At 44.5% G+C, this 72,089-nt stretch overlaps 2 protein-coding genes across 2 annotated transcripts; one reads left to right on the top strand and one right to left on the bottom strand.

The window, feature by feature from the left end:
- The first annotated feature begins 19,468 nt into the window (after nucleotides 1-19,468).
- Nucleotides 19,469-20,197, top strand: LOC120667884 (acyl transferase 15-like). The gene has a single exon (XM_039947874.1). The coding sequence runs from the start codon at nucleotides 19,469-19,471 to the stop codon at nucleotides 20,195-20,197; it is 729 nt and encodes a 242-aa protein (XP_039803808.1).
- A 17,492-nt stretch (nucleotides 20,198-37,689) lies between these two features.
- LOC120666150 (ABC transporter F family member 1-like) lies at nucleotides 37,690-41,554 on the bottom strand. Its single transcript, XM_039945936.1, has 5 exons — nucleotides 41,194-41,554; nucleotides 40,125-40,198; nucleotides 39,828-40,038; nucleotides 39,463-39,697; nucleotides 37,690-39,020 (listed from the first exon to the last, which is right to left on the bottom strand). Exons 1-5 carry the CDS (start codon nucleotides 41,404-41,406, stop codon nucleotides 37,963-37,965), a joined length of 1,791 nt encoding a protein of 596 aa, XP_039801870.1. The 5' UTR covers nucleotides 41,407-41,554; the 3' UTR covers nucleotides 37,690-37,962.
- Nucleotides 41,555-72,089: the final 30,535 nt, after the last annotated feature.

Here is a 72,089-nt window from a genome sequence, read left to right as displayed (position 1 = left end):
GGTGGTCGGAGGGGGCAATGTGGGGTTGGGCTAGCCGGTCCGCGAGAGCTGGATCTCGGCGGCCATGGCGGAGCGGCGGGAGGAGGAAGAAGGGGGAGAAGGGGCGCGACTGCGGGGTGCTGGTGGTCTTTATAGGCCAAGGAGCTCCTGGGGGAGGAATGCAGTGACTGGGGGCGGTCGATTTGGCCCTGGACGACTCGACGGCGAGCGGGCGGAGGAGGTAGCGGCGCTGCGCCGGCCGGGGTGTCGTGGCGGCTCGGGAAAGGGTCTGGGACGCGTGTGCGCGCGAGGAGGTGCCAAGGGGCGGGCCAGGTGGCGCTGAGAGACTCCCCTGGGTCCATTTGGCCGTGGGCGCGCGGTGGACGAAGTCCACCGGCGGCGTACTGCGGGCGGCGCGAACAGAGCAGGCCGGGGGAGAGAGAGATGGAGATAAGGGCATATTTGTGATTTCTGAAATTCCAGGGACCCCTCGGTAAACTGAAATTATCTCCTATTTGGAGGGCTCAAATGGAAAAGTGTTGAATACCATTTTTGCATAACTTTTCAAGATCTACAACTTTTGTGTTATGCAAATTTTCATTTGAAACTCACATTTTGAACTATTGGTACATTTGCATATTTGCACAAAAGGACTTTAGTTTTATTCAGTTTTTGACTTGATTTTGGCTGAAGTTCAATTGAGCACATGTCAATTGAAACACCTCTCATGAGCCAACAAAAAATTTTGTGCACATTTTTGAATTAAATTTTTTGTAGCTTTTCACTCCTTTTTCTTTTTCCTTTAATTTCTTTTGTATGATTTGTCTTTTATTTGATCCTTTCTCTTTAAATTAATTTCTCAAAATTTTCTTTTAGCTTTAACTAAGGTACATTGATTGTATTTAAATGTGCTAACACCTGAGGTGTCACAACCTACCCCCCTTAAAAGGAATCTCGTCCCGAGATTGGATGATTGAATTGAGGTGGGGAAAATGATATACCTGAGGTAGAGCTAAGGAAACCCGGATAGTGTCGATTAAGATAATCCTCCGTCTCCCAAGTGGCTTCTTCTTCAGTGTGATGAGACCACTAAATTTTATACATTTTTACCACCTTTCGACGAGTACCTCTCTCTTTTTGATCCAGCATTCTGAGTGGATATTCGGTATATGAGAGATCGGGCTCCACTAAAATTTCCTGTTGATCAATGATTTCTGTAGGAACTCGAACACATTTCTTGAGTTGGGATATGTGGAAAACATTATGGATGGCGGCAAGTCGTGAAGGAAGTCGCAAACGATAAGCCACGGGTCCACATTCTTCAATGATTTCATATGGCCCGACATAGCGAGGTGCGAGCTTACCCCTGACTCCGAAACGTTGAATGCCTCGAGTTGGGGACACTCGTAAATAGACGTGGTTACCTACCATGAACTTCAAAGGATCCCTTCTTTTATCGAAATAACTCTTTTGCCGAGACTGGGCTGCTCGGAGATTTGCTTGTACTATTTTTACTTTCTCTTCAGCCTCGACCACTAATTCAGGTCCAAAGATTTGACGTTCTCCAGTCTGGGACCAACTCAAAGGGGTTCGACACCGTCGACCATACAAGGCCTCGAAGGGTGCCATCTTCAGACTGGCCTGATAGCTGTTGTTATAAGAAAACTCAGCCAAGGATAAACATTTGTCCCAGTTCTTGTCATAATGGATGACACATGCTCGAAGCATATCCTCAAGAATTTGATTCACCCTTTCGGTCTGTCCGTCAGTCTGTGGATGGTAAGCTGAGCTTCGAATTAATTTAGTTTCGAGAGCCTCTTGGAGTTGCTCCCAAAACCTTGCCACAAACTGAGGACCACGATCCGATATAATTGTTTTGGGTATACCGTGTAGGCAGACAATCCGATCAATATAGATCTCAGCATATTTCTTGGCTCGATATTCAGTACACACTGGAATAAAATGAGCAGTCTTTGTGAGCCTATCAACAATGACCCAAATGGAATCATGGTGCTGAGAAGTATTTGGTAAGCCCACAATGAAATCCATGCTGATATCTTCCCATTTCCAAGACGGAATTGGTAGAGGTTGGAGAGTTCCAGCAACTTTCAAGTGACTAGCTTTCACTCTCTGGCAGGTGTCACATTCTGCGACATATTTGGCAATCTCTCTCTTCATGCGAGTCCACCAAAAATTTTGTCTGAGATCTTGGTACATCTTGGTGCTACCCGGATGAATAGAAAATTTAGAGAGATGTGCTTCGTCCAGGATTTGTTTTCGCAGCTCAGGATTCTTGGGAACGACTAGGCGATCCTCGAACCACAAAATTCCTTTATGGTCCACCCGGAAACACTTATATTTATGTTCACCTTCTACTACCTTCTACTTGATGATACCAACACTTTTGTCCTGTAATTGTGCCATAATGACCTTGTCATGAAGTGTCGGTTCCACTGAAATATGATTCAAAGAACCTTGAGGGATGATCTCCAATTTCAGCCTTTGCATTTCAGCACACAATGTGTCATTATACGACTCCACTGAAAGGCAATTGCAGTGAACCTTGCGACTGAGCGCATCGGCTACAACATTCGCCTTGCCCGGATGATAATGGACCTCCAGGTCATAATCTTTGATTAATTCCAGCCATCTTCGTTGCCTCATATTCAGTTCACTTTGAGTGAAAATGTATTTGAGACTCTTATGGTCGGTATAGATATTGCAATGAGTGCCCATAAGATAATGTCTCCACAGCTTGAGAGCATGAATAACGGCGGCTAGTTCAAGATCATGAGTGGGATAATTTAGCTCGTGTGGCCGAAGAGCTCGGGAAGCATAGGCTATAACCCGATTGTCTTGCATTAGAACACAACCAAGACCAGTGCCTGACGCATCACAATAAACGTCGTATGGTTTATTGTTGTCAGGTTGAGCCAAGACTCGTGTAGTGGTTAGATGTGCTCTCAAAGTATGGAATGCTTCATCACACTTTGCGTTCCATTTAAACTTGACATCCTTCCTTAGCAGCTCTGTCATGGGCTTAGCAATTCTGGAGAAGTCCGGAATAAATCTGCGGTAATACCCCGCCAAGCCGAGAAAACTGCGGATCTGATGAACTGAAGTAGGAGGTTTCCAGTCCATCACTTCTTGTACTTTGCTGGGATCAACTGAAATGCCTTCACTAGATATAGTGTGACCCAGAAATTTGACTGTGTCCAGCCAGAATTCACACTTGGAGAATTTTGCGTACAGCTTATGATCTCTGAGACGTTGAAGAACAATGCGCAGATGTTGCTCATGTTCTGCCTTATCTTTGGAATAGATCAGAATGTCATCAATAAAAACAACGACAAACTTGTCAAGTTCCGGCATAAATACCGAGTTCATGAGATACATAAAATAAGCCGGAGCATTTGTGAGACCGAAAGACATAACCAAGTACTCATAGAGACCATATCTGGTTGAGAAGGCGGTCTTGGGAATATCACAAGGCCGAATTTTAATTTGATGATAACCCGAACGAAGATCAATCTTGGAGAAGATCTTTGCTCCAGCCAATTGATCAAACAGTACATAAATGCGGGGAAGTGGATATTTATTTTTGATGGTCACCGCATTGAGAGGCCGGTAGTCAACACACAACCTCAGACTGTCATCCTTCTTCTTTACGAACAATGCTGGGCAACCCCAAGGTGAAGCACTTGGGCGAATAAAACCCTTGTCCAGAAGTTCTTGCAGCTGGATTTTTAATTCGGCTCATTCTTTAGGCGGCATTCGATACGGCCTTTTTGAAATAGGGGCTGTACCAGGCTGAAGTTCAATGATAAATTCGATATCCCGGTCTGGAGGCATACCAGGTAAATCGTCCGGAAACACATCTGCATATTCACGGACTACCGGAATATCTTCGAGACGAATATCTTTCATGGCATAGGCACAAGAGTTGTTGCATTGGTGATGAGGTAAATATAGAACCGAATGACCATGAGGTGGAGAATTTATTTCGACAACTCGGGAAGAGATATCTAACACTACCCCATGTCTTTTCATCCATTCCATTCCCAGAATAACATCAATTCCTTCTAGTGGTAATAGGATTAACTCGGTTGAAATCGTTCTACTACCCAACTTAAGCGGTGCTGTTCTAACCATTTGGTTGGATGCTATTTTACCACCAGGAGTAGATATCGTATAAGAGCCTTTGGTGTGGCAAAAATCTAAACCAACTTTTGCTCCAAATTTAGAACTAATGAAGCTATGAGATGCACCAGAGTCGAATAAGATAACTGCGGGGTGATGGTTTATGGAGAATGTACCCGACATAATTGGTGCTCCTTCTGGAAGGTTAGCCAAGTTGGTGAAATTAAGTCGGCCCTGCCTGACTTGAATGGTTTGCTTCTTGCCCTTGTTCTGATCATTTTTGCGAGAAGCCTGCCCTTGAGTTTGTCCCGCCTGGGGGCACATCTTGGCAAAGTGATCCGGACTCCCGCATCTGAAACAGCGGTTATTATTATCAGGGCGAGCGGCTGGCTGAGTATTCGGCCTAGGGCCGTTCTGCTGCTGCTGAGGTGCAAATCGAGCTTGCTGAGGAAACTCGAATCGAGTCTGCTGCTGCTGTTGGGGAGGTCGAATAATCCAACGCCCTGGCTGAGGGGCCTTCTGAGAGAGTGCGGGTGGGCTATTTTGCACAATACGATACCTCGGTGCAGAGGCACTCGAGGGTCCAGCAGGTGCCTTGCGCTTCTTTTCAGCGCGGTGTGCAGAAATAAGATCCTCCTGAGAGATAGCCATATTCACCAATTCATTGAAAGAGTCTGCTCGGGCAAGATTTAGCCTCTCTTGTAACTTGGTACTAAGGCCTCGACGGAAGCGTTCACGCTTCTTAGCGTCGGTATCCGCGTGATGTCCAGCATATTGACACAATTGATGGAATACTTGGGCATACTGCACCACAGTACGAGTTCCCTGAGTTAAGGCCAAGAACTCGTTGAGCTTACGATCAAGAAGTCCAGCTGGGATATGATGATCTTGAAAAGCCATTTTAAACTCATTCCAATTCACCACATGATCAGCCGGTAGCATCCCGTGGTAATGATCCCACCACATACGAGCTGATCCGCGAAGCTGCTGCGCGGCATAGCGAGTCTTGTTCGCTTCGGAACAAGGAGTAGTCAATAGAGAAAACTTGGACTCGATAGTGCGAATCCAAGCGTCCGCGTCTAGAGGCTCATCCGCTTTATTGAACAGCGGAGGCTGAGTGCTGAGGAAATCTTGGTAGCTCGCCTCTTGTGCATGATGAGCATGATGCCCACCCCGCGGTTGTTGCTGAGCTTGAACCAACTGCCGCAAAATCTCTGTCTGGGCGGCAAGAACCTCAGCAATACCCACTGGTGGAGGAGGTGGAGGTGGATCGCCATTCCCCCCGGCTCCAAAACCACTAGGGGTGCCTCGAGTCGATCCCACCATCTGAAATGTGAGTACTTTTGCATTAGACCCATCATTATCATCATCTCGAATGAGAATTTCAACTCAAGATGACATGTAAATATTCGGAATTGCTTAAATCACATCGTGCAGAAAACCAGTGATACAAAAACGCTCATAACTGGAGTTCTATACATGATATAAACTTGAAATTTTGACAGTAGATAGATAATTTCATTATCTACAACTTTGGTAGTCATCACAAAGTCAGATTTCTAGAGTAGGTTAGTCGAAAAATTCATTTACTCCTCCTCTGGTTTTTCTGTTTCACAGAAAGCAGAGCTTCTGTAATTTGCGATTATCTCCTGCGATACTGATCCATTTGGGCTGAAATTTTGCGAGCATGTTCCCGATGGAATTTGGAACAACTTTGGTATTCAACTCAGGAGCTAAATCCGAAAGGAAAAGAGGATAAAATCCGAACTAGCTGCTGCTTTCAGCTTCTCACAGATCACTGATAATTAACACTAGTAGCATTAGGGGTTCATTACATCCATCGTTCTCTCATTTCTACTTGGTCACTCCTAACATCAGTACTAAGGGGGTTACTCAACTCTAAGTTAGCCTAGTAGCCATGATCCAAAAGTAGGCTACACTAAGAGGAGTCTACAAAAGCTAAGAAACAGCGCCTCGGTCTACATGTTGACCGATGCCTCACTCGCCGCGGGAGTGTGAACCTCAACCGGTGCGGGCTGCGGCACCTGGTCCTCGGAGTCCATCTCCGAAAAGCCCCCGATCTCCTGGGGCTCGTCCTCCTCGTCCACCTGCATCTCGTCGGGAGGTGCGTGAAGGGCATCCTGCGCGTGCTGTATCGCGTGGAGCTGCCCCTGGGCCTCGTCCAACTCAAGCTGCAGGTCGTGAAACTGGTCCTCCAAAAAGTTGATCGTAGCGTCACGATCCATCACCGTGTCCTGAAGCTCGTGAACCTGACCGTGGAGCTGGGCGATAAGAGTAGCCCTGCTCTCGAGCTCGTGCTAGCCTCCTGAAGCTGTCCATCTCTCAGCTGGACCGCCAGGTGCAAGGCCTGAGCGTGGTCCACCAACTGAGCGACGGCGTAACTCTGGTAAGTGTGAAGTCTGTAAAGACCGTCCAAGCACATTGCTGTCGTCCGAAGTGCCCCGACCGGGTCAAGGGTAGCGACCACGTCCACGTGTGCCATCCGGTCGAGCCAAAGCGGGTCTGCCGGGTCAGGTGCAGGGAACAACCCGAACGCGGTCAGAACCACCTCCAGAGGGCGCAAAGAGCAAAAGGTGGTCATCGCCCTCATGGCGGTAAGTTCCCAAGTGTCCAGCAGGTAGTGACCGACCATCTGAGTCACGATCGGCTCCCACCCGTTGAGCGGGTGCTGCGGGATCACCATCGTCACACTGCAGCGACGAACTCCGTCCTCCACAAACTCGTGGCCATCGTAAACCGGTGGCTGGAGGTAACCAGCTGCACTCAAAAGCTCCCAAAGACGGCGGGGAAACCCATCCCAGTGCAGGCAAGCGGAGTGCACGTGCCCCTGCGCGTCAACGACCAGCAGCTCTTCCATCTGTCCCAACAAAAGACCGATGGATCAGCTGATGGTAACAAGAACTTCTAACTCTGGAACAGTGAAAGAAATGGCCAAAACTGTAGAGAACTTGCTTCAAAAATTCTCAAAAATTTACACAAGATCCCTCTGATATTAAGGAACAATTCATCTAGTCATCACTAAGCTCAATTCGGATTCCATGGGGGTGATATGCTCAGGTATTCAGTGTGATGTCAACCAGGAAAACTGAGTGTCCAGAGAGGGTGTATTTTGACCATAACTCTCAAACCAGTTGTCAAAAATTATTCAAATTTTTATGGTAAGATCATCACTTAGTGGTCTACAACTTTCATGTTGAATGATTTTTAGTTTGAACAACTTATAAAGGTCGAAAAATTTCAGTTGTATAGACTGTTCAGAGTTAACAGTTTTACACAGGGTTGATCCAAAAATACAAATACCATGGTAGAAGGCTTCAAAAATTTTCAAATTTTTACAGCAGCTTGATAACTTAGGAAACACCATTTAGTATTACTACCCCAAGTCAATTTGAGTAACTTAACAGAAGATTAAAATTCGTGGAAACCAGGTTGCAGACTTTCTGGATACTCCTTAGGATAGTGTTTTAGCTGATTTGCTTGCGATTTCTCCAGAGATTTATTTGCTAACCTTTTTGAGAATGAATGCAGAACCTATACGTCCTCACCAAGGAAAAAATTGCCAAGTAACCTTGGTCTTACGCAATGACTTTGGTGGCATACATATTACGTCTCTCACTATATAGCTACTCGATATAGCTAGATAGCCTATAATTCGATTTCGAGTTAGCGTACCTGCAGAAGATTGACAGTATATAAAATGAACCTTTCGTGCCAGCACTCACGAAAGCGTCCCCATACATTACCGATCACTATAGAATCGGCATCCATACCATTACCGCCGTATGGACAACGTTAAGCATACGTTATCGAAACAACGTATTGACTGAGTACCGTCTTTGACGGGGAATTGAATTCCAATTTCGAACCATTACTCCCCATATATTCAACCGAAGTTGGTATATGGGCAGCAGCTCAAGTAGGCCACTGCTTGAGCTCCAGCGTTCGGCTCGCATCACCGACGGGAAGGTCAGACTCCCTCAGCTGACTGAGTAAGCATACCTTCGTGGCGATGATGTAGTTGCAGAATTTAAATTGTAGAATTTAAATACTAAAAAGTAATGTGCTGGAAGTTAGCCATACAATATAAGCCACCTAATTATACCCATAAGATCCCCTAGGGCTTTACGTCCTAGACTTGTCCTTGGAGATCCTAGACTCTTTCAAAAACTTTAGTAGTTTTGAAGTCAAGTTTTAATTTGTTGTTTTGAAAACCGAGGCTGCCATCTCTGGTAGGCTGTCTGCGAGCTCTGATGCCAGCTGTGGCGGAACCACCCAAAACTACTGGGCCCGGGTGCACTGATCTTTGTTGCTAAGCAACTCTGACCCAAATTGGCACTCACCGGTAGTTCCTCGAGTGAAGCCTCGATAAAAGCCACGATATTCCAGGATCAGCAGACAACACTCACACGAAGGTGAGCCCAGAAATTACAACACAAACCATTTCATACATCTCAGAGTGATTGCAGCGGAAAGGAAAATTTATTACAAACCATGTTCCGAGTAGTAAAGTACTACAGAGTTCCAACTACTCAATTTATTCAAGTCTCATGTTCAGCGGAAGCAGTAAAGATAACTAGCGAGATCACGTGACGCATCGATAAAGCCCGTACGAATGCGTCACTCAGCGGGAGGGTGATTAGCACCAGCTGAAGGGCCATCCCACTCAACAGACCAACCCGGAGGCAGAGTACAAGGCCAAGTAAGACTCGCAAACAGATCTTCGAAGTTAGTACCTGAAAAACAGTGCCACAAGCAAGGCTGAGTATACTAATACTCAGCAAGACTGACCCGTCTCCGGATATAACATAGTCCGATAACTAGACATGCAAGGCTTTTTGGTTGGTGGGGTTTGCTTGCCAAAAATGCCACTAAATGTTGATCCTTATTTTCAGATTTTATTTAGCCATCTTCTAGTTAGATTAACCATTCTAAGTTTGCATCCAACTCTACCCAAACATGGTAGAGCAATCATTTAATCAACCAGCAGTATTATCATCATCATGTTCCACTTGTTACTCTATGTGACCGAAATCATTAAGCAATCTCATGCCGTGAGAGGCGGACGATTCCGAATCGAATTTCAACCTGGCCAGGGGAACCTAGACCACACGCATGGGGATTGACTTCGCTCCCGCCCATGCTACTTTTCCCCTTTCTTTCCAGTCCGTGGATCCGGGTCACCCTCCCCGACTACAGAGTCCGACCACTCTGCACCCGTACGTCGCGACAAAAATATAAACCCTACTTCTACCAAGAGGGTGAATGGTCGTTCCACTCGCCGGTCCAATCAGGTACTTAAGCTTACTGATTACCATATTTCTCGGTATGTGGCTAGTACTTTCAAACGCTTAACGAAATGAGCCACACACCGCGACCTTAGCCATTTTTGACTATACCAGCGGGGTATCACAACTACACAACCCCGCTCGTTGTCCTTACATTTCAACAGGAATTAAAGTCAGTACAATTCCTATTTGCTCGCGAGAGGCAGGAAACCACTCGACTTCTACCGTACCTATTTAGCATGGCAACTAGTCGATAAAGAGATCCGGTATCAAACATAGGTTCCTAGGGATCATGCATCTAAGGTTTTCGATCAATGCCTAGAAAACTTAAATGCAGAAAACAAAATATTACAATACATTAATAAATAGATAGCAGAATGATAATTCGGAAAAAGAGTGGGATTATGCTCCGGGGCTTGCCTTCTTGGGCACTGTCAGGCAGCAAAGCCTCTGGGGCTTGGCCCAGGTCTTGAGACAAGTTAGTACAGTTCAGATTAACCTCCTGCTCCGCACAAGAGTCCGCGGGCACCAATTCGTAGTCACCGCCCGCGAGATTAACCGTTTCTATATGCAATGCAAGATTATGAGTTATTCATGGATAACAATTTCTTTCCTTCACGATAAAGTGGTAGTCCAACAAAAGTGACTTAAGTGATGATTTCAACAGTTTATTTCATGGGCAGTCATTTATAGAGTAGTAAACCTAACTACGTTTCTTCATGAATGAGTGGGGGTTTTAGTTTTCATTTTTCAATTTCAACACATAACATGCTTCCATTATTTCTTAACAACACAATTATTAATGAGCTATTGATGAGAAACTAAAGTAACATAGATCCAAACTTAAGCACTCATGGTATAATTTTCAGCCATTGACCATAAAGCATTTACCACTACTATTCATGTAAGTATACTATTCTAATTACTTCATCTTTTGTACAGAACGTTTCACATGGGTTCTGGTGCTACAAATTTTACGAGAGCAACTTCATAGCATATAGTCAGCACTGAAATTTTTCCAGATTTTATTCGCTTATATAACTGAGGTGACAAAAAGAACAAAACAGCAAGCTTTTAAATAAGATTAATTTTACAGAGATTTTTACTAGGGATATGGCTCTCAAATTTTTACCAGAGACTATTAATGAGTTAGAAATACTCCAGAAAAATTTTCAAGATTTAACTCACTAAAATAAATTAGTTATTCAGTTAACTTAGCATGAGTTTGCATAAATTTCTCAAGGTGCATTTAACCAGTATTGCATATGAACTTTTTATTACAGGTAGAACATACTCTAAACAAGATCATGCCCAAAAATCATGACCAGAAACATTGTAAATTACTCAAAAAAAAATAGTAAACCTAGCCCAAGGATGCTAAGCATGATTATTCGACAAAGCCAAACTCAGTAACTGCAGCTCAAAATTTTTAGACAGGAACACAGAGCTAAAAAGAGAACCCAGAAATAAATTTAGATTTTTCTGAGCATAAGAACTATATATGAGGGATTAAGTGGATTAAACAATCATAAATCATGGTATATAGCAACTGAACTCTAATAAATCTGAAGTTTAGGTATTAACGGTGTTTTAGTTTTAAATGCACGCAGTAAAAATTCCAGGGCAAGTTCATGTGCATCTTTTCCAGAATTAAATCGAGAAAGCTAACAACAGATTAGAGAATCTTGATTGTTCCAACATGATAACTGTTTTGGGTTGGTGTCATATTTTTACTGTGATCTTAGAATTCCATTAGTGATAACATATCCAAAAATCAAGGTCATTTGATGAGCAGAACTTCATGAACATGCATAAGGTGGTTTTCTTAATCTTTTCCCTAGATTAATTTCGGTTTAGTTTCTGCAAATGTGAATGTTACAAAATTTGTAGATTTTGTTACAAGGATTCCAGATCAGTTGAGTTTGCATTTTTCTGATTTTTCTGTGATTTGTTTCGCATTTTAGAAGTTCACTGGTATACACTGGATTACTTGCAGAAACACCCTTAAACGAAAAAAAGAAATTACAACCGGGTCCTTCGCCGGCCTTCTCCGCCGTGGCATCTTGCCGGTGGTGTTCTGCGGTGCAGGGCTTACCGGGGCTGCCACGGGGAGGCGCGTGGGAGAGAAGGGATCGAGGAACACCTACCCTGGTCGACGTTCGAGTGTTTGGTGCACGGGTTCGAGCTCGTCGGCGTTGATGGCGGGTCGGTTGTTCGGTTCGCCGGCGCTGGGGGTGAAGGATGGCTCGGGGTAGGGGAACAGGGCGCACACGAGCACCGCGTGAGCTCGAGGAAGCTTCTGGGGTAGCTGTCGTGCTCGGTCTTCTTCGGAGACGGCCGGTCCGCGGTGAGCCTGAGCTCGCCGGCGGCGGCGCAAAAGGGGAACGGCGTCGGGAGGAGGTTTGGGCTCGATTCCGCGTGCGTGGAGCGTAACTGGGAGGTGGCGAAGCTGTTGCGGTGGTCGGAGGGGGCAATGTGGGGCTGGGCTAGCCGGTCCGCGAGAGCTGGATCTCGGCGGCCATGGCGGAGCGGCGGGAGGAGGAAGAAGGGGGAGAAGGGGCGCGATTGTGGGGTGCTAGGGGTCTTTATAGGCCAAGGAGCTCCTGGGGGAGGAATGCAGTGACTGGGGGCGGTCGATTTGGCCCTGGGCGACTCGACGGCGAGCGGGCGGAGGAGGTAGCGGCGCTGCGCCGGCCGGGGTGTCGTGGCGGCTCGGGAAAGGGTCTGGGACGCGTGTGCGCGCGAGGAGGTGCCAAGGGGCGGGCCAGGTGGCGCTGAGAGACTCCCCTAGGTCCATTTGGCCGTGGGCGCGCGGTGGACGAAGTCCACCGGCGGCGTACGGCGGGCGGCGCGAACAGAGCAGGCCGGGGGAGAGAGAGATGGAGATAAGGGCATATTTGTGATTTCTGAAATTCCAGGGACCCCTCGGTAAACTGAAATTATCTCCTATTTGGAGGGCTCAAATAGACAATTGTTGAATACCATTTTTGCATAACTTTTCAAGATCTACAACTTTTGTGTTATGCAAATTTTCATTTGAAACTCACATTTTGAACTATTGGTACATTTGCATATTTGCACAAAAGGACTTTAGTTTTATTCAGTTTTTGACTTGATTTTGGCTGAAGTTCAATTGAGCACATGTCAATTGAAACACCTCTCATGAGCCAACAAAAAATTTTGTGCACATTTTTGAATTAAATTTTGAGTAGCTTTTCACTCCTTTTTCTTTTTCCTTTAATTTCTTTTGTATGATTTGTCTTTTATTTGATCCTTTCTCTTTAAATTAATTTCTCAAATTTTCCTTTTAGCTTTAACTAAGGTACATTGATTGTATTTAAATGTGCTAACACCTGAGGTGTCACAACTATGCTCCCATAAAGATGGCTTATGATCTCCAAAAGATAAAGTGGAATAATGCCAACAAGAAATGTGTGGCAGTGATAAAGAACACAATTGATCCTAACATTTTGGGTTCAATTGGAGAGTGTGATTCAGCTGCAGAGTACCTTGAAAAGATAAAGAACCAGTTTACTGGTTCTTCAAAGACATATGCCACACAGATCATAGTGCAGTTGGTCACAAAGAGGTACTATGGCAATGCCGGTACTATAAGAGATCATATCATGGGGATGTGCGCCTTGAACTCCAAGCTCAAACCAATGAACTTGGATCTCAAGGAAGAGTTTATGGTGCACCTGGTGTTCGCTTCTCTGCCAAAAGAGTTTGCAACATTCGTTGTAAACTATAACTCACAGCCAGAGAAGTGGAACATGGAAAAGGCTATTGCCATGTGTGCACAAGAGGAAGATAGACTCAATAAACAGAATGGTGGGTCTGTCAATTTTGTGCATAATAACAAGAAAAGGCCTTTCCATGCTGCTTCTTCCTCTAAAGCTAAAGACAAAGCCCCTATGCCACAAAAGTATCAGCAACAGTGTCAGCAACAGTGCACTCCGGCACAAGATGAGTGCTTCCACTGCTTTGACAAGGGGCATCGTAAAGCAGATTGTCCCGCTTACTTAAAGATGATAATGGCAAAGAATGGTGAGAATGTAATTTCATTTGTTAATGAATCCCTGTATTTAAAGTTTTCTAAATCTACTTGGTGGATTGATTCTGGTGCAACTGTGCATGTTGCAAATTCTTTATAGGGATTCCGTTCGACAAGGACTACGCAAAGAAGCGAAAGACACATTAAAGTTGCGAACGGAGTACAAGCAGATGTTGAAGCTGTTGGCGATGTCTCCATTGAGCTAGTTAATGGTTTCATGCTTGTATTAAAAGATGTTTTATTTGTTCCTTCGCTTCAAAGAAACTTGATAAGTGTATCACGCTTAGACACAGATGGTTTTGGTTGTTATTTTGCGAATGGCAAATGTGAACTATGGTTTGATAATAATTGTATTGGTGATGCTGTCCTTTACAATGATCTTTATTTATTATCTATGCGTGATAAAGTGCATTCTGTATGGAATGTGAATGTGAATGAATCCTTGTCAGAGAAAGAAACAAAGAAAAGAAAGAGAACTCAAGATACTTCATCGAAATTATGGCACTGTCATTTAGGCCATATTTCGAGGGGGAGAATTGAAAGATTAGTGAAGAGTCAAATTCTTCCACAGTTAGAGTTCTCTGATCTTGAACAATGCGTCGAATGCATTAAAGAAAAATTTGTAAAGCAAATTAAAAAGGGTGCCAAACGAAGTGCAGGAACATTAGAAATAATTCACACTGATATATGTGGACCGTTTCCTGTGAAAAGTGTGGATGGCTATGATTCGTTCATAACATTCACAGACGATTACTCCCGCTATGGTTACATTTATCCAATTAAAGAAAGATCTGAAGCATTGGATAAATTTAAAATATTCAAAGCTGAGGTTGAAAATCAGCTTGACAAAAGAATTAAAATAGTAAGATCAGACAGTGGAGGGGAGTACTACGGTCGACATACCCCTTATGGACAAGTTCCTAGACCTTTTGCGAGGTTTTTACAGGAAAATGGTATAGTTGCCCAATACTCTACACCGGGGGAGCCACAACAAAATGGAGTAGCTGAAAGGCGCAACCGTACACTAATGGATATGGTGCGCAGTATGATGAGTTATTCCTCATTGCCATTGAGTCTGTGGATGGAGGCGTTGAAAACCGCCATCCCTATTCTCAACAGAGTGCCAAGCAAATCGGTGCCCAAAACGCCGTATGAGCTATGGACAGGAAGAGAACCCTCACTGACTCACCTACGGGTCTGGGGGAGCCCAGCTGAGGCTAAAGTATTTAATCCAACTATTGGAAAACTGGATTCCAAAACTGTAAGCTGCCATTTTATAGGCTATCCTGAAAAGTCGAAAGGTTTTCGTTTCTACTGCCCAGACAGACATACAAAGTTTGTAGAAACGAGATATGCTGTCTTTCTAGAAAGTGAAATGATCAGGGGGAGCATGGTACCTAGAGAAATTGACCTTGAGGAGAAGCGGGTGTATGTGCCTACTCCTATGATTCAAGAGCCATTTTTCTCACTACCTGTTGATGTTGCACCAAAAGTTCCTGAAATAGTGACGTCAGTACCTTCTTCGGTTGTTGCTGCGCCAACTATTCCAGTTATTACGGTGTCGACACCTGTCGTAACTCCACCCATACCAACTGTGAGCGAAGGTTTGGAACCTGTCATCCAGGAACCGCCTGAACCCGCGGTTGGACATGAGGAGGAGGTGCTACAGCCCCCTATGGAAAATGTGCCAGAAGTTGAGGCACAAAATGTGCCACAAGCAGTGGTTCTTAGAAGGTCACAAAGAGAAAGAAGGTCGGCTATTTCTAGCGACTATGAAGTTTATAATACAGAAGAGGTTCATATGGAGGGTGATCCCACTTCGTATGAAGAAGCCATGAGAAGTATTCACTCATCTAAATGGCTGGAAGCTATGAAGGATGAGATGAAATCAATGAGTTCCAATGGTGTTTGGGACTTAGAGGAAATTCCTAAAGGAGCCAAAACAGTAGGTTGTAAATGGGTTTACATGATAAAACATGACTCCAAAGGGAATGTAGAAAGGTTCAAAGCACGACTCGTGGCAAAAGGCTTTACGCAAAGAGAAGGGATAGACTATAATGAAACCTTTTCTCTGGTTTCGTGTAAAGATTCCTTCAGAATAATAATGGCATTGGTGGCACATTATGACTTAGAGTTACATCAGATGGATGTAAAGACAGCATTCCTTAACGGGGATTTGTATGAAAATGTTTACATGGCACAACCAAAAGGTTTTGTCGTGAAAGGAAAAGAACATATGGGGTGTCGCTTAAAGAAATCCATTTATGGATTAAAGCAAGCCTCTAGGCAGTGGTATTTAAAGTTTGATGAAACCATAAGAAAATTTGGGTTTAAAGAAAATGAGGAGGACAATTGCATTTATGCAAAGTTCAGAAGTGGAAAATTTATTTTCCTGATCCTATATGTGGATGACATTCTACTTGCTAGTAGTGATGTTGGTCTGCTACTGGAGACAAAGAAATTCTTGTCCTCAAACTTTGATATGAAAGATCTTGGTGAAGCTTCATTTGTTTTGGGAATTGAAATTCACCGAGATAGAACAAAGGGGGTATTGGGACTGTCACAAAAGGCATACTTAGAAAAAGTTCTAAAGAAATACAGTATGCATATGTGCAAGCCTTCACCTGCTCCAATAGTCAAGGGCGATAGATTTGGGAAATTTCAATGTCCCAGGAACCAGTATGAGATCGATCAAATGAAAGCGGTTCCATATGCTTCAGCTGTAGGAAGCATATAGTATGCTCAAGTTTGTACACGCCCTGACTTAGCTTTTGTTACCGGGATACTTGGCAGATATCAAAGTAATCCAGGACAGGCACACTGGATTATGGTGAAGAAAGCATTACGTTATGTGCAAGGCACAAAAGGCCTCATGCTAACATACAGAAAATCCGATTCCCTAGAGATAGAAGGGTACTCAGATGCGGATTTTGCGGGGGACATCGATGACCGAAAGTCCACGTCCGGTTATGTGTTCACACTCGCAAGGGGAGCTATATCGTGGAAAAGCTCCAAACAAAGCGTCACTGCATCATCGACGATGTATGCTGAATTTGTGGCATGTTATGAGGCCTCGGGGCAGGTTGAATGGTTAAAGAAATTTATACCCGGTTTAAGAGTGGTAGACAGCATTCAAAGACCACTCAGAATGTACTGCGACAATGAACCAGCAGTGTTTTATGCTCACAACAATAAGTCAAGTGGTGCTGCCAAACACATTGACATAAAGTTTTATGTTGTGAAGGAGAAAATCCAGAATCACTCTATTACACTCGAGAATATAAGTACAAAGAAAATGCTTGCGGATCCGCTAACTAAAGGCTTACCACCCAATGTGTTCATGGAACACATAGCCGGCATGGGTTTAAGGGAAAGCCTGTGATTTCTGGAGAATAAAAAAAAGGGGCCCAAAAGATAAAGAATTTGTTTCAAAACAGTGATATGTGTGGTAGCTGTTGAGTCTATCGGTCTTGGACCGTGATGATAAAACATGCTCTATTCATTAATCTGTGATGGAATAACTAAAGGAAAAGTTCCAGGTTAAAGTATAAAGTTAAAGTACAAAGTGAGATCAAGGGGGAGAATGTTAGGTTGATCTCCTTCCTAATAGGCCCAACGGCCTATTAGGCCCTTAATCTGCGCCCTGATCGGGGGCGCCCAACCCTTAATGGTTGGTGGGCCCCCGCTGCACAGCGCCAAAATAAAAAGGGGGTGAGGGGCCGGGGCACAGAACACGAGGTTCGTCGCGCCGCCAGTACCCTCTCCCACATCCTAAACCCTAGCCGATCTAGAGGGGCGCTGGAGCAGCGGGAATCCCCACCACTGCCATCGACGCTGGTTCATCTGCGTCGACGTCACCGTTCTCGACTCCGACGCCACGTCCACGACGCCTCTGCACTGCTCGTCGCCGCCTTTGAGCGGATCTCCATCAACGAACCTGTGATGGCCGGGCCAAGCTCTTCTGCAGGCACCGAAGGTTCTCAATCTCGCTCCTCTCTCTCTTTTCTCTGTGTTAGTGTTGTAGATCTAGGACTTTGTTGTACTCAGATCAAGGAAAGAAAGACAAATCCTCACTGATCCGTGCTCTAGTGTGATCCTAATCATAACACTTCTCAGTTAAATCCATGTATCACACCTTGGAGGACAAGCGAGAACGAAGAGCAACTAGACACAGGGGTGACTCATTGGCACCAACGACAATTGCAAAACAAAAGGTTTGGGGAAATTTATGGAAGTTAGAATGCCCTGCAAAGATTAAGCAATTCCTTTGGCGCCTAACACATAATAGTCTGCCTCTTCGGATGAACATTAAAAGAAAAGGAATGGACACAGAAACTCGATGCCCAGTGTGTTTCAGGATGGATGAAGATGGTGGTCATTGCTTTTTCAAATGCAAATTTGTTCGTAAATGTTGGCAGCTGATGAACCTCGAATGCATTAGGCTGAAGCTGGTCGATCTTAAAACTGCAAGGGAGGTAACAGATTGTAACCTTTCTATGGAGGAGAATAGAAAATATGAGACCATCACCCTAATGTGGTCCTGGTGGGATGCAAGAAATAAAGCTAATGCTGGTAAAAAAAAAGAAAAACAGCAGAAGAAGTGGTGCATCAAGCACGAAGCATGGTCTGGGGAGGTAAGTGCTAGGCAAAAGAAACCAAATGAGACTAACCACCAGAAAGAGAAGCAATGGAATCCACCACCGGCTGATACTCTCAAAGTTAATATTGGTGGTGCTTTTTTGATGGAGAAAAAATGTGGTGGGTGGGGTTTTATTGTAAGAGATACGAATGGGGTTGCAGTAATGGCTGGTGCAGGGAGATTAGATTCAGTTCATGATGCTTTTTGTGCTGAAGCTCAAGCTTGCCTGGCACCTTTAACAGCAATGTCGAATCAAGGGTTGACAAGAATCCAGCTGGAACGCGACTCGTGTAACTTAGTCTATGCCCTGAAATCATTTACCTTTGATCAATCACCGGCTGGTGTTTTGCTTAGGGAGGCAAGACAACTGATCCAACTAGATTTTGTTGATGTTGAGATTTTGTTTACCCCCCGATCTTGTAATTTATGTGCTCATGGGTTAGCTCGCATGAGTTTGAGTTGGGACTGGGATCAACCATGTGTTTGGCTTGATCCCCTCCCAGAGTTTGTAATCTCCTTAACAGCTTGTGACTTTTCTGAACCCCAAATTGGGCATGAATAAAGCGAGCACTTTAAGTCAAAAAAAAAGAAGACCAAGAAGGCGTGGCGCAAGAAGAAGACGTCGTCATCCACCACCACTTCTCTAGGTATAGACGAGTCGACCTCAACCTGACTAGGTATGGAGAAAGGTCCTGCTCATCGGACCCTAAACCAAGAGCTAGCTTGGGAGAGGTTCCCTCCTCCAAGTCAATTATCCTTTACTGTTTGCTCTTAGTTAAAATAAAATAAAAACAAAATAAAAATTTATTTTCCTTATCATATTTTCATTTTTATCATATGCTTATGATCTGTTTAATCTCTTTAAAGTTGAAGCGATGAAAATTTGCTCTATTCTGCTTGCTTTATCTGTCTAGTTTATAACTTTAGAGCTTTATTAGATTTGAGTTTGTTGGCTTGATATTGCTAAAAACCTGACAATCCTATGGGTAGGCAGGTTGGAGTAGGTGTGTGGCACTGTATATCTAAATATCAACCAATTGAGAGCAGGCGAGCTGCCGGTTTTGAAAAAATGGAACAAAACACAGCTCGTGATCAGCGTGGTTTCTTTATTTAGGTGTGTGGCACTGGATACCTAAATATCAAACAATTGAGAGCAGGCGAGTTGTCGGTTTTGAAAAAATGGAACAAAACACAGCTCGTGATCAGTGTGGTTTCTTTATTTATCATCTCAGTATCAAAGCATGTGGAGTCCCGCCTATATAACCAAGTAAACTGGAGGACAAGGTTGCACCTGCACTCAATTGGCTCCAGCATCAAGAGTCGACACCCAACACAATTAACATTGTAACAATGAGTGTTGCGGTGAGGAAGTCCTCGCCGGCGGTCATCAGACCACCGGAGCCGGTGACAATGACGATGAGTGGTGCTGGTGCCATAAAGCTCACACCTTTCAACAGGGTTTTTGTCGAGGTTCCATTCACAGTGTTGCTCGTGTTTGAGCATCTGAGCCATGAGGCCGTTGAGGGCGTAAGGAGGGCGCTGTCCCAGGCACTTGTCCACTACTACCCATTTGCTGGTCGCATTTTTTCATCTGGAGCCGGATACGACGGATTCAACATCCGGTGCACTGGCGAGGGTGTGGAATTCGTCACCGGATCAGTCGACTGCGGCTTGACGGAAGCGAAGATCTTCAGCGAACTGTCCGGCGCCAAGGCCCTCCTCGATGAGCTCGTCATCTACTACCCGGTTGGGAGCTATGGCTCTGACGACCCTCTGCTGTCCATGCAGGTGACCGAGTTCTCTTGCGGCGGGGTCGTCCTCGGGGTGACATGGAACCACGCCATCGCCGACGGCGCTGGCATCGCCCAGTTCCTAGCCACCGTAGGCGAGCTCACCCATGGGCAGCCGTCACCGTCGATCCTTCTGGCCAGGTGCGATGACACTGTCTCCCGCCTCCCTATGCTGTCGAATCCGATAGTGGAGGCCGTGTTGGCGTACCCTGAGTCACTGGACATGGAGCTTGTTGTCCCCCTCGAGGTCACGGTCCCCTCGGCCCTGATCGACCTCGTCAAGGCATAATACCGCAGCTATTCCGACGACGACGGCCGGCTGTGCATGATGTTCGAGGCCGTTCTCGCCGTCCTATGGCGGTGCCGCGTCCGCGGCACAATGCCCGCCGGCTCGGGGACGACTCCGGTTCTCCTCACGTTCGCCGCTGACATGCGCGAGTACATGGGCGCCAGTGCCGCATACTACGGCAACTGCATTGCCAACCAGCGGCTCGCCGCGGCGACAAACGGCACGGTGGCGAGCGCGGACCTCGTGGACCTCGTCAGGATGGTCAGGCACGCAAAGGCCCAGCTGCCGGACAAGCTCAAGGAGGAGCTCGGGAGCGGCAGGTTATTTGCTGGTGTGCGGTACGACATGCTGCACATGTCGTGACATGCTGCACGTTTCGTCATGGAGGAACATCGGCTTCGAAGGTGTCGACTTGGGGGGTGGGCCGCCGGCGAGGGTGATGTACCATTCGCGGTGGGGCGGGCCGCCGGCGGTGCCGACTTGCATGGTGTACCCGCCGTGCAGGGGGAAGGATGGGGTCAACGTGCTCTCCATCGCAGTGAAGGAGGAGCACGCCGAGGCGTTCCTTGGCGAGCTGGCAAGGCACACATGACGAGGCATTCCTGTTAGAAATAGGCAATTTTTGGTAAATTTTAATTCCAAATATTGTTATCAATTTCATGGCATCAATGAGTGATTTTGTGAGGACAAAATATGTGCTAGTGTTCATATTATTCTCACTAATAAACATGAACAAAATAATAAACCAGAGTTGGTTTAGAATGTACCCCGAGGTGGGACCAGTGCCGGAGGCACTAGGTGCACCGTTCCCATGACTGGACATTGTGTCGGTCAGAGCTGTTTGTTGTAGCCGAACTCAGTTGTTGCAATGCAGATGGTCATCGGGAAGTAGTTGAGATGATCTTGATGTTCACTTGGGGAACACAGGTACGGCCACCAAGATGTAGAGGACGTAGACGTTCGGCCACCAGGAAATAGAGGACATAGGCATTCGGCCACGATCACTAGGAAGTAGACGAAGTAGTCATTCTAGAGCGAGTAGTCGCGTCAAGACGCTCCCCAAAAACATGATTGCCCCGCTATCCGAAGCAGGATCTTCAGCGCTGTAGAGGTTTCGGAGACCTGCTCTCGCCAGTACTGTGCGCGCAGTGCTAGCGATGGGAATGCAGAAAGCATCTGAGAGAGAAAGGAGAGGTCTCCTAAGCAGGAGTACCTGAGATTGCTTGAGTGTTGTGTTGAAATGAGAGGGGGCTGGTCTTCTTTTATAGTTGATCTTAGAAGAAGCGGGGATGAACCAGGATACCTCTAGGTATAACGATGGCCATCAATTTGCACCATTAATTAACCAGTCATCAATCCTCTATTTTAATCACTATTTACAACCCAGCCATCACTCTCCTCAATTACCAATATGGTATTAACATCCTCATGACTCCTGTTGACGGTTGTTATGTGCGAAATATGACCGTCAACTATGCTCATAAAAGAAGAAAAACCATACCTCTTAGTCGCATATTTGAATCACAAACCAAGCTCCACAGTTGTTTTCGAAGATTTATGTTTTCAGGAGCACAAGTCCGGAATAAGAAGAAAACATGAAGAATATGCAGACAAAGTCGCAGAAGATCGCATCCTGCGTAACACATGCAAAAGAGGCCCACAAACCAGACCAAACCAACCAACGAAGCCCCGACACCAACGTACCAACTTCAGGGCCCACTAGGCAGTGTACCAGAGAAAGACGGTGGCTAGAGGCGGCAAGGTGGGGTCAGCCGAACCAGGGGTTCGGCCGAACCCAGACAAGCACCTGTCAAGGTGCATTTTGGCATTTTGGCGGGAAGTCTGATCTTATCCTCCTGATGGTGGTTTGGCATGTTTCCATGTATGAAGATGGCGGGAACCGACCTCCACAAGCTATATAAGGGGCCTCTCATACCAGTCACCACACACACCACTTGAAGGCCTCTCTCTCACACTCTCTTGTGACTTGTACTCATTAGGGTAGTGGAGCTAGGCTAGTACTTCATCTTCTTAGCGAATCCAGTCGTCCTTGGGGTCGGCGAGCAAACCTCGGCCTCTGGTATGACTTTGTATTCCGACATTCGTTATGCTATTCATACTGAGTTCGTTCTTCGTTATCTTGCTATGTTCTTAGCATGCTTAGCCTTGATCTGTGCTTTATCAAGTTATACTAGTTGCTTGCTTAGACCAGATGATCTGGGTAAGGATATCAGTTCATTGTGCTTTTGGGCTTACCTTAGCATCTTACCTGTCCATCCGAAGGGTGGGGGACCTGGGGGTGCTAAGGTAGTGACCTCATATGCGGGCATGGTGCCCGGGTATGCAGGATCCCTCGGATATGACAGTGCTCCACGGTTTGACTGGGGTAGACCACAGGTGGTGACAGCCCTGTCGGTCCGCCGGGAAGCTGCTTCTCGGTTAGCGTACTCCTCGACGTTCGGGTATCTTGTAGGAGTTCATGCAAAGATGAAACGGGACTAGATGTTCTCCAGTGCGGGTCATTCTCCCCAATGTCCCTAATTTCCCGGCACCTGCAGCTCTAAGCATTTGGCTAACTTAACTTATCTGCTAACATGAATAGTATACTAGGATCTGTTTGCCTATGCTCCCACTAACCTTAGGTGTGCTTGTTTATTCTTTATTCATGAGAGTTGGCTGTTCTGTGTGTGTCACATTACCCATGCTTATCATTTATTTATCACTTACCCTTGTATAATCAGCCGTCTCCACCTTATTTCATAAAGTCATGGTTATTTAACTAGTAAATATCTTTACACAACCTCGCAATCCCTTGGGAAAATATAAATAACGATATCCTGAATACTTCTGGGTGAAATGCTACAACGATATATCCGTGCGCTTGCGGCTCTTTCTATAAACGTTAAGACATACCAATCCAGTATTTCTGGTGCCGTTGCCGGGGACGGGCTTAGCACCCCCGTTCCTAGTGATTGCGCTAAGAAATGCCAACAAGCATTTCTGGCGCCGTTGCCGGGGACGGGCTTAACACCCCCATTCCTAGTGATTGCGCTAAGAAATGCCAACAAGCATTTCTAGTGCCGTTGCCGGGGATGACACTAGGTGTAAAGATTTTACTAAGCACATAAACCTGGCAATATGAGTAAGAGGTAGCTACTGCTTATACAGGCTAATGTGTTTATCTTTTTGTTTTCTCTTGATTGGATGAAAATAGGATAGTGTATGTCTGGTTTCTCCTTGCCGACAAACTTTGTTGAAAATCCCAAGAATCTCGTGAGAAGGGTCCGACTTCGCGTCGTCCCTCCTCTGCTCTCGCAGTCAACAAGAGAGCTAGCTTTTCAAGCACCATCAACAATCACCGAACCCATGGCTGAGAAGACTCTCCGCGACTTCTCCGTCCCCTCAGCTGCCAATGTGGCAACTGGACCCAACGTTGATGTTGGGGACGTGAGCTTTGAGCTGAAGTCCAGCCTCATAAACATGGTGCAGGCTAAACCATTCTGTGGCAACCCAAATAAGGACACCAACGCCCATCTCCAGAACTTTCTGGGGCTTTGCAAGACCGTAACCATATGGAGCATTACGGCTGATGCCATCAGGCTCCGCCTGTTTCCTTTCTCCCTCCTGGGATGGATGAGTGGCTCGTGCTTCAAAGCTTCTACAATGGGCTAACTACAACATCTCGAGCCCACCTTGATGCTGCTGCTGGAGGAGCCTATCTGGACTTGACAATTGCCAAGGCTACGGCCTTAATTGAGAAGATGGTCTCCAACCAGGGCTGGAATGAGGAGCGTTCCCAGCCCAGAACCAAAGGCGGAATGCATACCGTCAAGGAGACGGATATGCTCGCCACCAAACTGGACCTCCTACTGAAGAAACTCGATGAAGGGAACTGGCAACAGATGCCCGTTCCCGTCCATGCCATGAACTCGTACTCAATGTGAGAGGTTTATGGTGACGGTGGATAGTCGTGGAATGACTGTCCCGAGACCCGAGAAGACGCAGCCTACGTCAACAACAACAACACCGGGTTCCGTCCACAAGGAGGCCAGGGGTGGGGTCAAGCACGCCCACCATTCCAAGGAGGAGGTAACAACTTTAACTCAAATTTCAATTCGAATTTCAATTCAAACCAACCCTCCTTGAGAGATCTAGTTTTTGGCCAAGCTAAAATAAATGAATCTTTAAACAAAAAGCTTGCTGCCATTGATAAAATTTTGGCAAATATAAATGCAAAAGTTGAAACTCTTTCTTTTGTAATTAAAAATCAATTAAGTTTCAACCAAATGATAGAAACTCAACTGGCTCAAATCGCTGCTGCTGTTCCTATTTCTGAGGCCGGGAAGATTCCGGGGCAACCCGAATCTCCCGTTGAAACTGCAAATATGGTGTCTACCGGGTGGGCCAACCTTCCCCAGCAGACTCCCCGCACTGACCATGCAGGCAGGTACAATCCCCCAAAGAATGACACTTGGGATGGCCTGGTAGCAGCAATTCAAGAAGATCCAGGGGTCCCCATGATCAGCTACTCAATCTTCGATCAATACTATGAGCACACGCTTTGCAACCTAGGGACCAATGTCAACATTATTCCCATGGTAATATACGAGAAACTTTTATACCCTGCTCTCAACCCAACATATATGTGTGTGCATCTCATAGACTCTACAATTCGGTATCCCGAAGGGATAGCCAATAACGTCTTGATCCGCATGCGGGACTCCTTCGTCCTTGCAGACTTCGTGGTTATGGATATAGAAGGCGACCTCAGAATTGAGCTCATCCTTGGGCGACCATTCCTGAGGGCCGCCAGAGCAAGGATAGACGTGGGAATAGGAGAAATCCACTTCCGCATTGAAAAGGAGACCATGTTCTTCAGATTCAAGCAAAGGAAAGAGCAGTGCCTCCTGAACCAGTAGGATGACGAAGGACATGCACTTTGGGATGCACCAGAATCCCAACAACCAAGACCTACGACCACACGATCAAAGAAAAGACGTGCCAAGAAGATGTGGTGTAAGGTCGCAAGTTCATCCTCGTCCAATTCTCCAGGACGGGCCGAACAATGGTAAACAAAGCAGGAGAAAGGTCCCGCTCGTCAGATTCAAAACGACGAGCTCTTGCCGAAGGTAAATCTGTACGTATCTCATATTTACTTTTCACCATTTTGCTTTTCTCAACATTTTCAATTTTTCCCACTGCATATTTGAATTTTCAAAACACTCATGCATGCTAGAAACTTTTCTAGCACTTTTTCTATTTTTCACAAAAATCCAAAAATATTTCCGAGCATTAAAATTCTTAGAAAAATAAATTCGAACATCTTTCGAGGCAAAGTATGACCGGGCACCCAAGATTTCAAAATTTATAGCCATTAGGGAGCCCCTGGGCCCTGGCTGTCAACCAGTGGGCCCACGGTTGGCTGGCTAAACCCAAGGGTCGGCCTGGCCGAACCCTAGGGTCGGCCGACCCCACCTGGCAATGGCTCCCTGTCATCTTTTTCGAACAGCTAGTGGCTGTTGTGTTCAGGTCCTAGCCGTTGTGCCCGGCCATTCTCTCTTTAAATAGAGGCCGAGGGGTGAGTTTTGAGCTCTCACACTCAACTCTCATTCACTCACTCTCTCTCAAACTCTCTCAAACTTTGCTCTCGGGTTTTCATTGGATTTTTGCTCAACTTTGATTTCAAAAACCTCTCTCTCTCATTTCTTTGCTGCAAGAAATTAAGGAACAACTCACGGGTAAGAATGTTCATTTCGATTTCACTAACATAACCCGTTTCGAGTTGTACGTGTTTGTTTTGCTCCATCATGAAAGGCTTAGGACGGAAGGTTTCCGGCGCATTCAAGAAGATGACGGGTGGAAGTTCATCCCATTCTCGGGGTGGCTCAAGCTCGTACACTCCCGAACCTACGCCTACACCAAGCACGATGGACTATGAGGAAGAAGAACAATACCAAGAGATGCAAGCCGAACCGCTAGCCAAGGTCATAGAGATTGATGCAGAAGATGCCCCCTACCTCGACTTGCGAGATGATCATGAATGACAAGGCTATGCTATCCTCAAGAATCGAAGCTTCGTCCACACCCGAGCGTTCGATCCGGATCTCCTCATCAAAATAGGTATGTACGAAAACTTCTCTAACGTTTGGCATGCAATTGGATGGGATACCTTCGTTCCCGTTGAGGAGTATGGTTCTTGACTCCTCACCATCCAATTTCTTTGCACTCTTTCGGAGGTGGAAAACGGGGTTTATTTTTGACTTTTCGGGAAAGAGTATTTGCTTTCTTGGAAAACTTTTGCTGGCCACCTCGATTTCAACAAACGCTGGGCGATTTCTCTTGAGCAAGCTTGCCGCGGTTTTAATCGTCATGAATTTTGGAGCCAGATTTCGGGTCAAGTTGTCCATGGCAAGTTTGCACCTCGGTGCAATGACATTCATAATCCCACTCTTCAGTTGATGCACAAATAGTTAGCCATCACTCTCTTTCCAAGAGATGATGTCCGACCCGTGCGCAACGATGAGTTGCTCATTCTATATGCCATGGTCAACAAGATCAAAATCTCCCTCGCGCAAGTTTTGGTTAAGCAATGGCTTTCGAATTTCAAAATGATGGGTCCTATTGAGTGCACTTTTTTGATTACTCGCATCGCTACACGTGTCGGTGCATTAGAGGGGAATTCTATTCCTTTCATTGAGGGCGACCGTGCGTATATCGACGAGGCTTATTTGATCCAAGGTCACACACTCAAGAAAGGCCCAAATGACTCTTTGATTTTCTTCTACTTGGGCTTTACAAATGAGATTGCGCTGCCCAATGTGGAGTTCCATTTGTCTAATTGCCATTCACTAACCATCCCTCTCGTTCCACGAGAAGGAGCTCGTAGGCATAGATCTTCTGGTGTACCTGGCAGGATGACAAGAAGCAGGACCAGAAGGGAAGCAGAACCGACACCACCGCCTCAGCAGCAAAAACACTCACATCAGCATGAGGCCGGTGGTTCGTCATGGCATAGTGCCAGCACTGAGGAGTGGGCACAGCTGGCACCAGGCCGCCGGTCCACCAGTTCCAGCTCCAGCGGAGCCCTGAACCTCATCAGACGGACGACCTCGTCCCGAAGTTTCGGTGCCATCACCCAGCAGCTAGGTGAGCTGCAGGTGCAAAGCGACAACATACAAGAGATGCTGCATCAACATATCGATACATCCCAAGCATGGCAGCATCACACTAGTGAGAGACTCCACAACATGGAGCAGTTACAGTTGCAGCAACAGGAGGAGTGAAGGGCGTATTGCCGCTGGACGGGTTTCAACCCCGATCAGCCGTAGTGAGCCTGAAGCTAACTTGGGGGAGGACCCCCACGAGAGGTAACTTGTATCAATTATCTTTACTGCTTTCATAACCTTGTATGAAACCCATAAAAATTTGCAAAATCTAGAAAATCCATAAAAATTTGCATAACTAAAAACAAATAAAAATTTGCAAAACTTAGAAAACACCAAAAATATTTCTTTAATATGTGTAGTAAGCATGGTGTAAGTTTTTCTTGTTGAGATGATGAATAGTTGCTCTGTTAATTTTCTTCATATGCTTAGTTACAACTTTATGGTCTACCTAGTTTTGGGTTTGTTGGCTTAAAAGTTCAAATCTTAAACTTGAAACTTGTGGGTAGCAAAAAGCATGATCCGAATCTAAGTTGTTGTGAGCTATGATATGGTTAAATAGAGTTGCTATGATCTTCTCTTATGTGATGCTTGATATCCGGAGTATTTAATTTTGAAAACACAAAAATATAATAAAGTTTCTCGATGATATAAAATTCTTATCCAAAGCCATATGTTATTTTCATTGCAAAACCTTCCACATATGCAACTCTCTATCTCATTGAGCTTTGTTAAATTGTTGTGACCTTTAGTGAGATTCATTTTATACTCCCATTATCAAGATCACGTACACATTTCCACCACATGCAATGCTTCTATACTAGAAGTAAGCAGACATCCACCCATCCACAAAATAAAACTCCAAGTCCATGTATGACACCTCTCTCTCAAAAACATATCAAGGATATGGGGCTATGCAAAAAGAAAATAAAAGATGCATACCCAAAAAAGATATTCCACATGCTTCAGCATGTCAAAAAAAAGAGAAAAAGAAGAAAGAAAGAAAAGATGCATACCCAAAGAAAGTATGCCACATGCTTAGGCATGTCAAAAAAAAAGAAGATAGCCCCTTATCCAAAAAGAAAGAAAAAGAGAGATGGTACATACAAAGGAGTTCATACACCATCCACCAAAAATATCCACACACTTGCACATCTTGATCAAGGTTTATGACTTGTTTCTCCTTTGGATCCGGTCTTTGACTTAGCAAAATATGAGAAGCAGGTATGCCTTCAAATCCTCCATACCTACAGCTCCACAAAAACAGCCATTAGAGATAGGTTGAGGAAGAAAGGCATAATAGAAAGCCTTGGTAAGGAATTATACACATTGAGCGATCTGAGAGATTATCCGAGGAACTTTATAATTTTCTTTTGAAAAACTTTACGAAACCTCCGGATTGACGGTTGAACAAAAGAGAAAGAAATATGGGCACTCTGTGATGCCGTTCTGACTCTCAACTGCCAAAGATAAGATGAAGCTATAAGCTCCACAGGAGTAAGGTAAGAGGTAAGAACAAAGGCCAACTTATTCAAAATCAAGGTAAGAAGCATTTGGTTGTGCCTAAGTATAAGTTGGAAATTCAACATCGTAGCAACTCCAGATCAACAAAAAGCGCCTTGTTTTGCTCGGGACGAGCAAAAGGCTAGCTTGGGAGTGTGTTGACGGTCATTAAGTGCGAAATATGACCGTCAACTATACTCATAAAAGAAGGAAAATCATACCTCTTACTCGCATATTTGTATCACTAACCTAGCTCCACAGTTGTTTTCGAAGTAGTATAAATAGGGCCTGATTACCTTCCATATATGCGTGTGGCGGGAACCGACCTCCAAGTAGTATAAATAGGGCCTCCCTCACCCCCTCACACACACCACCAAGAGACCTCTTCCTCCACCATTTGAAGATGTAGTGCTCCACTCCTATGGCGAGGTCCTGCCTAGGCTAGTGATTAGAGTAGGAGGAGAGTGAGGAGTAGTTCGGGGAAGCGCCGGGTCTGTCGGTGGTCTTCTCTGGTCTTGTACCTCTACAGATGCTGGCTTCCTCTGGTACGAGTAAGTTAGTATTTATGATTCCTGTATTGCATAGTACTTTTGCTTGAGTGAGATCAGTTCTCTTACTCGCGGGTTCGTCGCTCTGTATTTATATAGAGTGCCATAATTTGCTACGGGAGCTCAAACGTAGTTAGACTATGGTAGTAATCAGTAGCATAGACATGGTGTCTAGCCTAAGGGTTACCTTCGTTTGCCTTATATCCCACGGTATGTGAGGTAGGCCGCAGGTGGTGACAGCCCTGTTAATCCTTTGTAATCCTCCACGTTCGGGTACAGCGTAGAGCCATTGGCCGGAGTCTCCTGACCATTTCGAGGGTAAGCCGGTGCCCGAAGCGAGTATTCTGCCTGAGAGATCGACCTTTAACTTAACTTCAGTGCTACCGCAGGAATCCTCTCCAGCCTTGCCACTTATCCTTGGTGTGTCCTTGGACCGACTAAGTTAGGAGTTAGTACACACACGTTCCCTGTGGATACGATACCCTGAATACTCACGGGTGAAAGCTACAACGGTATCCATGCGCTTGTGGATTCATTCGCATCGTTAAAATACCCAACAAGCTTTCTGGCGCCATTGCCGGGGAACGGTTGCTGTTCTAACTTCGAACCTAGTTGGTCCTCGTATCTTTTTCTTTTCCTCTTCAAAAAAAAAATCTCTTAGCCTTTGTTTTTCTCTATCTTCACCCCCGCTACCACTGTCAGCCTCGTATCTTTTTCTTTTCTTTATCTCTACCTTCACCCCCGCTACCCATGGAAGGTTATCCTCGTACACACCTTCCGACCCTTTGGGGTGAGTCTCTAGAGCCATCTTTTCTAGACCCAGTTCTACATCTAGCTGCGAGACTCATCCCTCACTCACCAAGCTAGTTCAAGAAAAATTCCTTCTCAAGGTTAAGCTTTGAGCATCCCTATCATAATGAATGAGAGGAGAGTGAGCAACTGAGGCCTTCTATCAGCAAAATTCGAGCTTTCATCTCGAGTTTGCCTAAGCATCTGCTGAAAGGAACCTCTCCTGAATAGCTAGAATCTTGGGGAAAGAGCACTTCATGCAAATCCTACCCCCAGATTCGTTTATGGTGCATTCTTCTTAAGTTGAGGAAGGAGTGGTTGGAAGGAAATGGGTCATTTTTTATGACTCATCTATCTTAACCACAACTCCCTGAAAGAGGTACCATATGAAGCCCATCATATTCCCGTGTCAAGGCAACCTCCGAGGTGTTTTCACCGAGGAATATGCCTTGACCTTGACCACTGTGTTATAAGTCTCTAGGACTCACCTTTTTGGTCAAGAGACAATAGGGCCATACCGATCTAATTGAGTGAAATAAATTCACATTCAAAACCTCGATTACCGATCGATGCCAATCAAATCAAGTGATTCAAAACTCACATCTTGTTCCTCGATTTTGATTGATGCCCAATAGAAGTTATGCTCACCCTTCACTTCAAATGAACTTATATTGGAAGCTTAGGATGGATTACTTCGCCTCCATGCAAGGCTTTCATCCTAAGGAGGGGTTGAGTTGGAAAATACTCAATCTCCTCATGATCCGAACTCAGAATTGTTCCAGTGGCCCACAGAATTACACATCCTCTTTCATTATGGGCTATGAACATTCCTGAGTTGCTCTATTCGGAGATCAAGCCCCTCACTCCATGAGCATGAAGTTCCATTCTGATTCATCACAAAAGCCATGCTCATGCTTGATTTCTCGGAGATCTTCTGTTGTGCCAAGTCGCTATGAGCCGTACGATCATCATAGGGCTTCCTACCATAGATGCCCTTTAGGATGGTTGTTTTGGGTTTTGCTTTTCATAATATCTATGCAGGGCTCGTTATTGCATTTGTGCACTAACCTTGCAGCTTGAACAACGATAAATCAACATATGGTGGTGAAGATGGGACTACATCACCACCAATAGCTGTAGGTTGAAGTCCCCATGGTCGAGCTTATGACCATAAACAAAGCACTACCGGGAGATAACCCGATTATCAAAAAAAATCATTCTCTAAAAAAATTATGATGATAATAAGAGCAAGTACAGGTTTACAGGATAGTATGCACCTCCGGGTATTCTTGATCCTAACCCTTGCAGGTTAAGATTAAGAAGAACAGGGGGACATACGATGCCCGAGAACACGGGAGCTTCGTCAACACCCTGGTACTTTTGCGATGGAGCACAATCTGAAGAACCAACACCGCACACTTGATTTTGTGTCGTAAGATACAAAGGTCCAAGTGTGGGGGAGATTGGTGAACACCTCACAATCGGGTCCATCCGTATCAAGGTATGTGTTGACTTAGTATTTCAAAAAAATAGCAAAAAAAGAGAGTCAAAAAAAGGGAGAGAAGGAAAAAAAATGAGAAAAGGAAGAAGAAAAAAAAGAGTGTAAAAAACAAAAAAAAAAGAGAAAGTGAGCAAGGAAGGGAGTGAGCATGAGCCAACAAGATCTACACAAGTCAAAAGGCCGCAATATCTGCATGCCTTCAAGCTTATGGCCTTACACTTCAGCAGAAAAGCATTCTGCCGCCTGGCTCCACCCAACCTTGCGCTCGCGCGCACTTGCAAAGCCTCTCCATAGTCCTCATCCACTTCTAGCTTTGCTAAGCACCGCTCTAGCAGCCCGAGCTCACACACTAGAGGAATGTTCCTCTTCTGGTCTGGGGCTCTGCTACTCCACTCCATTTGGCAACTGCTTGCACACACAAAAGGAGACACATTTTGTGCCTCCGACCATCGTGCCAATGGAGCTTACCACCAAGGCCCAAGGTTCCTGCACACTAGCCGTGTGTGTGTGACCTAGCCTTGCTGTCGCCTGAGTCAACATGGTCTTTGTACCCTCCCCCACTTTAGCTTGCATCAAAAATGGAGGAGTCATCGACAACCAAAGATGACCATGCCGCCACTGCAGCAATATGAAGACATTCATCCTACATGCAGGCGGTAAATACACTCAGGTATGTAACCCCAAGTTCACCACTCTTACACTCATATTTACTTCGGTATGATTATAGCTTAATTTTGCAAATGCATGCAACCTTTGCCTATTTTTTGGTATGCTCTGGCTTAAGCCTTGTGCTTAGGATCTTTAATCAAATGAGACTTGTTGTCGAATTTGATTAACGAACCATCAGAGTTCATACTTTCAGAGGCATTGGATGTATATTCTTTTGCGGACTAACCCCTGCAGGGAAGACTTCAAATAAATGGTTAAGTCCTCAAGCTAAATTTAAACGGAGGTAAATCAAGGCGTGGGATCGTACTTACGTCAAGAAAAATCTGCACAATGTATGAAAGAGGCACAAATCATCTTTCAAGGTGCACCATAAGTATTAGTGAAATGCCCCTTTAGGTTCATACAATTCTATCCCAACCTTATTTGAGTTTTGCTAAAAGATAAAAATGTGGTGAACAACAATAAAAAGAAAATAAATACCCCTTTGAAAAAATATCGCTCTTGAGAAAAAAAATGATGATGAAATAAAATGACGGCAAACATTCAGGGATCCATGCTTTTTGAACCTTCAAATCTGACTTTCCATAAGCATGGATGTGAACAACTAATCTCAAGGCAAATGATAAAATCCATTCAAAACATACCTCGAGTATTTGTTGTCCACTAACCTTTTGCAGGGAATAAAAACAAAATGACCAAGGAGCATCATGCAACAAAGAAACACTCATACGACACTCCCTGGTTCCATGAAGGACAGAAGCACGAGGGACTAAGCAGAACAAAATGCAAAGCTTTGCTTCATGAAGCTTAGCTATTGCATTATCATTCATGCTTGGTGAGTTCTGTCAGGTAAGTATCCCACAACTCGTGCATCCTCATGTCACATCTCCACCCTACTAAGTTACCCATCTTACCTAATTTGCCATGAAAAAAACACATAAATAATAAAATAAAATAAAAAGAAATTTAGGCTTTTCAAATACTTGTTGAATAAAAGTTTAGACTCCCCGGTGTTTACAACCGGCAGAGTCCTTGCTTGTTTCCACCGCTGTTTTGTTGAATAAAAGCAGGTACGAGAATAAGTGTGGGGGAGATCTCCCAAAAGCACAAATTCACTTAAGATCTCTCCCCCAACATATTGCCCAACATCGATGGTCCAGCACGCTGAGAAACAGGACAGATGGGATGCAGAGAAGGATGGCCGAACCTCTGGTTCGACCAAACAAACTCTGATTTCCCCCAGTTCCCGCTTCTTCCTCTTCAAATGATGGTTTGTGCAAACACACTCCTCATACTCCCTAAGTCTTTGAGTTTAATGAAATTTAATGCTAATCACCAAACCTGAACTCAATAAACCTTGGCAATCGCCTTATGCACTCCATGTGTTTTCATGAATAACCTTGCATACTCTTTATTCCTTGTTTCCTTGAATCTTGTGAAATAAAAATTCATTTAGGGACCCCATGCTTTCTAAGTAATTGATTAATGTGATATGATTTAGTTTAATGGAACCATGCTCTTTCATGCAAGGCACTTGTTTTCTTTTACAAAATCTAAAATAATAAAATAGCTAATCTCCTCAAATTAATTTAAATTCCTACCGAAGTCAAAGACAGATCTTCATGATGAAACCTTCATATGCAGTTTGACTTTGCTTTGAGTTTTGTCAAATTCTTAGACCCTTGTTAGAAGCTTGTCATACTCTCATGATCAAGAGCACGTACACAATCATGCTATACTTCTACACTAGAAGATAGCAATATATTTCCATCCACATATCCACAAAAGATAAAACTCCATGCTCCTTGACCTCTTTCTTCAAAGTATCCATCAAAGACATGGGCTACGCAAAAATAAATAAAAGATGCATACCCAAAGAAGGTATGCCACATACTTGAAAGAGTATGTCAAAAATAATGTGTAAAAGATGCATACCCAAAGAAGGTATGCCACATGCCCACAAGGCATGTCAAAAAAAGAAAGAAAGAAAAGATAGCCCATGTCCAAAAATAAATAAAGGAGAAAGATGGATCATGCAAGGGAGTTCACTATTCATAAAAAAATATTCCACACACTTACACCTCTTGATCAGGTTGTATGACTTGTTTCTGCTTGGATCTTGTTTTTGACTAAACAATACGAGCAAAGCAAACATGCCTCTCTTTTCCTACCTAGAGCTCCAGATAAGCCTGATTAGATGGTAGGAAGAAAAAGGCGACAACTTTGCCTTGGTAAGGATACAAAACAAAAAGAGCGACTTGAGAGAACAATTTGAGTAGCAAAGCTATTCTTTTCTTTTCAAAAATCAAAACCTTAAAGTTGTTGAGCAGGAAGAGCTAGGAACCTGAAATCTAAGTTGTTCCGTTTTTCAATTTACCAGGATCGCATGGTAGCCACTCAAAAATTCACAAGTTTCAGATGGATCTTGGAATAACTTATATGCAGGTTACATTCAAGGAGTGCCATCCACCTTAGTCTTTCAACCTTTACTCGAGGACAAGCAAAGGGCCAAGTGTGGGGGTGTTGTTGATGGTCCTTAAGTGCTAAAATTAACCGTCAACTCCTGCAGTATTTTGGAACTTTTCAGCACCAAACTTAGATATAGGGCTTATAGCTAACCAATTCCACAAGTTTTGGTGAATTGTGATCTGCAGGCACCCATTGTTGCATTCGGGCATAAACACAAGTGAACACGTAGAGAAATACACAGATGATCCAGTCCTGCGCTTCACTTACAAGAGGGGCCAACAAACCAGAGGAAACGGGCGGGCCAAGGCACATGCACCCAAGGGATAAGATCAAGACCCACCTGTCGCCAGCCAGACGAAGGAGGGCCTGGGGGAGTGCCATCTGGGGGCGGCCGACCCCTAGGGTCGCCCACACCCAGACGGGCTCCCGTCTAGGTGCATTTCGACATGGAGTAGTGCCTACTCTGCCTGATTACCTTCCATATATGCGTGTGGCGGGAACCGACCTCCAAGTAGTATAAATAGGGCCTCCCTCACCCCTCACACACACCACCAAGAGACCTCTTCCTCCACCATTTGAAGATGTAGTGCTCCACTCCTATGGCGAGGTCCTGCCTAGGCTAGTGATTAGTAGGAGGAGAGTGAGGAGTAGTTCGGGGAAGCACCGGGCTTGTCGGCGGTCTTCTCTGGTCTTGTACCTCTACGGATCTGTTGGTCCTTCGTAATCCTCCACGTTCGGGTATAGCGTAGAGTCGTTGGCCGGAGTCTCCTGACCATTTTGGTTGTAAGCTGGTGCCCGAAGCCAGTATTCTGCCTGAGAGATCGACCTTTAACTTAACTTTAGTGCTACCGCAGGAATCCTCTCCAGCCTTGCCACTTATCCTTGATGTGTCCTTGGACCGACTAAGTTAGAAGTTAGTGCACACACGTTCTCTGTGGATACGATACCCTGAATACTCACGGGTGAAAGCTACAACGGTATCCGTGCGCTTGCAGATTCATTCGCATCGTTAAAATACCCAACAATTGTCTGATTTTGGTACTTAAACTACGAAACTGGATATCCTACACCTCCAACTACCAAAACCATTCGAAAACGACCCTGACCTCAACCTAAGGCAGTTTTGCTATAGTATAATTTCCTAATTTCTCGGATTTCACACATTTGTCAATTAAATAATGGAGAAAGCATAGTTACTATTGTCTAAAAATTGTGATATTTTGCTGTGAGATAGCACAAGAAACAAGAGACAAGGAATCTATTTTGGCTAGGTATGTTACATTAGACATAAAGAAATTTGAATTATAAAATTTTAAAAATCGTTAAATTCAAAATTCCTTTAGTGTTTAGGCTAGCTAAACCTTTGCTAAAAATACATTAAAAACATGATAATTCTTATTTTTTATTTAGTTTAATAAGGTAATTTTTATTGGTACAAGTTTTGTTGAAATTTTTTGAATTCCTTCGCAACGCTCAAATTTGAAACAAATTTGATTATTTCCTCAAAATTCTAATTTGAGAATTTTCTGTAGAACTTGGGCCAATAAAAATACTTTATTGAACTAAATAAAAGAGTACGAATTATCATGTTTTTAATGCATTTTGAGCAAAGGTTTAGCAAGCCTAAAAATTCAAGGAATTTTGAATTCTATCCATTTTTAAAATTTTATAATTCAAATTCCTTTATGTCTAATGTTGCACATCTAGCCAAAATAGATTCCTTGTCTCTTGTGCTACCTTCCAAAAAATATCATGATTTTTAGGCAATATTAACTATTTTCCCTAGTATTTAATTGAGAGAAGTGTAAAATCCTAGAAATTCAGAAATTATACTGTAGCAAAATCGTCTTAGATTGAGGTCAAGGTTGTTTTTCGAACGATTTTGGTAGTTGGAGGTGTAGGATATCTAGTTTCATAGTTCAAGAACCAAAATCGGACAACAGGTTGAAAAATAGACTTTTCCCTTTATAATCACGTATGTCAATTCCCTTTATAATGACGTATGTCAATTGAGGACTTCAGACTTTTTTATATTTTACTCGTCAAACTCTGATTCTAAAAGGTCTTGGACCTCTAACTCAACGTAACATCATACCGTTTCCAATTAGAACTCTAATTGATGGATCAAGGAATCATTGCTCGTTTAAGTAATAACCTTCCATGTTTTTTCAAAATCTATATTTATTTATTAATTTATAAACACAGTTGTCTTAGAGATGGACAAAAATAACGGTTGCCCCTGCAGGTATTGCAGTTTAAAAGGGTGATAAGCCCTTGTCACTTAATAACTGAGCATCATGGACTTTTCTTAATCCGACCTAGTCATAGGCGTCGTCAAATGTAATTAAGCAAGAAGACACAATCTCTCCATGGAAAAATAGCAACATTTGCCCATTTCAAAATAGATAAAGACTCTTATTCAGCAACCCCACATAGCAATAGACAATCCATATAAGGGAAAGGCAGGCACCACAGTTTGAGCCCAAAGTGCGCAGACTGTGTCATTTGAACTACATAAATCTAATATTTTTGCAACTCTCTATGTACGGACCTGTTGTGCGATCAAACAGCTATTCTCAACTTCAATTTCTTTATTATTATAGCAACACTCCCCAATTTAAATGGATGACGTTTAGCAATAAACTAATTAGCTTATCCAAAACATCATAGGATTACATCCTATACAAAGAAACTGGTTACACACTTTTTCACAAAAAAAAAGGCTACACAGATATCCATGGCCAGTAACAGAATGCAGTGGTATTACAACAGCCGACGTAGTGCTACATTATTCACCAAAGGATTCATAAAAAGCATTGTACAGCAATTATGCAAGCATACCGTAAACCATGTGTTCAGAAAATACCAGTGCTCTGCCATAGGATCCAGCAACTTGGGGAAATCCAGCATCCAAACTCTACAAACTTGCGATACACAACATTTTAAAAAACATATAAGCATTTGAAATACTATAAAATACTCATGATCCGATGGAAGTCATAAGGAATCCAATACAATAACATAAACTCCAATAATTTGTTACTGGAAAACTGGGACTTCGTGATACAGAGTTAAAAGCTCATGGTTGACTATGATTCTCCGAAGAGAAAAATAAAAGGCTTTCTAATCGGACAGACCAGCCTTGCTCTTCAAGTGTGCCTTGAAATCCATGATATCACCTTCCCACCTAGTCACTGCCTGGTTTTCACACACCCAGATCTCTTGAGCAACCTGGTTGATCAGCCTGAAGTCATGGCTCACCAGCACCAAACCTCCATCCCATTCGTTCAGTGCCTCCGCCAGGGAGTCTATGGTCTCAATATCCAGATGGTTAGTCGGCTCATCAAGCAGCAGCAGTTGTGGCTGCCTGTATGCTAACCACGCAAAGATGACACGGCTCCTCTGCCCATCAGAGAGATTCCTCATGGGCATCACCTGCGCCTTCCCCGACAGACCAAACCTACCAACTGCAGCTCTCATCTTTTCTTCTTCAGTCCCAGGGTATTCCTTCATCATGTAAGCCAGGGCCGACATGTCCAGGTCCAGCTTCTCTGCAAGATGCTGATGGTACTGCGCAATGCGGAGGTGATTGTGGCGCCTAACCATGCCATCTAATGGAACCAGATCGCCAGTCATAAGCTTCAGAAGAGTGCTCTTCCCTGCCCCATTGGGACCAACCAATGCAATTCTAGAGTCAAGATCAACGCCAAAGTCAAGATTCTTGTATATGAGATTATCAGGTGTATATCCAAACTTGACTTCAACAAACTGCAGCACTGGTGGTGGAAGCTTTCCAACATCTGTAAAACGGAACACAAGTACTCTGTCCCTGACAACCTTCTCAGTGAGACCACCACGCTCCATCTTTGCAAGAGTTTTCTCTTTGCTTTGTGCCTGACGTGCAAGCTTCGCAGAACCATGACCAAAGCGGGCAATGTACTCCTTCATCGAAGCAATCTGTTCCTGCTCCCATTTGTACTGCTTCATTTGATTCTCTTCAAGCTCAGAGCGGGTTTGAACATACTGATCATAATTACCTGTGTATAACTTAAGCTTCTTGTTTTGCATATGTATAATGTTTGTACACACTCCATTTAGAAAATCTTGAGAGTGTGATATGACAACAAGTATGCGGTCAAATTTCTTTAGTGTCTCTTCCAACCAGACACAGGCCTCAAGATCTGCAAAAGAGTGTAAAGAAATGTTCAGGAGACATTCACTGAAATTGTGTCTTGAAAGACCTTTTTTGGACGTCCAAGGGAGTTATAACTTGTTTCATCACAATAGAGACTGCTATGTATCCCTAAACAAGTGCTAGCACAGCAAACAAAAGAATAAAATTACATGGATAGCCTAAAACTCAATTTTAAAAGTACACACAACAACAAATCAATTTGGTAGGCATTACAGAGACAATAGAGAAATTCACATGGTCTCATGTCCGAATAAATCCATCTAAGATGCTTGAAGTTTCCCAATGGTGACACAAATGTGCATATATGATGCATGAAGTTCAAAGTTGTGGAAATAAAATTCACTGTTAGCAGGGTTATGATTCACCAACCACCACACAAAAGAATTTCTAATTCAATTTCTATTCATATTAGATTTTCCAAGACTTACCGAGATGGTTTGTGGGCTCATCAAGCAAAAGGATTGTTGGATTCATGAACAGAGCCCTTGCCAAAGCAATTCTCATACGCCAACCACCAGAGAAATCTTTAGTTTTCTTTGCCTGCATCTGTTTGGTAAAACCCAAACCAAATAATATTTCAGCAGCACGCTTTTCTGCAGTTGCAGCATCCATCGCATCTAGACGCTCATACACACGATCTAAAGCTTCACCACCACCATCTTCCTAAAAAATGTCAAAAGAGATCTCAGTAAGGACGTATCCAGCATGAAAATTATAATTTGCAACATCAGAAAGGAATGATATAGATGACAGACATATATGACGATAACTATTCTGTATCTCAAAAGCTCACCTGCGCAGCCAAAATTTCAGCTTCCTTTTCTAACTTCACTCTTTCCTCATCACAACTAACAACAGCTTGTAGTGCAGACATGTCTGAAGCCTCAATCTCATGGCTGAGATGGTATATGTCCATGTGTTCAGGGATAGGAAGTTCTCTGCAGCCTATTGCTGTGAGAAGAGTAGATTTTCCACAGCCATTCAAGCCAAGCAACCCATATCGCCTGATAACAGATAAAAGCGTCACTGACATGCTCCAACAGCATACCTCGTTGTAACTGAATGGAAATAAAAGATGATATGTGTGTACCTCCCATAGTTCAGCTCCAACTCAGAATCCACAATAAGATCATGCCCATGGAATGTTAATGAAAGAGACTCTATCTGCAACATTCAAACCGTAGGTTAAGGAACTAGGAAATCACCAATCAGTAAGCAGAATGTTAAATGAATCATCCAATAGGAAATGCCACAGACAAATATTTAAACAAAAGAGTTTTCACTTAAAAGAGGCAAGAGGATTCTTTCACAAGGCATAAACCACAGTAAAGAAGCCACAATCTGTGTTTTGTTATAACTAACTACATAAAGGCTGAAGTTGAACTATATATGGAACACTCATGACAGTCAGGTCAAAGCTAACATCCGCATAACAAAGTGACTACTAGATCATTGCATTACACTGCTGCACATCCATTCCATAAGTGAGGACCGTTATGTATCGAACTCAATGATCTCTACAGTTTGTGCTAGAGACAGTGAGGACCAATAAGCAAAAGTTCCAGCCAAACCAAAAAAAAAATGAATACAAGATAATGCAACAGATCACTCTTCTTTTCCTAAAGAGGGAGTGGCCAGCATACAACACGATGGGGGAGCCTGCCTTGTTTATCAGATATAAGCATCTCCAAAGATATTGGAAACTTTAGTGGAGAGCCTAGTTAGTTTTTCTTTATTTGCCAATCTTTATTCACTAATAAAACGAACTTCCTATTTTTATTCACAGCCACAGAAAAACTATTTCCCAATAACCATATTTGCGGATCGATTTTTAAATAAAACGACTGATATTCTAATCAAACGAATCCAAAAACCAGTGACAGAGGTCGTTGCACATATCAACACCACTCCAGCTGACAGATCGGTTTGCCATGGCACGAAACAACTCATAAGGGATCTCAGGAGATCGACCGAGGCCTTCAGCGATTTCACCTGCCCCAATCCCAACCCAGCATGCGATGGAACGAACAAGAAAATAAAAAATCAAGAGCCGGGCGTTCCCGTGGCTAGGGTTAGCTCAAAAGGGGATTAGATTCAGGCCGCGAATCACGAAAGCACAAGGGGAAGGGGGGAGGTTCGGTCGGAAGGGGGGCGCTCACGTGGATATCGCGGGAGAGCGGATGGGACGCGAGCACCCCGGTGCAGGTGCGGTCGGAGAGCTTGAGGGCCGCGACGCCGTTCGCCGCCTTGTCCGCGGCCGCGGCGGCGGAGGAAGAAGACGAGGACGAGGACGCCGCCGCCTTGCCTCCCCTCTTGGCGGCCGCAGCGGCCTTCTTCTGGGCAGCCTTCTTCTTGCTGGCCTCCGAGACCATGGCGCCGATCCGGGAGACGGGGAGCTGGGGGTGCTAGGGGTTGGGGAGGCGGTGGCGGCGGCGATCGGGAGGTGAGTGGTAGAAGGGGAACTCAAGTGCTCAACTCCGACCCGCCTCTGGCGGCTGGCCGCGTACTAATACTTGCCCCAGGTGGAGATGGGCTCGCTGGGCTTTGTGGGCTTTTTCGGTTTTCGTTTTCTGTTCTCTTCTGCTGTGGGCCGTGCAATGCATAGGGCAGCTCCATCGGTGGCGATTTTTTCTTTTTTATATTTAAAAAAAATTAAAATTTCAAAAATATATGTCCATTTCGAAAAAATTCAAAAATATACTCCGGTCGTCCGTGGGGGCAACAGGATCTTAATGTAATTTTTTTTCTTTAAATTTACAAAGAGGTCCCTGGTCGGGGTCGCGTGGGGGCAAGGGGGGGCCTGTCGCCCCCCTCGGGCGACTGGGGGCCCACCCACGGGCAACACGGGGGGCCTGTCGCCCCCCCTTGGGCGACCGGCTCTGCCCCCCTATATAAGCCGTTGACCCCATTCCCTGGTCATTTGAGCCCAAAAATTCCACCAAAAATCCAGAAAAAAGAGAGGGATAAGGAGAAGGGAAGCGGCGAAGCCCTGCCGAATTGCGCACTTGTGATCTGCAGGTAAGTACATTTAGCTTATGTATTTTTTCATTGGTATTGTAGAGTAATTTAATTTAATTAGTGCTATAGTAGAACCATTTAAGTAGGAGTTTAATGATACTTTAGTTACGTAGTAGTAAATTAGTATAAAAAATTAGTACTACGCGTTTATTATTACAATTGCAATACTACTAGAGACGTGTTTATAAATTAATTACGATTTAGAATAGAATTTCGCATATGCAGTATAGAATTTGAGTGTCATCATGTAGTTATAAATACTTATATGTTGTAGTTGAAATCCATACTTAGTTTTTACGGATTATTGAATAAGGTAGTGAAGTAAAGAGTATAACTCGATAAGTATTCAGTAATATACAGATATGTCAAGCAAGATGCAGTTTCAAGTATTTTTTGGTGACTACAATGTTTTGTATGGGCCAAATGGAGTAGACCTTTCTGCCTTTAAATGCACATCTAATGCCATAGATAAACCTCTGGAGATGAGTTTTGGTTCCATATATAAGTGGCTGCAGCGTGGGTTCCGTGTTGATCCGGAGACACATGTGATGACCGTCCAGTCTCTTGTTAATTGGGAGGTAGAAAATGATTTATGGGAATTGATGATGATACACAACACTGATGACTGGCAGAAGTACATGCAAGTAGCTCTAGAGCGTGGGTGGCCTCTGGCCATTCTTGTTCAAACCCGGGAGAAGACACAAAATGAAATCTAACATGGTGCAGATCAAGCAACTCCGAGTATTCGAAGAGAGACCAACTATGTTGAGCAAGATGAGTCAGAAGAGATAGAGAACCAAAACATCGGACCACAGGGCCTTGCTGATGAGGGAGAGAGGATACATAGCATTGTGGATGAGATGGATGTAGAAGACCAAACCGCAATGGAGATGGAAGAATATGAGAGCTCATCTGATGACGAGCAGTACTCATTGCCAAAAGAGTGGAAGGAGCATGATTTTGGCAATCATGTCGTAGAAGACGTACGAAATCAGGAGTGGGAGTACAGAGGGAATGAGGTAGTGCAAGGTGCAACATATCCAAACATTGAAGCGGTAAAAGATGCTGTGAGACTATGGGCAATATCATTGAAACGAGAATTTAGAGTCGTAAAGTCTGGCAGTAAAGAATATGAGGTGAAGTGTGTGAATGATGAATGTCCATGGCGAGTACATGCATTCAAGGGAAAATGAAAGTCGAACTGGAAATATTCCATTGTGACAGAGCACACTTGTTTGCTGTCAGAAGTTCTTCGCTCTCATCGCAATATATCATGTGACTTTGTTGCAAAGCAAATATATGGGTTGATTATGGATAACCTAAATTATGAGCCAAAAATGATTGTTCGACACATTGAGCAGACTTACCAGTACATCATTAGTTATTTGAAGGCATGCCGGGCTAAACAAAGGGTGTTCGAGATGCGGTTCGGCACATACGAGGCATCATATGATAACCTACCTCGTATGTTATCCCAGGTTGCTACTAGAAATCCTGGAAGCTTTTATGACACATACCTTGTACCAGCCGTGACTAGGGGCAAAGCATTCTGCAACGAGCCTTCTTTTGCTTAGGTGCCTGTGTTAGGGCATTTCAGTGTTGTCTTCCGGTGATCTGCATTGATCAGTTGACTGCAGAGCAAGTGAAGGTAAGGGCATCAGGAACAAGCACGAGTCAGGCTGCAGAGGCTAGGGATTCAATTGAGAAGCCATTTTCACACTAGATTCGAGGTGCACCTAAGGAGAATTGGTCATTCCTTTATGATACCAACGGAATACGATATGGTATTCAGACAACGAACCATGCAGAGTGTTTCAATATGGTTATGCGTTCTTGTCGTGCCTTTCCTCTTGTGGGAATTGTTGAGTTCATCATGTATGGGTGCATGAAGTATTTCAGAGAGCGTTACATGGCTGCAAGCATAAACATCAACAACCCCCAAATTCAGTTTTGCACTAGAGTGACACAATATATGCAATAGAAAATTGAAAAGGCAAAACTGCACCGCGTCATATCGACAGGTACAATGGAGCATAGATTTGAGGTTCTATGCAAGGATAGAACTGGTCGTGGTATCCGTAGAGATAGGGTGGTACAGGAGAGTTTGATTACAGTAGATGGCAAAGCCTTCTGCTCCTGCATGAAGCCTAAGTTATTACATTTGCCATGCTCGCATCTCATTGCGGCATGTGCAGAGTCTGGGTTGCAGCCAGGAGTATTTGTTTCACCTTACTTCAGCAAGGAAGCAGTTGTATCCACCTGGGGACATGAGGTATACGGGATTAGAATAGTGGGACCTTTCATTCAGGATAATGAGGATAAGATGTTCATTCCAGATCCAGCCACTAAGAAAGGCAAAGGCCGCCGTCAGACACGTCGTATTCGGAATGGTATGGACGAGTCCGAAGCAAGCAAGGCACAAAAGTGTTGCAACCAATGTGGAGCATTGGGTCACAACTATAAGAAGACACATGGGAACACTATCCTGGCGGGGTGCCCACTACTGTTGCAACTTTGGTCGTACGAGAGGCTAGCCGTTGGTCGGCCCATCGTCAGCCACGAGCCTTACCACGAGGCCATGTACGGCGACGAGGAGGACGACAGGCCCACTATGGGAACTCTCTGGATCTGGCGTCAGGTACGTTCGCAACAAATCTAATTTTGTTATTCATTGTTACACGATGCATTAGCGCACTTTTAATTTTACTTAATCGGACTGCAGAGGTCCTGGGCGCATGCGCAGGTTAGACGTGCATATCCTGAGTTTGTTTCGGAGCTCGACATGCTGATGCCCGAGGACGTTGTCTGGGAGCCTTACAGCCCAGAGGCTGTGGCTACCCGTGCACCAGCAGGCCTGTCTTCGCACTACTCCGCGAATGCGAGCCTGTGGCTTACTACAGCCGTCCTAGTTTACGACATCGCGGTTGAGGCATATTGCCCCTGGAGAGTCAGGAGACAGTTTGGGCAGCGCCAGGAGTTTCCGGTGCCCACCGCGTTGGAGCGTGTCAGTCGCCAGGACCACAGGTAATTATGAATGAACTTGGCTCATACATTCGTGTCGAATCTAACGATTCTTCGTAGTCCACTTTTGTAGGTTGTCAAGGAGTGGCTTGCTGTGCTCTGATGATTGGCTCACCAAGATGCAGCCGTGGGTGGACCAATGGGATCAGGCAGACGAGCACTTGGTCCATCCAACAGGACCACACACAGACAGCTCCTTTAGGGCTTACCTCACCTGGTACTTACCCCGGACTCGGGCTTGTCTGGTTTATGTTGACACTCACCCGCAGCCACACCAGACGAGGCCTCAGGATGGCTATGCCCGGCACCATGTGGAGGCACTAGCTGGCGCGGTGAGTCTCTTGATCATATTTGCATATATATATATATATATATATATATATATATATATATATATATATATATATATATATATATATTAATATTCATAAGATAATTCATATGTTACTAACTGTTCCTTTACTCAATAGATGCAGTTTCGCCTTTGCAAACATGATGGAGATGGACTGCTCAACTTACCTGACAAGGGTACGTGTCGGATCTCTAATGACCCAGTTTGAGCAGACAGAGGCATGGTCGAGGCAGTGTGACCAGTTGCGTTCAGTACTGCACAACTTGGGAAGCCGTGTGCAGTATGAAGACAGCCACGGGTCGTCCCAGGCCTCGTCGTCGTTCCCGTGTCCGGCGACCGTGCACCGGCCGACGTCTCAGTACTACACAACTGCAGGTAACGTAGATATCTCTTTAAAATTTGATCAAGTGTTGCTACATATTTACTAATATCATAAACAGGATATGATCCAGCTACTGCGTTTGGCCATACTGGAATGTTTAGAGGGGCACCACCAGTTGGCGGACCGTATCCAGGGATGGTACTGGGGCCACAGATACCGGCCTACACAGGTTAGTTTATGTTTCATATTTCAGTTTCTACATGTCATGACGAAAGACACGAGCGTACGCTAACATCCGCATTTTATGCGTAGGATTCTACCCCGATGCGGGCGCCGGACCTTCTTCTTCCTTTCGACCTGGTACAAAATACTCTCTCAATACACTCACTAATTTACCACGCAACATATGTTGGTTTACGTTTATATGTTACGCAGGGTTTGTTTCGAGTATGTTCGTTCCAGATAACGAGGGCGTCACCTTAGACGAACTCGACAGCTTGACTCCAGACTCACCTGACGCGCACGGTGACCCCCGATGTCTTGGGGTATTCACAGCTAGGAGGAGCACCACTTGGGATCTCTCAGCAGCAGACACCGTAGCCCTCTTTGCATCCTGAGCGACAGGTGAGGTCTCCGGATCGTCACACCTACTCCGAGGGCCATGTCCGTGCCCAGCAGAGGGCTAAGAGGCTCCGACGCCCTAGGGGTGGTTATATATATCCGATGTTTGTATCTCTGATGTTTATTTGTAATGAGACAGCTGTGGACTGCTTATTTGTACACTTCAACGTTCGCCTCTGATCACTCTCGTATTTTCCATTACATACGATAGATGGTATGTTTATGCTTTGATGCTCCATTACGACTAAGTACGATTCAAACTCGACATTATGTACATGTCCAGTGAATGCAAGTTAGGTACGAGACATACATACAAGCATAATACAACATTAACAATACTAAATGCGAATACATCTTAAACCGATGAACATCATATGTTATAGATCATGGCATGAAATCATCTAGGTCCTCATCCCAGTTGACAGATGGTGGTGCTGCAGGTGGTGTAGTATGGCTCGACGAACCTCTTGCCTTTCCCTTTCTCTCTTTTCTGGATCTACGTTCATGTACAGGGGGAGGAAAATCATGTGTTGGAGGCCATGGTTTGGGGGGTATGAAGTCATCCATGTCGTCATCCCAGTTAACACAAGTTTGTGCTGCAGGTGGTGCAACATGACTTGACGAACCTCTTGCCTTTCCCTTTGTCTCTTTTCTAGTTCTACGTTCATGTAAAGGGGGAGGAAGATCATGTGTTGGAGGCCATGGTTTGGGGGGCATGATGTCATCCATGTCGTCATCCCAGTTAACACAAGTTGGTGCTTGAGGTGCTGCAGCATGACTCGACGAACGTCAGTCATCTGTTCTTGCGCAGGCCAAGTACTATCACCCGAAGATCTTATCCACCTCCTTCATCTAGTTTGCGGCATAAGTCCACCGAAGATACATACCAATTTACGGAAATTTTGTATTGATTTGTTAATCAACTCCGTGTCCTCGGGGTAATCCTAGCATATAATTAAACAACAATGTTACTGTTTCATAAATATGGATTCCAAATGACAGACGGGATTAGAACTGAATGAGAGTTACCTTAATGTGCATCTCATACACCTCTGGCCGCATCCATATCTTACAAGAACTTTGTAAGAATCCAATGATATTAGGATGATTCGCTAGTTCACATACTCTCATGTATATCTTCCGACGTTCTAGCAGGTGTCCCTTTACATCTTGCGTTGTAATACCTCGAAATAATGTGAAATCTTTAAACTCTACTACTTTGGACAACACCATCTCTATCGTACCATCCGCTAACGGATCCAACTTCTTACTGATAACAAGATGGGTCATGATATCAAGTATTATACTAGATTTTTCTTCGGTCCATGAAAATCCTCCACAATTGGAGGCAGCCATTGCCTTATGCTGCAATATCAATAAGGTACTGTCATAATTCTATTCTAATTCATAATTAATTTAAAAACAAGTCTGTAATAGTACTGAAATTGTACTACTAAACGAGTGTTCTAAAGCACCAAATCTAATTCAGCTAATCCACTAATTAAATTAAATTGTTATACAATATCAATGGATTCATACGGAAGTTACCGGTAGATCACAAGTGCGCAATTCCGCAGAGCTTCGCCGCTTTTCTTCTCCTCACCCCTCTCTTTTTTTTCTGAATTTTTGGTGCAATTTTTGGGCTCAAATGAGAAGGGAATGGAGGCTAGGGCTTATATAGGGTGGGAGACCCTGTCGCCCGTGGGGGGGGGGGGGGGACAGGCCCCTATCGCTCGTTGGGGGGGGGGGGCGACAGGACCCCCTCCCTCCACACACCCCCGGCCAGGGACCTCTTTGCAAATTTAAAAAAAAATTACATCAAGGTCCTGTCGCCCGTTGCTTGGGCGACAAGACCCCTGTCGCCCCTGGGGCGGGCGACCGGGGGCCATTTTCGAAATTTTTCAAAACGGACATATATTTTTGAAATTTTTATTTTTTTTAAATATAAAAAAGAAAAAGACCCATCGGTGCTGGCGGAAGCCCAGCAGAGGCTCGGAAAATGTGTATACGGGGAGGAAGGAGCACCGGGCAACCGGGATATGGATAAAACGTGTATACGGGGAGGAAGGAGCACCGGGCCACCGGAATATGGATAAGAATGAAAACGGACCGAAAAAAATCCCGTCCCGTTCCGCCCGTATTTCTATATTTATCGCACCCGTTTCTATTTTTTTCAGAAAAATACAGAAATGGGATGAGAAGCGAGAAGGGTTGTATCCTGCCCGTATTTGCAGGATCTCGTTTTTAGCCGAGATAATCCCATATTAGTCCCGTATTTATAAAATCCGGGAAAAAATAATAGGCACATGATATATCCTCTCATGTTCCTAAACATCAATACATGTACTTCACGAATTAATCGTAGGAAACAAGAAATATTGATCATATTTTTGAAAAATAGCTGGTGTAAAAGAGTGTCTAGTGTTATATTCATGCAAAGTGAATGATAATTATATTATAATGCATTCCGGTAGATTTTCCAGTTCCCGCCTGTTTCGGTAACCGTTATATCCCGTTTCCACTCCCGTACCCGGCTATTCCGCTCCCGCTCCCGTTTTCCGTAATAAAAACGGAAACGGAAATGATTGAGGGGTTTTCCCGCCTGTTCCCGTCCGTTTTGATCTCTAGATATGGATGCCTGGATAATTAAAGGTCGCGCATGTGGATGGGAGACGGATGGTCACAGAAGGCTGGGTGCCCGCTTATTTTCTGGCCCATGATTATATGTGGCCATACAGAAACTGATATCTACATGCTGATGCATATATCTATCTCTATCCATATTATAAACAACGAAAAATTTTGAAAATATTTTTCACTCATGTCACGTTCATCATGCCTCTCACGCTGGACCAACCTATCAGAATTTAGGGAGGTGGTTGGAAAGGAAAACCTATAGAAGTCACGAGTTGGGGATGATGTTTCTAACGAAAGCACACTATTTTTCACACGCACCAATGTTCTACCCACCCGCACCCCTCCCTGATCGCTGCAGCGCCCATGCACCCTCACATGGCCCTGCTTGGCGCCTGGCTTCCACTACTACAAAAACGTTGATTTGTCCCGGTTGGGAAACCGCTGTTGTCCCGGTTTCCCAACCGGGAACGCCTGTCTGGGACAAAAGGGGGTGCCCTTTTGTCCTGTGTGTGGCAACCGGGACAAAAGAGGACCTTTTGTCCCGGTTGGTAACACCAACCGGGACAAAAGGTGCAGCCAGCGCCCACGTGGCTGGCGCACCCTTTTGTCCCGGTTGGTGTTACCAACCGGGACAAAATGTCTCTTTTTTTTCATGTTTTTCTTTTCTCAATTCTTTTTCTATTTCAATTATACTTTTGCATTTCAATTAAACTTATGTATTGGAATTCAGTGTGTATGATCTCCACTAATATATACATATATATATAGTTACTTATATAATATTTGTCCTAGATAGTTTTCATATATAAATTAATTCACTTATATATATATATATGTATACACATATCTATACATGTGAATTCCTTTACGTATGAAAATGTCTAGGACCAATATTATATAAATATATATATACACATATATATTATTGGAGTGCTTATATATATAATACATACATACTCCATCATATTTGCATAGGTATATTCGTTCTTAATTACATAGTAGAATTCGCCTTTTGGAAATTTAATACATACATACATACTCATAAATAGAAATTTAATACATAGACACACATATATATTTACATAGTTATATTCGTTCTTAATTACATATATACGCGTATATTGTCATATTTGCTGTGATTGTCAATATTAGATATTCCATCGTAGTAGAATTCGCCTTTTGGATCGAGGACTTGCTCAACAATAAATCCGGAGAATTGTTCTTGAATCGCCATAATCTTTTCCTCCGGTATGAGTTTATCGCGCATCTCCCCGACCTATGGAAAAAGGGGATAATTAATTTCGACTAATTAAAATACGAGTTCAAATATTAACAAATTTTTTAATTACTTCCTCCTCCCAATCTGTCCAGCCCTTTGGAGGACCTACCAGACCATGGATGTTCTCGCATACATAGTATGCGCACAATACAGTGCCTGGTTTCTGCCTCATACACTTTAAGAGAGAAGAAATTATCAGGTATTTACATGAATATATAATAAAACTAATGAATCGTGCAACGAATCATCCAAGCGCGTACCGGAAAATCTGTCTTGATCTTCAATTCCTTGTCAAATTTGCCTGGATGATTTTTAGCGAATTCTTTCCAAACTCTGTGCATGATTAGAACAATTATAGTCAAGTAACAAAGTGATTCAAATTATCGGTCACCGATGGAGTAGTGGTGGATTTACTTTTTCATCATGTTAAGAAGATTTTCGTATTGTTCTGGAGGTCTCCTCAATGAGTCCATAACCACGAGTAGGCTCTTCTCGGGAATTATGACAATTAGGACCCAGTGTTCACTGCAAGATTATACGGAGGCAGTTCTTGGTAGTTAAGGTTTAAACAATTCGATTACAGAATAGAAAGAGTTAGACGGAAGGAATCACTCACGCAAAGTTGTAAGGAAACAATATCATTTGCTTGTTGTGATAAACGCTTATGTACTTGAACAACATTTGGAATATCTCATCGGTATTGTCGCGTAGAAGCCTCCAATTACAAGTAATTGGGTCGATGAAGCCGAGGTGAGAGTATCCCTTTCTTCTGCAAGTATGTATCTCCATTCTACATGATACTGAATAAATCAAGAGATCAGTATGTTGAGATCATGCAAAACAATACGTAAGGAGAGTAAAATACTTACAGAACCCACAAGGCGACCATAGAGATGTCGAGGGCCTCCTGATGGAATAGTTGGTAAATTTCTTCCCAGTTTATCCATAGAATGGCCTCCCCCCGTAAGAAATCGTCATCTTTAATCTTTGCGCCCTGCATGAAGATGCAATCGGCCATCGCACGCATGTAGTGCTGGTGCAGCTTATACATTTGCGTTGGAAGCACAAACACTACTTCGGGGGGTACAAGAGTTTTGCCGATCTCAAACGTCCATTTGACGACCACATCGGCCTTTGGAATATCTTCTCCCCCTGCAATCTGAGCGGCCGTCAGGTTTGATTCTTTCAAAAATGTAACAAAGTCTTGTTCTTGCGTCGTCTGTCCCACTACGAGAGGCTCTATTGATTGTTTCTTTTGGGCTCCGAGCTGTGGAACGTCGGACGACGACGACTTTGATTGTCTCTTCTTTTTCTCAGTAGTTTTGATAATTGTGCGTTCGTAGTCTGAAGGGGGGTCTCTCGGAATGAATTTTCTCTTATTTGCTTCGCACATTCCCTTAAAAAATTTCAAATCTATCGGATTTATCACTTTCTCGGGCTCCGGCTTCGGCTTCGGCTTGAAGTGCTCTTTAACTCTTTCTTGAGTTATCCGATCGCATTCTTCAAGGCTCATGTCCCAGGGTTTAATAGGAGCCTCCTTGGTTTTCTTCTTCTTTTCCTTCTTCTTTGGAGGCTCCTTAGCCGGTGCAGCTACCTTCTTTGCCGGCGGCCGTTTCTGCTTCTTTGCCTGCGGCGGAGGGGGTGACCATGGAGGCGACGGTGACGCTTGAGTGTTCATCGGCGCATGAGATGATGGTGATGGAGAATGTGCCGGTGAACCTTGCCGAGACAGTGCTGTCCTTGGGGAGTTTTGCGGAGATGCCGGTCTTGGAGAGGCATGCTGAGATGCCGGTCTTGGTGTTTGATCATCCGACTCTAGGACAATGTAGCGCTTATCCCATAGGATGTAGCCATGAATGGCTTCTGCTAGTGTCCTCTCCCCATCGCCTCCAGGAATATCAAGCTCGAGCGTCTCCCAACCCTGGCACACCTGCTCCAAGCCAACTCTTGTGTATCTAGGTGGAATTTGCTGCCCGTGGTACACGTCGCCTGGTTCGGTTGGCATGGCGGTACCGTACGCAACAGTGAACATTAAGTTCTTAACGGCAGTCTGCAGGTCACAAGGTGTCCGGTGGGTGATCTCATCCACTGGAAATCGCTGCGGGGCCGACGCTTCAACTGCGGCCTGGATCCCAACATGAATAATTAAAAGATATGCAATATCCATCATACATCTTGATTAATTAAAAGGGGTACTTAATCCATTACAGAACTTAACAAAGGAGTACTATACATGAAATTTAAAAATTCAGTCAACAACTCATAGGTTTTCAACCGTCCTTACGTTGGAACGCAGAATGTTCTAACGGATTTCTTGCTGGCGCAGAATAAGATGGCGGAGCTGAAACCTCCGAGTTTGGTGGTGACGAACCGTAACGCCGCAATAACGGAGCGCTGCCCTATGAAAAGCACTAGGTTTTTTGGACCGACGACCTACTCGAGTTGTGCCCTTCTCTCCAGAAGGACAACGATCACCCCCACCGGCGTCACTCCCTCCAGCTGCTGAAGCCATATTTTACTGAAAAATACCTTTATTTTCCACAAAATTATAAATTCTTACCATTACAAAGCAAAAATTATTTACTATTACAATTACAATGATCAGATTAATAACTCTTGCAAATAACAATGAAATTATATAAAAAAGACGAAATGTATCATTAATCCTCAAGAAATCTCTAATTAATTGAAAGAAATCTCTATAACTTCTAATTACTTTGACACCCTTCAGTTCCAGGAGTACACTCTTTTCAATATCCAGAAACCCTCTAGAAGAAAAATAAACCTTTATTTCTGAAAATGTATATGTCAGTAACCTCAACCCTGCGGTGATGACACTGCCTTTCGGGGGGACACGGTGCGGTACAAGGATGTCACCAATCGGCTAGTCGCAGCACCAACATTTACGATTAATAGGCACAGCACTTGGCACAGGCAGCATGCTCGTTCATATGCTCTCAGTACAACAACGGCATGCTGACTGCGTCAAATGCTGTCTTCTTATCAATCGGAAGTGCTGGTGATGCGACCAACCGATTTGCGACGTCCTTATAGCGCATCGTGTATCCCTGAAAGGTAGTGCCATCACCGTTGGATGGAGATTAACGACGTATACTTGTTTTGAAATAAAGATTTTTTTAGCTTCTAGATGGTTTCAATGTGAGCCTGATTAAATACATCACTAGAGTGTCAAAATAATCCATTCATAATACAAAAAATTCTATAATATACTCATTTCATTAATCCATTCACGAATAAAAAAATCAACTATCCACAATATGGTCATATATACAAGTACATCACATGAAGTATCTACACTCATTCTAAAAATTTCTACTATCCATATACTCATCTAAATCTAAAAGAAAATTACACCTACATATGCAATCTAGCTAGCTAAATGTCCAAGAAATGAGCTTGCTACACATTTTCTCTATTTCTAAAGTATGAAATGAGCTATACAAGCCAAGGAAGAAGAGAAAAACAAGCCCCAAACCTTTAGAGCAGATGGATGGACGGGGAATCAAAGATCTTCACAAATGTGGTGAAGAAATGAGCAAGAACTCCTCTATCCCGAGCCAAGAACAGCAAGAAAACAAGTGAGCTGAATGGCTCGGGCGGGGGGAGAGGGAAGGGGATAAGGGGCGCAAGGCCTTTTGTCCCGGTTGGAGGCACCAACCGGGACAAAAGTGGGGATTTTTGTCCCGGTTGGTGGTTCCAACCGGGACAAAAGGCTACGCGGGCCTTTTGTCCCGGTTGGAACCACCAACCGGGACAAAAGGCTCCCATTTTGTCCCGGTTGGTGTCTCCAACCGGGACAAAAGGCCCCCGTCCCCCCCGCTGGCCCGGCTAGCCGTTGGACCCGGGACAAAAGCCACCTATTGTCCCGGGCCCAAAGGCTGCCGGGACAAATGGCCAGGAACAAAGGCCTGTTTTGTAGTAGTGTTCCGTTCCCACGTCCTGAGAGCTATCGTGTTCCCCTGCGCGGCCGTGTTGCTCCTACGCGTCGTCACCGGCGTGCTGTGGACCCAAGTCCACCATGCTTGCCGTCCCGAGCCTCAACCCACTGCGTAAGAATCAGATATTTGTAACAGGTGCGGATGGCCTTTGGTAACGGGCAAACCGCCCGTTACCCTTATTCTGTTATTATTGACAGGTAGAAGGTAACGAGCAAACGCCCTTTACTCATAACACATATTTGTAACCCGCATAAAAAAAATGTGTGTCCATTGACATTATATGCTTGGTATGTTGTAATAGTGAATAATGGTCCCGTTGTTAGTTTTCTTATCACATTATTGATTATAGCAGCGCTGGCTTTCTAGACATAATTTCAGAGCCAAATGTTAAAGCCTTGCATGTGCTTCTTTGCAACCCAAGTTTCATTACAGATAGGATTACCTTCACGTAGGTGTTGCTTGTGCTCGTTGACATATGGTGTAACTATGTCGGTCTATTGTAGCACGGTAAAATGAGCCTTATTGAAAGAATCATGACTCGGAGTGATTGATTTTTTGCCCAAGGTCCCAACACCTGCAAGCCTACCTTCATACAGTGAACGAGACACACCAATGGGATTTTGGGGTTCATATAACCCATGGCCCACTCCACTGCTTCGATGGTACCATAGCCACGAACCATGGCTCCCTCCGGAAATGACCGGTTATGTACCAATGATTTGAGAAAGTCATAGAACCTCTCATATGGAAACATTTGATGAAGGTAAGATGGGCCAAGGTAGAAGATTTCCTTCGCAATTGTGCTGTTAGATGTACCATGATATCAAAGAATGTTGGTGGGAAAGTAGCTTCAAACATGCATAGGGTCTCAAAATGCCTTTTCCCAAACTTCAATAGTGCATCCTCATCAATCACCTTCTGTCGCCTTGTTCGGTTGGCTGGTTGCCAGCCACGGCTAGCTAGTTGCCGCATTTTCACTATAGCTACAGTGTCGCGCTCGTACTGTGCCCAGCTCATTCCAGCCACCAGCCCTACCCAGCCAGCGATTTTCAGTTTAGTCAAACGGGCCGTGTTCAATTGCATTGAAGAAAAAGCACAAGCTCATGATAGCCTAGCGACTCTGTACTCTCTTGATACCTCTAAGTTCAACAAGAAGAAGAGTTGTCATCAAGACATGGCAATCATGAGATTTCATCAAGTGGAAATTCATTTTCATGGCCTTCATCGACACTAGCCTATTAAAGTTTGATGAGTAGCCTGAAGGTACTTTCAAACCATGTGAAAAGTCATAGAATTATTGTCTCTCCATCTTTGACAATGTGGTTGCAGCTACGGGAAGGTCTGTCCCCGAGTCTGTTTCCTCTTCATAGAGCTCTGGCCTAATGCCCATATCTTTAAGATCCTCTCTTGCATTTTCATGATCTTTTCATTTCCCTCTCCATTGTAATAATGTTCCACACATGCTCACACACATTCTTCTTGACCAGCATGTTGTCAATCGAATGACGCACATCCAACAACTCCCAATACTCAAGCTCCCATAGTATTCATTTCTTGTTCCACATCCCTTGCCCATTTTCTTCTTCACCATCTCGCTTCTTTCTTTTGCCAAGGATGACCTTCTTTGGTAACTCCTCAATAGTTTTGATGCCTTTGACTTGCAAGTGGACCTCCATTCCGGACACATGCGAAGGCACCATTCGATTCTCCTTTCCCCCCATCAAATTGGCAATCCATGTCCCGATATGGATGTTTCTTAGGCAAGAAACGACAGTGCCCCATAAATATGAATTTCTTCAAGTTTCTCAGCCACAATGAGCAGATTTCATCCAAGCAGAGTGGGGGTAAGCTTGACCTTTCCTTTTACTCTGCCCGGAGAGGTTGCGATGAGCCGGGTTGTTGTTGATGGTGGTTAATAACATGGCGTGCAATGTAAAGTCCTTACGCTCGAACTCATCCCAAACCTCCTTCACACCAGGCTTTCAAAGTGTCTTCAAGTCATCAACCAATGGCCTCAAGTAGACATCAATATGGTCACCGGGTTGCTTTGGCCTGGAGACCAAGATTGACAACATCATGTATTTCCATTTATTGCATAGCCAGGGTGGAAGGTTCAACACTGATAGCACGACAGGCGAGGTGCTATGTGTTGAACTCTAGTTACCAAATGGGTTCACGTTGTTTGTGCTCATAGCGAACCGAATGTTCTTGCAATCTTCGGCAAACCACTGTGCTACATCTGCGGGGTGCCTAAGCTTGCCATCTCCCTTCTTCTTTCGGCATTCCCTATGCCAACGCAAGAGTTGGGCCTTCTTTCGTGTGGCAAACAAGCGTTTCAAACGGGGAATGATGGGAAAATATCATGCCACCCTCACAAGACCCCCTCTGTTACCTTCTTGCCTCTGATCTTCACGGGCTCATTCCCTTCATTGGCATTATCTCCGCCATCTTTTATCCTCTTGTACCGACCGCACCCAGACTTAGGACAATTTTCAAGTTCCTCAAACTCTCCATGGAACAACACACAACTGTTCTTACATGCATGCATTTTTTCAACCTCTAAACCCAAAGGATAGATTATCTTCTTAGCCTCGTAGACATACCCGGCCACTTGGTTTCCCTCTAGTAGCATGTCTTTTAGCGGATCCAATAGTTGTTTGAAACTTTTCTCAGTCCAACCATGACCTTCCCTAAGCTGCAGAAGTTTGAGATCACCAGAAAGGCCAGAGTACTTCTGACAACCAGGGTAGAGGGGTTTCTTTGAATCTTCATGAAAAGTTTGAGATCACCAGAAAGGCTAGAGTACTTCTGACTACCAGGGTAGAGGGGTTTCTTTGAATCTTCAACAAATTGTTTCAGCCTTGCTAATTCAGAAGTTGTGTACATGTCTTGAAACTCAATATCTCTCACCAATTGATCAATATTGTTCACACGAGGCAGCTGTTGACACTGGATTTTGACAAGTGTCAAGGAAGAGTGTTGCAAAGGAGAGAAGGGTCCGTATAGCGCGAACGGTGGACTTGGAAGGGTGATCGTGCATCACCGGTGGAAATCCAGTTGACTTGGGAAGGTGAAATTGACCATATATTTTGGCTTCGGTTTGGCAGGAGTTATCTTGTTTTAGAATTAGTTTTATTTTCTAGAATAGAATCGTGTTTTGCCGTGATCGGCTAGGATTATGTTAGCGTGGGGTATAAATATGAGCCCCCGGCCATTGTAAAAGATTGATACACATCCAAACAAGCAAACTTTACTACTTGCAATTTACTTTTCCGTCGGTGACTTCGCCATCTTTTTTCTTTTTTTGCGAGTTCTTTCAAGCTGATCAAGGATGCCTCACATTCGAGTGACTTGGTTTGCTGGTAAGTCTTCATTTATCGAATAAAACTGAGCTTTAGCTTCCGGGCGCATCGCTGTGGCTTCGTTCAGATCTATTCAAAATTTATCGAATTTATCTAAGCTTTGATCTCAGACTCATCGCTGTCTTCTTGTTTAGGTCTATTCACAATCTACCTGGCTTAGTAACTTGTTTCATCGGCTGTAAGCTCCTTGTCTATCATGATAAATCTTGTAAAACTGATTAGATCGGTTATAAGCTTAGCTTTGCTCAGATCCATACATTCGTGGATCTGCGCATTGTTATCTGGCACGTGTCGGCTTTAGATCTAGCCGTCTAGTTGCATATCGGCATTGGTAGTTCTTCGCTGATTCCCTGTAGATCACTTTTAATACACGCTCTTTATACTCGATCTGCTGTCGTTTTCTGTATCGGCAGAGCCGTGCCGATACGCTGCGTAAGGGTGATTCGGAAATCTAGCCGATACACTCTTGAATTTGACGGTTTGTTGTTTCTTTGTCAATTTACAGGTCAAATTGACTGGCACGCCTTGGTTTGAATCAAGTGCAGTCCGAGCTTGGCGTACGGGGCTCTCGGGCTTGGTGTGTGATAGTTTCGCGTCAACACATCTTTTGTCACGCCCGGTGGGACCAGTAGCATCAAGATGACGTCTGAAGTGAAGGATAAGGTTTCTACAGAAAATCAGATCCCAATTGACAAGGACAAGCTGAAGGAGGAGCATAGAGCAGAACTCAAGGCAGCCACTGATGCTTATGAGCAGCGGTGCCTTCTATCCTTCAGTACCAATAGGAGTGGAGAGGTAATCAAGAAATACGATTTTCCTACTCTTCCACCCTATGATGAGTCACAGAAGGAGGACAGGATGGTGCATATGATGAATCAAGCGATCGGGCAAGCTTTCATGAGTCATGCTCTGATCATGACTAATTCTGTTCACAATGCTGTGCTCAAGACGCTGTAAGACATGGGATTGCTTGGCTTTGTGGGACCGGCCTATCAGCAGGCTAGTCAGATGGTTTTCGCCCCTACTGGATCGGCTACTGAAATGTTACTGATGGACCCTCAGGCTCTGATAGATGGGGATGTCGGGAATACACAGCCGATTAGTACTACAGCGTCGTCTTAGTTTTTCCCTGTGTACGCCAGTTCTACACCAATGGCTACACATGCACAGGGAGGCTACATGACAGGGAATCCTGCTACTGGTTATGGTATGCCCCCATAATACATGGTGTCATCTTCAGCAGGGCAACCAAGGTCATCGGCTTCACATCCGATGAATCAACAAGTTAATTCATCAGCTCCACAGCTGACCCAACCTCAAGATACCGCACCGGCTCCACAGCCGTCGGTTACAACTGCGTCAGCACCATCGCCAGCAAGTCCAAGCAACATGTCGGCTTTTGGGCCGACACCTCAACAGCAGAATCTGGCGATGATGATACAGCCCAAGTCTCCTACAGAGGTTCTTGTGACCAAACTTCCTCATGCTAATGGAGTCACCTGGGTGTTCCATGATCCTGTGACCGGTTTTGTGCGTCATGTGAATGTGCCCAACATACATCCTGCGACGTAGCAACAACCTAATCAGAGGTCAGTGCGGGGTAGTCATGGCAATAAGATGGTCCTTTACTAACCACCATCCAATCAAGTCACTCAGCAAGTCACGCGAACTGCATCGGCTGCTTAGCCGATGACTGTACCCAGCCCACAACCAGCATCGGCAGCCTTGCCGATGGCTTCATCAATGTCACAGCCAGCATCAACCAGTGGTCAACAGATTGACTAGGCATCCAAGATTGCTGAAGTGATGAGAGATCAGTTTGGCTTAAGGCCAAAGCAGCAGAATTTGATGTACATAACTCCATATCCAGCTGCTTATGATCAACTACCATTGCCCCACAAGTACAAGCTTCCAGATTTCACCAAGTTTTCTAGACAAAGGGAGGTCTCCACAGTAGAGCACATCAACAGATTCATCATACAGTGTGGAGAAGTAGCACCGAACGATGCGTTGAAAGTATGTCTGTTCTCTATGTCTCTCTCAGGATCGGCCTTTATATGGTTTACAACATTACCAGCCAACTCTATAATATTCTGGGCCGATCTAGAGAAACAGTTCCACCTGTTCTTCTACTCTGGCGTGCATGAAATGAAGTTGACTGATCTGACCAGCTTGAGGAAAAGGAATGAGAAATCGATTGCTGCTTTCATTCAGAGGTTCAGAGATGTCAAGAACCGATGCTTCAGTTTGGTTCTGTCTGATCATCAACTTGCAAAAATTGCTTTCCAGGGACTCTTGCCACACATTAAGGAAAAGTACACTTCCCAGGAGTTCTACAGTATCAGTTAGATGGCCCATAGGATCACAGTGGAGATCAAGCCTTATGAGCAGAAGAGAAGAAACTTTCAGAAGAAAGTTAGTTTTGTTGACTTCTCAGATTCCTCCGATTCCGATGATGACCAAATGGTGGGATCGGCTGAGTGGGTTCAAAACAATAAGAAGCCGATCTTGTGCCCGTTTGGCAACAAGGAACTCGAGAAGTATGGGTTTGATATTACCAAAGCTGATAAGATCTTCGATCTGTTGCTATCAGAGGGTCAAATTAAGCTAAAGCCATATCACAAGATCCCAACAGATCAGGAGTTGAAGAACATCAAGTACTGCAAGTGGCACAATGCAACGTCTCATGACACAAATGAGTGCAAAGTGTTTCGTCAGCAGATACAATCGGCTATAGAGCAGGATAGGCTCAAGTTTGAGACGCCCAAGAAAACGATGAAGATTGGTGGGCACCCATTTCCTACTAACATGGTAGACGTTGGAGGAAAAAGGAATGCATTGCAAACCAAAGTTCTCACATCACAATTGGCTAAGGAGTCTGGAGCTGTTGACCCAAAAGCTCAGATAACAACTGATGAAGCTAAAGGCAAGGAGCCGCAAGAGAAAGAAGAAACTACGGCACCAAAGAAGAAGGTCACGTCTTGGATGTTGCTGAACAAGTTCCAGCATGATCAGGAGAGGCGACAGTACAGGGAGGAAACTGCACGGCGTCATGAGGGACATTGGAGATGTCCTTTCTTTGTGTACTGTTGGGAAGAAGGCTTGACTCTACCGACAATGGATAACTGTCCGGAGTGCAATGGTTTCTACCATGAAGACCGATCACACAAGAAGCCACGATTCGACCAAAGGCCCCGTGGGCCGATCATCAGAGAGATGGGTGATGACAGACGCATCTCCATACATGATCGACTGGGGGGCAGGGTTTCGGTGCATGATTGGCTGGGGGGCAGGACCATGCTACGTGATCCTGCAGGAGGAAGGATTTTTGCCAATGAGCGGGTTGAGCAGACTGCTGGTGCTCGGGTTTCAGATGAGGACCCACATCGTAGAGATCTAGAGAGAGAGCCTGTTCATAATAATATTGATCGACATCGGTGATGTCCAGCAGGTTTGACCAGATCGCAGAAAAGGCGAGTTCAGAGGCTGCGTCAGACAGAGGCACTGGAAGAAGAGAGGAAGGAGGCTCCCAGGAGAGGAGTCAGGTCAGAGGTTTGGCGTGTTAAGCCAAAAACTGATGATTAAGCAAAATTTAGGGTCATCGGCTGCACCTGTTAACACGGGTACCATGCTTCCACCGATCCAAGCAATCGGTTTCCCAAACGTTCCTAATGGATGAGTTCCTAGATGATGAAGGGAAATTAGGGCACGGGTTCAAGTCGGCTGATGCTTTTGAAGAAATTGATATTGGAAATGGAGATCGACCAAGGCCAACGTTTATTAGTGCCAAGTTAGATTCTGAGTATAAACAAGAGCTAGTGAAGTTATTAAAGGAATATAAAGATTGTTTTGCTTGGGAGTATTATGATATGCCTGGATTGGATCGATCTATTGTTGAGCATCGGTTGCCTATTAAACCTGGATATCGGCCATTTCAGCAGAGTGCGAGATGATGCAATCCTAACGTCTTGCGGATATAAAGGCTGAGATCACAAAGTTAATAGAGGCAAAGTTCATCAGGCAATGTAGATATGCTGAATGGATATCTAATGTGGTTCCTGTGTACAAGAAGAATGGGAAGCTGCGTGTATGCATTGACTTCAGGGATCTCAACAAAGCTACACCAATGGATGGTTACCCGATGCCGATTGCCAATATGTTGGTAGATGTTGCTGCAGGGCACAAAGTGATCAGTTTTATGGATGAGAATGCTGGATACAATCAAATATTCATGGCTGAGGAAGATATTCATAAAATTGCATTCAGATGCCCAGTACATGTTGGTTTGTTCGAGTGGATCGTCATGACCTTTGGATTGAAGAATGCCGGAGCAACATACTAGAGGGCCATGAATTATATTTTCCATGAGATCATCGGCAAGATTGTGGAAATTTATATTGATGATGTTGTGGTGAAGTCCAAAGGGCATCGGGAACATTTGGCCGACTTACGCAAAGCTTTGGAGTGCACCAGAAAGCATGGATTAAAGATGAATCCTAATAAATGTGCATTTGGTGTGTCGGCTGGTCAATTTCTTGGGTTTATGGTCCATGAGAGAGGAATTGAAATTAGTCAGAAAACCATCACAGCCATTAACAAAGTAGTGGCTCCAGAAACAAAGGTTGAACTTCAATCGTTGATCGGCAAAATCAATTTTATTCAGAGATTTATTGCTAATCTATCCGGTAAAATTCAGCCGTTTAGCTCTTTGTTGAAGTTGAAAGCCGATTAGAAATTTGTATGGGGAGAAGCACAGCAAAAGGAGTTAGAAGAAATCAAACAGTATCTAACATCGCCTCCTGTGTTGGTTCCACCACAAAAGCACAAGCCATTTAAATTATACTTATCGGCTGATGAGCGTGCTATCGGATCGGCCCTTATTCAAGAGTTTGAAGGAAAGGAACGTGTGATATACTTTGTTAGCAAAAGACTCTTGGATGCTGAAACTAGGTATTCTCCTGTTGAAAGGTTATGTCTTTGCTTATACTTTTCTTGTACCAAGCTTAGATATTATTTATTATCGGCTGAGTGTGTTCTGGTGAGAAAAGATGATGTGATTAAATATATGCTCTCGCTGCCCATTTTGAATGGGAGAATTGGAAAGTGGATTCTGGCCTTATCAGAGTTTGATCTGAGATATGAATCGGCTAAAGCAGTTAAAGGGCAAGTCATGGTCGATTTTGTTGTTCAGCATTGTGGGCCAGAATTGGGAGTTGTTGATCTTGTTCCGTGGACATTATTCTTTGATGGTTCGTCATGTGGAGCTGGATCTGGTATTGGTGTTGTTTTGGTGTCGCCTCGGGGGGCAACATTTGAATTGTCTTTTCTGATAGAAGCAACTGCTACTAACAATCAGGCTGAGTACCAAGCTTTGCTCAAAGGAATTCGGCTGTTGCAAAAAATTGGGGACGTTGTAGTAGAAATATTTGGGGATTCCATGCTGGTGGTCAACCAGTTGATCGGTATATATGAATGCAAAGATGATATTCTATGGATTTATCATGAGGAGTGTTGCCGATTACTTAAAGAATTCAAAAGGGTGACTATATAGCATGTTCCCAAGCATTATAATGGTGATGCCAATCGGCTGGCACAACATGCTTCTGGTTATCGGCCGATGGAAGGTATAATGGCTCTAGAATTACCTGCTGATGATTGGAGGAAAGGGATTGTTGATTATTTGGAAGATCCCTCCAAGAAAGTAAGCCGGAGAATAAGATTTCAAGCGACTAAATATGTGTTGCTTGAAGGAGAATTATATTACCGGACGATTGATGGTGTTTTGCTTAGATGCCTTGACAAAGAAGAAGCTAAGGTCTTGATGGGAGAAATACTTGAAGGTGTCTGTGGTTCGCATCAATCGGCATATAAAATGAAGTGGATGATCAGAAGGAATGGATACTTTTGGCCAACCATGTTAGAAGATTGCTTCACTTATTATAAAGGTTGTCAAGAGTATCAGAAATTTGGTAATGTGCAAAGAGCACCGGCATCGGCTATGAATCCTATTATTAAGTCGTGGCCATTTAGAGGATGGGGAATTAATTTGATTGGACAGATTTATCCATCATCCAGCAAGAATCATAAATTCATACTGGTGGCAACAGATTATTTCACCAAGTGGGTTGAAGCAATTCCTTTGAAAACCATGACATCTAAAGAGATGTTTGAGTTTGTGAAGGAGCATATTACCTATCGGTTTGGAACTCCACAGACTATTACAACCGATCAAGGTAGTATGTTTATTCCAGAGGAGTTTGGAGAATTTGCCGCAAGTATGGGAATTAAACTATTGAATTCTTCTCCGTATTATGCCCAAGCCAATGGTCAAGAAGAAGCTTCCAATAAAGGGATTATTAAATTGATTAAGAGTAAGATTGACGAGCAGCTGAAGAAGTGGCACACTACTCTTAATGAAGCTTTGTGGGCCTACAAAATGTCTTGCCATGGAGCTACCAAAGTATCCCTGTATCAGTTAGTATATGGGCATGAGGCTGTTATTCCCTGGGAAACTAGGCTTGGCTCCAGACGGGTCACATTTCAGGATTAGTTAACAACTAAAGACTATGCTGCATTAATGAAAGATGAGTTGGAAGATTTGGCAGGACATCGGCTAAATGCTCTCATAAATATTGAAGCCAACAAAGCTAGAGTGGGCCGATGGTATGATAAGAAAGTCAAAGCCAAAACTTTTGACCAAGGAGACTTAGTGTGGAAACTGGTTCTGCCGATAGGAACTAAGGATCCCAAATTCGGCAAGTGGTCCCCAACATGGGAAGGGCCGTATAAGATTAGCAGATGTGTTCCTGGGAACGCGTATATTTTGGAAACATCGGAAGGAGAAGAATTTTTCAGTGCCCTTAATGGCAAGTATTTGAAGAAATATTACCCAAGTGTGTGGGTAGATGCATAGCCGATTGCACCAGAGATCGGTTGGGTTCAAACATAGCCGATACAGAAAGGTATCACCTTCAGTGCAAAAATAAGAAAGAGCTTGATCGTAATAGAACACGTTCAGGTGCTTTCATGGCTGATACGATATGTGTTGCCCTTAGATCAAAAAATACACTCCGAATACATGAATTTGAGTTTGATTCAAATAACGTCTGGTAATTTTCTTTGGAGTATTGGAGTTCTTTGTGGCCGGTTTTCTGGTTTAGATTGTGGGAACATATCAGTTCATTCAGTGTAACGATCGCAGATTGCTATAAGAAAAGATTAAAAGGGGATCGGAACAACACAGAGACAAAGGCCAAAGGGGAGGAGGCCCCTCCATTGATTATATTTACAAAAAAGCCAGATAGGTTGTTACATAGTATAACCTAATCTGACTCTTCTCCGAAGAGGTTGCCGACGACCCCATCCAAGCTAACGTCGCCGACGACGGCGTCGGCAGGGAAGTAGAGATCGTAGACGAGCTCCTCGAAGTCCTCCCGCGCCGCACCCCACTCGGGGAAGACCGGCTCCCATTGGCGGAAGTCCGCCCCGGACGTGGTAGACACCATGGCGATGGCCCTGGCCGCGCCCTCGTGAGCTCCGTAGCGGGCGACTTCCTTGACACGGGTCGGGATGTTTCGCTGGCGCGCGGCGACGGTGCTCCCTCGCGCATTCACCGAGTCTATGGCGACTCGGGAGGCATCCAGGAGGGTCTGGACCTGTGACTCCAGGTCTAGAGAGAGAAGAAGTTAAACCAAGAAGCCAAAGATGATCATGAGAGAAGACATGGCCAGAGGAACTTATTGGCTACTTTGGTGTCGGTATTGGAGAGTTGGCCGCGGATGATGACCTGGTCCATCTGCGCCCGGTCAAGCTCGCGGCGGGCCTCATCCCGCTGGCGGAGGAGGTCACGGATGAGACCCTGAGTGCCCTCGTCCAGGGCCTGGAAGTTGGCCGGAAGCTCGGCGTCGGTGTCCCTGTAGAGATCAGGGGTTAGTCAGATGCGGATCTGGGATGTAGCATTGGTAGGAAAAGGAAGTATCTTACCCAAGACGGGGACGTAGCGGCGGAGGAGCACCGCAGGAACCCTCGCCGGCGCGCTTGTTGCTCGCCATGTGCTCGAGGAAAGAAAGAGAGACTGGGGTTTTTGGCTGGAGGAGGAAGAAGGCAAAGGAAGCTCTGGCTGATGGAGAAACTACAGTGCCGATGGGGTTATTTATAACCCAAAGTGAGGTAGATGAATCGGTTGCTATGCACTGGTGCGGCTTTTACCCCTGGATTTAATTGAGGAGCGTATGGGTAAAAAGACAGAAGGTGAATCGGCAGATTCCCATTGTGTGGATAGGGAGGTGAAAGGTGAAGGGCAAAGAAGAGATTTTTGTTAGCCACCCGCACGGGAAGCGAGATGGCAGTGATGAGAAGACCGTTCGGCAGCATAATCATGACATAAATTAATTTCAAAGTAAAAAGGACATTTTACTCCGAAATTGGGGGCATGTGTTGACACTGGATTTTGACACGTGTCAAGGAAGAGTGTTGCAAAGGAGAGAAGGGTCCGTATAGCGTGAACAGTGGACCTAGAAGGGTGATCGTGCATCACTGGTGGAAATCCTGTTGACTGGGGAAGGTGAAATTGACCAGATATTTTGGCTTCGGTTTGGCAGGAGCTATCTTGTTTTAGAATTAGTTTTATTTTTTAGAATAAAATCGTGTTTTGCCATGATCGGCTAAGATTGTGTTAGCGTGGGGTATAAATATGAGCCCCCGGCCATTGTAATAGATTGATACACATCCAAACAAACAAACTTTACTACTTGCAATTTACTTTTCCGACGGCGACTTCGCCATCTTTTTTCTTTTTCTGCGAGTTCTTTCAAGTTGATCAAGGACGCCTCACATTCAAGCGACTTGGTTTGCTGGTAAGTCTTCGTTTACCGAGTAAATCTGAGCTTTAGCTTCCGGGCGCATCGCTGTGGCTTCGTTCAGATCTATTCAAAATTTATCGAATTTATCTAAGCTTTGATCTCGGGCGCATCGCTGTTTTCTCGTTTAGATCTATTCACAATCTACCTAGCTTAGTAACTTGTTTGATCGGCTGTAAGCTCCTTGTTTATCATGATAAATCTTGTAAAGCTAATTAGATCGGTTATAAGCTTAGCTTTGCTCAGATCCATACATTCGTGGGTCTGCACATTGTTATCTGGCACGTGTCGGCTTTAGATCTAGCCGTCTAGTTGCATATCGGCATTGGCAGTTCTTCGCTGATTCCCTGTAGATCACTTTTAATACACGCTCTTTATACTCGATCTGCTGTCGTTTTCTGTATCGGCAGAGCCGTGCCGATATGCTGCGTAAGGGTGATTCGGAAATCCAATCGATACACTCTTGAATTTGACGGTTTGCTGTTTCCTTGTCAATTTACAGGTCAAATTGACTGGCACACCTTGGTTTGAATCAAGTGCAGTCCGAGCTTGGCGTACGGGGCTCTCGGGCTCGGTGTGTGATCGTTTCGCGTCAACAGCAGCACATCATCATCATTGAAACCCATAACTTCTTGGTCCGTCATATCCTCAGGCCGCAACACCACGGGTGGGAATGCTTCATCTTCCTCAAAATTATTTCTGCATTCTTCTTCCCATATAATAATGAGAAATCGAGGTGTTAAGACATTCTTCTTTACCCTGTAACAATGAGAAATCAATGAGTTAAGTCGTTATGCACTCCTTTCACCTTCATTAAAAGGGCTTCGTGCGGCCCCTTCATTAAGTCCATGAGCATGGCGTCGCGGTTCACCTTCATTAAGACATCCTTCTTTGCCTTCATTAAGGCATTCCTCACCATGCTCGTTCAACCATGTGTAATTCTTTATGAATCCACGTGCGATCAAATGATGGAAAATATTGTCTCTTTGTACGAACTTCTTCAAGTTGAGATAATCAAAACAGGGGCAATACATTGTAGGTACACCCTGGTTTCTCATGTCTGCCTTTGCTTGAGCAAGAAAACCATTGACCCCGCTTAGGAATGTCTCCCAAACTCGAGGCTATCTGTACATCCAAGCCCTATCAGCCGCCATCTACAAGTTCAATAAATAAATGATTTTTTAAGAAATATATCATCAAAATCTAAAGAGGAGAAGGGATGAGAAGGAGCAAGTGATTAGGAGGATTAGGAGGGGCAGATTCCATACCTTGATGAGGAAAGGAGTAATCCCAAAAGCGAGCGACGAGCTGCGCAGCCCGGGCAGCAAAGGAGATGGGCGGCATTGCGGCGAGGGAGAGGCACTCGACACTAGTGAGGAGGCCACGGGGTGGACGAGGAAGATGAGGTGGCCGCAGGGAGGCGATGACAGGTTGTCGGCTTGCGACCAGCGCTGACGACAACCACATGCGTAGAAGAAAGTAGGAGGAGCCACAGTAGGTAGAGGCGGAGGGTGGAGGTAGCTGCTGCAGTAGTAGATGCGCTCGTGCTTGAGGGTGGAAACAAGCGGAAGCATGACACCAGGCGCTGGAGATGAAGGGATGATCCAAAATTGCAACGGAGGCAGCGGTCGCGGCCACGGCGACAGCACGGAGGAAGGGGCAAAGGCGGCGGTGGTGCGGGGTGGACGATGCTGCTCTCCGCCTGTAGCAGCCAACCGCAGGAGGCAATGACGCTTCAACAGTGTTAGCGCTCACTGGCCAGCTTCAATTATTGAGCTCCAACAAGTAACAGGCGTTAATGGCCACACGTAATTCCCGTTACCAGTATGCCCTATCCGTAACGGTCTTTAAGCGACCGTTACAGATAAGTGTCTTATCGTAACGATTGTATCTAATGTCCATTTTGACTAACACTAGTAATGGTTCTTTACAACACTCGTTACTAGAGATACCTTATCGGTAACAGGCTTTGTGGTGGCGAGGTCGAAATCGAGCCTGCTAGGCTTATCGGTAACGGTTGTTGTCTTGAGCCCATTACCGATATTGTACTGTGTAACGGGCTTCATGCGCCCGTTACTAATGCCGCGTTGCCTATTTGAGGTTTTATCGGGCTTTGTGGTTGGGGGTTGGATTTCAGTGGACAAATTAATCCTCCATCTTCAAAGGGGCATCACTTTGTGTTGGTTGCTACAGATTATTTCACTAAATGGACCGAAGCGGTTCCTTTTAAGAATATGACACATAGAGAGGTGATTGGGTTTATTACTGAGCATATTATTCATAAATTCGGCATTCCACAAACCTTGAAGGCAGTCAAGGTTCTTCATTTATATCAAAGGAGGTGCGTGCATTTGCCTAATCTTATAAGATTAAGTTGCTCAATTCATCTCCATACCATGCTCAGGCCAATAGTCAGGCCGAGTCAAGTAACAAGATTTTGATCAAACTTATCAAGAAGAAGATTGAAGAAAATCCTAAGTGGTGGCATGAAGTATTATCCAAAGCATTATGGGCTCATCGCATATCTTGACATGGTGCTACTAAAGTCACTTCTTTTGAGCTTGTGTATGGTCAAGAGGTCATTCTATCCGTTGAGGTAATCTAGACGCTTATAGGTTGGCTAAACAAAATGATCTCTCCGCTCTGGATTACTGATGTAGACGCGGCCTGATCTTCCGAGAGGTAGGGGTAAATTTGATTGGAGTACGTGACGTTGGCTATTCGGCTTCTAATCAGACACGAATTCGAAGCCTGCAACCGTTATACCACCACTCCGTTGGTTATCAACCAAGCACAACTTGATTGACCTCACCAAGAAGGCTTTTCCTGCAAGCGAATCAAAGAACACAAGCAAGAAAGTATAAACGCGCAATATGAAATTACAAGTATGAATGAAGCGAAGGTAAAGTAGGGGTTCAAGAACTCAATTCCAAAGGACTAATCGACACAGTGGAGGAGATCAAGAACGGTGGCCCTGATTCATAGCAAAAGGACTTGTCATCACAGTTACAATGAAGAAGACAGTTTCTCGATGGAAAATCTGATCTAAACAAAACCCTGAACCATAATGTGGTGGCGGCTGCTGATTATATGATTCATAGCAAAAGGACTTGTCGTCACAGTTACAACGAAGAAGACAGTTTCTCGATGGAAAATCTGATCTAAACAAAACCCTGAACCATAATGTGGTGGCAGCTGCTGATTATATGAGTGTTGGGGCGTGCATAACCCCCTAGCCACGTCCATCATGGACCCCAACACGATACACGGGCCAACAGCCCAAAAGATGGTGTTGCAGCAACTTGACAGATTCTGGACATTCACTTGTTTCGATGATTCCCGTCGACTCCAAATGAATTTGGGCCTCAAACCTGTTCCATTTGAAGCTCCTTGAAATTATCTTTCCATCCGTATAAAGAGAATCGAAAACAGACTCCGTATGCGGCCTGGGCGTTGATTTTGGTGCGGGCTGCTCCTGGACTCCGAAGCAGACTCGAACTCGACTTGGAATGGGCCTCCAACTTGGCTTGGCTCCCCTTGCTGGTCTACCACGCCTCCAAACTGCTCCCCAACGTCCTCGTCATCATATCCATGGTTTCTAACAAAAATTAAATCATTTGGTAGTAATTTATTCTCAAATCTAGATGACAAATTTGTTTGGAACGAGCTCACCTTATAATCAATGGTCGTATCCGAAGGTGTCATGCCCTCATCAATTACTACAATTTGATGATGGACAATATTAATGAGGTGATCAACAAGAGCTTGAAGGCTTTAAAGGAGATTGAGAAAGATAAGGTTCGGGTGGCCAGAGCCTACAACAAAAACGTAAAAAGTAAATCTTTTCAGGTTGGAGATCTGGTTTGGAAGACAATTTTATCTCATGGGATGAAAATCAATAAGTTTGGCAAATGGTTGCCAAGTTGGGAGGGTCCATACATGATTATCAAGGTCATGTCCGGAAATTCATACATGGTGGAGATGGTGTAGGGAGAACGTCTACTCAGGGCTATCAATGGGAGATACTTGGAGAAATTCTACCCAAGCGTATGGCGAAGTGCATGAAGATGAAGATGCCCTGATACATGATATCGCCCTTAGCATTATTCTTAGGCCAATGTAATATATGTAACACATGTATATCTGGCTAGATTCTAGTACCTGCTTTTTGTCTTGCAAAGCTCACCAAAAACTAGGGGGGCATATGTTGACGGCTAAATTTGGCAATGTTATGGCTGACCGGTCTGACCGGTCAGGGCGATCAGTCTGATTGGTCAGGGTGACCGGTCTGACCGGTCTGCCCAGTTGTAGTCCGAGTAGGTTTAGATTTGTATTAGGAAACCTCATGTAAACCGATTGGGAAGGGGTACGTCTTTCCGGCCAATATATATGAAAGCTACGGCCGATAGAGGGTAATCCCAAGATTCAATGCAATTTGCCTCACTTTTTATCCTCTCAAACCCTAGCCCTTTTCCAACCCTAATTTATTATTCTTCCAACATCCCAGCGGCATTTGAAGGTGTTTTGAGTGGCCTGACCGATCTCAGATCAACACTAGTTCTACGAGCTCCGACGGGTGTCTCCCGAGCTCATCGTTCTATGTCTACCCAAAGCCCTGCTTGCACTAGTCAGACCGGTTCGGCACAGCCGGTCAGACCGGTTCGGCCTAGAGATTCATCGGTGTTGATCGTTTTGATGATCGTCCGCGCGTTGTAGCGCATCCGAGTGTGCTTGGCCGAATTTCATGTCAACAGAGCCTTGTATCACACATGAATTCTTTGGTCAGGACAAATCAATGTGATTTCATCAAAGGCCGACTCTGCTCTCATGTAATGCTGATGAGGTTGTAATGTGGTTGCAGGCAGGGCATAGCACTACTACAAAAGTGATTAGTAGGAATGCCTCTATTTTTTAGGGGGCGGGTCAAAAGGTAACCTACTCCTACAAAGAGAGTGGGGCTGCTGTAGATGGCGACCCACCTCTGAAAAAATATTTGTAGGGACGGGTGACCCCGTCACCTGCCTCTGAAAATGACGTCCATTTCAAGGGGCCCACCCCTGCTTTTTTAGGTACGGATGATGCCATCACCAGCCCTTGAAAATGCCAGACAAAATCTAGATGCCACCTTCTTCTTCCTCGCGACAGCCCATTACTTTCTCGGGGAAGGTGCTGCCTAGAAATGTAAAAAAAATAGTAAGGGAGGGAATGCTTAAAACTTGTTTTTCTTCGAGTTAGGGGCTGTAGGAGGTAAGTTGATGCTAATCACAAATCTTTTCTAATATTTTTGGATAGTTTTGAGGCTCAAATGGAGCTCTCTTTCTCTCTTGCTAGATCTAGATCTAGATCTAGATCTTCAAGATGTGGATTTGCCATTTGGGGCTCCATTTGCCTCAAACTTTTGGATGAAGTTATGTTGTTTTAGTAGGAGAATAAGATTATATAATTATTTGGGCTCAATATTTATGTTTTAGCCTAATTCTCAACTAAATAATATTCCAGATCCATGGAGGAGAGAGAGGATGAATTGATTCTCTTATATTACACAAATGCAGGAATCAATTTTAGTGTATGCTGCTTGTGGACTCCGAGGCAGACTCAACCTCGGGTTGTTGTGGGACTCTGGCTC

The sequence above is a fragment of the Panicum virgatum genome, chromosome 3N, assembly GCF_016808335.1.
Source record: "Panicum virgatum strain AP13 chromosome 3N, P.virgatum_v5, whole genome shotgun sequence".
Taxonomy (NCBI): Eukaryota; Viridiplantae; Streptophyta; class Magnoliopsida; order Poales; family Poaceae; genus Panicum; species Panicum virgatum.
The sequence above is the reverse complement of the archived record's forward strand: the minus strand, read 5'-3'. Positions and strand labels throughout refer to the sequence as shown.

Coding starts and splice junctions, on each gene's coding strand:
- LOC120666150 (XM_039945936.1), bottom strand. CDS start 41,406: ATGGTCTCGGAGGCCAGCAAGAAGAAGGCTGCCCAGAAGAAGGCCGCT. Junction 40,199..41,193: donor CGCTCTCCCGCGATATCCAC/GTGAGCGCCCCC, acceptor TGAATGTTGCAG/ATAGAGTCTCTTTCATTAAC. Junction 39,021..39,462: donor TGAGCCCACAAACCATCTCG/GTAAGTCTTGGA, acceptor ACTCTTTTGCAG/ATCTTGAGGCCTGTGTCTGG.
- LOC120667884 (XM_039947874.1), top strand. CDS start 19,469: ATGAGTGTTGCGGTGAGGAAGTCCTCGCCGGCGGTCATCAGACCACCG.